This window comes from Muscardinus avellanarius (assembly GCF_963383645.1).
Source record: "Muscardinus avellanarius genome assembly, chromosome: 10".
Lineage (NCBI taxonomy): Eukaryota > Metazoa > Chordata > Mammalia > Rodentia > Gliridae > Muscardinus > Muscardinus avellanarius.
This window is the reverse complement of record NC_137796.1, coordinates 106,112,647-106,184,122: the sequence shown is the minus strand read 5'-3', so window position 1 is coordinate 106,184,122 and position 71,476 is coordinate 106,112,647. Positions and strand designations below refer to the sequence as shown.

General features: G+C 49.0%; 1 protein-coding gene across 6 annotated transcripts; it reads left to right on the top strand.

The window, feature by feature from the left end:
- Window positions 1-14,847: 14,847 nt before the first annotated feature.
- On the top strand, window positions 14,848-65,515 carry ABAT (4-aminobutyrate aminotransferase; the record flags this gene model as incomplete). 6 transcript variants are annotated; one of them, XM_080702818.1, is made up of 15 exons in its annotated part: window positions 14,848-14,917; window positions 24,954-25,051; window positions 28,339-28,368; window positions 29,958-30,075; window positions 36,363-36,412; window positions 46,029-46,109; window positions 46,738-46,830; window positions 47,280-47,342; window positions 52,089-52,152; window positions 53,254-53,402; window positions 55,812-55,910; window positions 58,780-58,947; window positions 60,188-60,334; window positions 63,220-63,331; window positions 65,394-65,515. In XM_080702818.1, 15 exons carry the CDS (start codon window positions 14,848-14,850, stop codon window positions 65,513-65,515), a joined length of 1,464 nt encoding a protein of 487 aa, XP_080558944.1. The 6 variants fall into 6 exon arrangements, with proteins under 6 accessions (XP_080558944.1, XP_080558943.1, XP_080558946.1 ...); XM_080702817.1 differs by having other exon boundaries at window positions 55,773-55,910; XM_080702820.1 differs by lacking the exon at window positions 46,738-46,830 and having other exon boundaries at window positions 55,773-55,910.
- Window positions 65,516-71,476: the final 5,961 nt, after the last annotated feature.

Sequence of the window (71,476 nt, the reverse complement as noted above, 5' to 3'; positions counted from 1 at the left end):
TAGTTCATTTGCCCATTTCTTGATTGGGTTGTTTGTTTTGCTAGTGTAGAGTCTTTTGAGCTCTTTGTATACTCTGGATATTAGCCCCCTATCAGAATGGTGGCTGGTAAAGATCCTTTCCCATTCTGTAGGCTTCCTCTTTAGGTTATTGATAGTTTCCTTTGATGAGAAGAAACTTTTTAGTTTGATGTTATCCCACTTGTTTATTCTTGCTTTAATTTCCTGAGCTTTGGAGGTTTTGTTGAGAAAGTTACTGCCTGTGCCAATATGTTGTAGTGTTGAACCTATGCTCTCCTCTACTAGCTTCACAGTCTCAGGTCTAATTTCTAAGTCTTTGATCCATCTTGAGTTGATTCCTGTGTTTGGTGAGATATAGGGGTTTAGATTCATCTTTTTACAAATGGTTAGCCAGTTCTCCCAACACCACTTGTTGAAAAGGCTGTCTTTTCTCCAGCGTATGTGTTTGGCCCCTTTGTCAAAGATTAATTGACTAAAGATGTGTGGGTTTGTTTCTGTGTCTTCTATTCTAATCCACTGGTCAGTATATCTGTTTTTGTGCCAGTACCATGCTGTTTTTACTACTATTGCTCTATAGTATAGTTTGAAGTCTGGGATTGTAATGCCTCCTGCATGTTTCTTGTTATTGAGAATTGCTTTGGCTATTCTAGGTCTTTTCTTTCTCCATATGAAATTCGTGATTGATTTTTCTAGGTCTCTGAAGAATGCCACTGGTATTTTAATGGGAATTGCATTGAACCTATAGATCAGTTTTGGCAGAATGGCCATTTTGATGATATTTATTCTGCCTATCCATGAGCACGGGAGATCTTTCCATCTTCCAAGGTCTTCCTCAATTTCTTTCTTTAATGTTTTATAGTTTTTGTTGTAGAGGTCTTTTACATCTTGGGTTAGGTTTATTCCTAGGTATTTTATTGGTTTTGAGGTTATAGTGAATGGAATTGTTGTTTTTATTTCTTTCATTGTGGATTCGTTGTTGGCATAAAGAAAAGCCACTGATTTCTTTAGGTTGATTTTATAACCTGCGACTTTGCTGAATTTGTCAATCAGGTCCAGAAGTCTTTTGGTTGAGTTCTTTGGGTCTTCCAGATAGAGGATCATGTCATCTGCGAATAAGGATAATTTTAATTCCTCTCTTCCTATGTGAATTCCTTTGATTTCCTTCTCTTGTCTGATTGCTGCAGCAAGAGTCTCAAGGACTATGTTGAAAAGGAGTGGTGATAGTGGGCATCCTTGTCTTGTTCCTGACTGTAGCGGAAATTCTTGCAGTTTTTTCCCATTCAATATAATGTTGGCTTTGGGTTTGCAGTATATTGCCTTAATGATGTTGAGGTACTTTCCTTCTATCCCAATTTTTTGCAGTGTTTTTAACATAAATGGGTGTTGGATTTTGTCGAATGCTTTTTCAGCATCTATTGCTATGATGATGTGGTTTTTGTTCTTGATTCTATTTATGTGGTGAATAACATGTATTGATTTGCGTATGTTGAACCAGCCTTGTTTTTCTGGGATGAAACCGACTTGGTCATGATGTATTATTCTCTTGATATAGTTTTGAATGCGTATAGCTAGTATTTTGTTTAGAATTTTTGCATCTATGTTCATTAAGGATATTGGTCTGTAATTTTCCTTTCTTGAAGTATCTTTATTTGGTTTGGGGATTAATGTGATACTGGCCTCATAGAAGGAATTTGGGAGAGTTCCATCTCTTTCAATTTCCCGGAACACGTTATGCAGTATTGGTATTAGTTGTTCACTGAAGGTTTTGTAAAATTCAGCTGGGAACCCATCTGGGCCTGGGCTTTTCTTTGGTGGAAGAATTTTTATTGCCATTTCTATTTCTTTGGTTGTTATTGGTTGGTTTAGGCTTGCTATGTCCTCTTGGCTAAGTGTAGGAAGGTTAACTGTGCTTAGAAATCTATCAATTTCTTCCAGGTTTTCAAGTCTATTGGAGTATAAATTTTTAAAGTAGTTTCTGATAATATTTTGAATTTCTTCACTATCTGTGGTGATATCTCCTTTTTCATTTCTAATTTTGATAATTTGAGTTGATTCTCTTTTTCTTTTGATTAGGTTGGCCAGGGGTTTATCAATTCTATTAATCTTTTCAAAGAACCAACTTTTTGTTTTATTGATTCTCTGAATTGTTTTTTTGTTCTCTATTTCATTTATTTCTGCTCTAATTTTGATGAATTCTATTCAGCCATAAAGAAGAACAAAATTATATCATTTGAAAGAAGATGGAAAGCCCTGGAGAACATAATGTTAAGTGAGATCAGCCAAGCACAGAAGAAGAAGATACATATGTTTCCTCTAATATGCCCAAACTAGGAAACACAAAGAATACCAGTGGGTCTCCAGATATTGAAGGGGAAATACTAGCTAAGTTTAGATGGTAAGATAGGAGAGGAGGAAGGCCGGCCTTGATTAATAAGGGTCTACACTTGAACATGTGTAAAATTATGAATAAGATATGGTTAACCTGGACAACCATTGGTGGGAGGGGGGAAGGGAAAATGGGGGCGGGGGGGGAGAGGGCACCAAATATAGTGTAAATGTATACTATTTATGTTCAATAAAAAAATTGTTAAAAAAAAATAAAAAAAAATAAATAAAAAAAATAATAATAAATAAAAAAAAATATTTTACTGAGTATTTAAAAAGAGCCACAAGAGGATTTTGAATACCCTAAAAAAAAAAAAAAATACCCTTCAGATTCAGTGAAATCTCTATCAAAATTCGAATGACATTTTTCACAGACATAGAAAAAAATGATTCTAGATTTCCTGTGGAAACACACACACACACACACACACACACACACACACACACTCACCCCACATCAAATAGCCAAAGCAATCTTGAGCTAAAAGAAGAAAGCAGGAGGCTTTATATTACCTGACTTTGAACTATACCACAGGGCTGGGGGTGGAGCTCATGTCTAGCATGTATGAGGCTCCAGGTTCAAGTCTCAGGACTGACCAAAACAAGTACCTACTTATGTGGTTGGGGAGGGTAAATATATATGGGTAAAGGCTGACGAAAGGTATGAAGTTAGAGTTAGGAGAAATCAATTCTAGTGTTTTGTGCTCATTTTTTAGTAGGATGACTATAGATAATGAAGATGTACTGTGTATTTCCAAAATCTAGAAGAAGCATCTTAAATATTTTCTCCATAAAGAAATGTTTGGGGAGTAGCTAAATATGCTTACACTGTTTAACATTACCCAATCACACACCAAAACATCGCATAAATGTGTATAGTTTTATGTGTCAATTGTTGTGGGTTTTTTGTGGGGTTTTTTGTTTGTTTTTGTGAGTCTGGGGATGGAACCCAGGGGCATTTGACCTCCGAGCTACACCCCCAGCCCTATTTTATATTCTTTATTTTGAAACCGGGTCTCACTGAGTTGCGAAGGGCCTCACTAAGTAGCCGAGGCCGTCCGCAAACCACGATCCTCCGGTCACAGCCTCCCGAATGCTGGGATTACAAGCGTGCGCCACCACGCCCGGCTTATGTGTCAATTTTAAAAAGTGAAAATTCATAAGGCAAGGGGTGAGCCTGCCTGTGGGTTGAAATAGATGTTTATGGAAGGCACTACATCAACCAATACGGCCATTTTTTCATTAGTATGTTCTTGGATCGCCTCTTCATTAGCTCTCTTATACCTAAGGTGTTTAAAGGTTTGGCTACAAGAATAATATGCAAGAAAGGATTTATTTGAAACATCCTTGAATTTTCTCCGTTACCTAGAGCTGTTCTAGATACCATGGAACCATAAAGGTGTCAGTTGTTTCGTTAAAGGACTATCTTGGTCCATTCAAACTGCTATAACAAAATATCATTGACTAAAAAAACAAAAAGTTCCTTTTTTGTTGTTGTTTTGTTTGGACACTTGTTTGCTTATTTGTGTGTTTGTTTGGGTACTGGGGATTGAACCCAAGGGCATTCCACACCTAAGCCACACCCCTATCCCTTTTTTTTTATTTATTTATTTATTTATTTATTTATTTATTTATTTATTTATTTTTGGAAACAAGATCTCACTAAGTTGCTGAGGCTGGCCTCCAGCCTGGGATCCTCCTGTCTCAGCCTCCCAAGTACTGGGATTATAGGTGTGCACCATCATGCCTGGTGGCTAAGTTCCTTAAACAACCAAAAGTTACTCCTCAAGAATCTGGAAGCTGGAAAGTCTAAGACTGAGACACCAGCGGCTTCCGTGTGTGGTGAGGGCCACTTCCTTGTTCGTGGTGTCTGACTTCAGTCTGTGTGGTCACACGGTGAAAGGTGGAGGGAGTGCTCTGGAATCCGTTTTGTAAGGGCACTGATCCCATCCACGACACACTTCCAGCTTCTTGGCCTCCTCACCTCCCAGAGGCCCGCCCCCTAGTACCATCTCACCGTGATTACATTTCAACATACGGGTCTCAGGAGGACACAGGCGTTCAGTCTATTGTAAGGAACCTACATCCCACGAGGGAGCTGGAATTCAGACCTCTGCCTCCTGCAAGGGGATTGGAGGACAGATGGGGATGTGAGGAAGCGTCAAGAGTGGGCTGAGGTTGCGATTGCTCGGTGAGGGCAATAACCCACCATGAATGGTGAGTGTGTGGCCAGAAGATGGCTCCCAGGGAAGCTGTACACAGGGACGATGCTGACAGGCCTTTGACGGCTGGAGTCATGGGCAGGTCTGAGTTGTCTGATGGTATTTTGAGGTGAGGAATGAAGCCACTAACCTGGTCAATGTGCCAAGACTGTGGTCTTCAGACCCAGATGGCCTTAGCTCCACTCTCTCCAGATCTGTGGGCTTGTGCAAGCCCCAGAGCGTCTCTGAGCCCGTTCCCTCACCACCCCCCAAAGTGGAAATAGGAGTACTTGTTTCCAGGGTTAGTTAGATGAGATGGTGTGCACGAAGCCTATGCAGCAGGCATTTCTTTGTGAAATCAGAGTATCCATGTGCATTAATCTGATACTTGAATCCATGCACCTTAATCAGATACCTACCTCAATGAGCATTAATCAGATACCTACATCCATGAACATTAATCGGATACCTACATCCATGAACATTAATAGGATACGTACATCCATAAACATTAATCGGATACCTACATCCATGAACATTAATCAGATACCTACATCCATGAACATTAATAGGATTCCTACATCCATGAACATTAATCAGATACCTACATCCTCGCCTATATCCATGTGCATTAATCGAATACCTATATCCATGTACATTAATCAGACACCTACATCCATGAACATTAATAGGATACCTACATCCATGAACATTAATCAGATACCTACATCCATGAACATTAATTGGATACCTACATCCATGAACATTAATCGGATACCTACATCCATGAACATTAATAGGATACGTACATCCATGAACATTAATCAGATACCTACATCCATGAACATTAATCAGATACCTACATCCATGAATATTAATAGGATACCTACATCCATGAACATTAATCAGATACCTACATCCTCGCCTATATCCATGTGCATTAATCGAATACTTATATCCATGTGCGTTAATTGGATACCTACATCCATGAACATTAATCAGATACCTACATCCATGAACATTAATAGGATACCTACATCCATGAACATTAATAGGATACCTACATCCATGAGCATTAATCAGATACCTACATCCATGAACATTAATCAGATACCTACATCCATGAACATTAATAGGATACCTACATCCATGAACATTAATAGGATACCTACATCCATGAACATTAATAGGATACCTACATCCATGAGCATTAATCAGATACCTACATCCATGAACATTAATCGGATACCTACATCCATGAACATTAATCGGATACCTACATCCATGAACATTAATAGGATACGTACATCTATGAACATTAATCAGATACCTACATCCATGAACATTAATCAGATACTTACATCCATGAATATTAATAGGATACCTACATTCATGAACATTAATCAGATACCTACATCCTCGCCTATATCCATGTGCATTAATCGAATACTTATATCCATGTGCGTTAATTGGATACCTACATCCATGAACATTAATCAGATACCTACATCCATGAACATTAATAGGATACCTACATCCATGAACATTAATAGGATACCTACATCCATGAGCATTAATCAGATACCTACATCCATGAACATTAATCAGATACCTACATCCATGAACATTAATAGGATACCTACATCCATGAACATTAATAGGATACCTACATCCATGAGCATTAATCAGATACCTACATCCATGAACATTAATCAGATACCTACATCCATGAACATTAATAGGATACCTACATCCATGAACATTAATAGGATACCTACATCCATGAGCATTAATCAGATACCTACATCCATGAACATTAATCAGATACCTACATCCATGAACATTAATCGGATACCTACATCCATGAACATTAATAGGATACCTACATCCATGAACATTAATAGGATATGTACATCCATGAACATTAATCATATACCTACATCCATGAACATTAATCAGATACCTACATCCATGAATATTAATAGGATACCTACATCCATGAACATTAATCAGATACCTACATCCTCGCCTATATCCATGTGCATTAATCGAATACTTATATCCATGTGCGTTAATTGGATACCTATATCCATGAACATTAATCAGATACCTACATCCATGAACATTAATAGGATACCTACATCCATGAGCATTAATCCGATACCTACATCCTCGCCTACATCCATGTGCATTAATTGGATACCTACATCCAATTGAAGATTCCTTGAATTACAGAGTTAAGATCTGTCTGAGGGAATCAGTAGTGCTAGGCACAGGCGGTGCCCGCGGTCACCATTAAAGTGTATCCAAGTCGTAAGCCGCGCAGTCCTTGAAGGAAATCAACCGTGCGTCTGTTTTATGCTGCAGTATTTGCGCACTTGGCAGTTCTTAGAGTCTGTGTAAGTGGCTTCTTATCCCTGGATGGGAAGTGTGTCTGTTCCAATCACACCGACTCTTTGGTGGCTGTTGGTCCTCCACGCTGGAACACACAGTCCCAGAGAACAGAGCGGGTCACCGGAGCTTAGCACGGGTGCTCAGCGAACACTTGGGGACCTGGACAAAGAAGTCGGAGAAGCAGGTCATTGCTTTGGCTGGGTGGTTTTCCCAGCCCTGGCATGAGAGCATCCCTCTTAGCCTGGACTCTGTTCCCTCCTTCCCTAAGGCATCCGAGTTCCAAACAAGGCCATCTGTCTGCGGATGCTTCTGCCCACGTTTCCTAGCCCAGGACAAGGCCTGTGTCTGTGACACCCAGAGGGCTTCCTGACGCCTCTCGGGATCTTCATCCTCTCCCCTCTGTCACAGGCTGGCTGGCTACCTGCCTGCCAGCGGCGGTGTGTTCCTGCCCTCTGAGGACCTGCTGTAAGCTCGCCTGGGCTGGGGAGACTAAGGGACAGAGCCTGCAGATGCCGGAGGCTGAGGCCCCTTCTAGACCTTTGGATTCATAGCAGGCCATTGAGCGTGCAAATGGACCTCCCCAGTACCGCATGACGGGCGGCGGAGAAAATGCCTCCCCGCGAGGCCAGAGAGCTCTTGGCAAGTGGGCATGGTGGTGCACACCTATTGTCCCGCTACATGGGCGGCTGAGATAAGAGGATCCCAAATTAGAGGCCAGCCTGGGCAATTTGGCAAGACCCTGTTTCAAAATTTACAAAATAACAATGATTAAATGGTGCCGGAGGCAGAACGCCCCAGGGCTCCTGCCCAGTACCACCAAGAAAGAAGAGCCCTGCAGGGAACCTGGTCTTGCTTCCCCCCTGCATCCCGTGTGCATCCTTCAGTGGGCCCTTCCCACTGAGTGCCCCTGACCTCATGGGTAGGTTTTATTCTTCCCATTCTACAGATGAGGAAACCGAGGCCCTGAGAGGGAGAGCAACTTGCCCAGCGTCAGCAAGGAAATAGATGGCCCCGTTGCAACTGGGACCCTATTCCTGGCCCGTGTTATTTTTTGACAGCTCATTCCATCTTTCTGAAGCACCAACATTTGTCCTGTTCCAAGAACAGAGCTCCCTCCTCTTTCTTTATACAAGTCACGGACAATAAAAGGCCCCCAGAGGCAGGCTGCCGGGGCTCATATGCAGGGAGGGCAGCTGACAGCCGGTGCTGGGGAGGAAACCCGGAGAGGCTGCTGGGCCTGGGACTGGAGGAGGGAAGCCGGGTCGGAGATAAAGCTTCTGTCCCGATGCCATCCATCACGGCCTCGTGAATGGGGCCCTTTTGGCCATCTGCAGAGGCCCAGGGCTCCGGCTTTATTGGTTGCCATGGCGACCCCAGGCTTTGACAACAGAGGCGCACTTGGCCCGAATGTGCCTTTGTGTCCCGTTGAGTCTACAGAAAAGCTGACGGTTAGGCTGCAGATGGGAAAGGAACGTCCTGAGACCCTGCCTTTCAGTATTTTGTCTCGGGCCGAGATAGGCCAATGAGCGGGAACACCAGGGAGGTCCAGGGAGGTCCAGGGTGTCCATTTCCAACCAGTGATGCGTGCAAAGACTTCTTGCTCACAGGTCTAAGAAGCAAGCAGGCCAGCGGAGACCGTCAGTTGCCATGTCCAAAGGACGTTTATCCAATGATTGTGTGCAACCCAGCATGGTGCGAGGGCTGGGGATGAAGTGGGGACCCAAGTCCTGGCTTCGATTCACCCTTTGCTAGCCCACGAAGTAGGTCCCTTTGTTATCACGCCCATTTGACAGATGGGGAAACTGAGGCACGCCGGGACTACTTAACATGCCTGAGGCCACCTGTAGGTAAATGGCGAGCCAGCGATGGCTAGTCTAGGGTGTGATCCCTTTGAAAGACACGCACATTTGAAAGATGCGGGTGGATGCGATGGAAAAGAGAAGAGGCCGGTGTCATATGCAGTGTCCCGCATGTCACCTCCCAGCGTGGCTTCCACAGGCTTTTATCTCCCTGCTTCCCCGAGGTGTTTGATTTTCAAGGTCAAATCCACTCCATTTAGCTGGGCGTGGTGGCACATGCTTGTGATCCCAGTACTTGGGAGGCTGAGGTAGGAGGATTGCAGGTTTGAGAGCAGCCTCGGCAACACAGCAAGGCCCTCGGCAACTTAATGAGACCCTATTTTTAAATAAAAAATAAAATAGGGCTGGGGGTGTGGCTCAGAGGTAGAATGGCCCTGGATTCCCCAGCACCACATATACAGAATCAGAAACACCTCCATTTGCAAACCTGTGATCGGTTGCAGGGTCTGCCATCCATGCCCTATGGTAGTTAATGGTAGTTCTCCGCCATCTCCACTGCCCCCCAGTGCCCGGGTGGTACCTGTGAGACTCGGGGTCAGGTGTGTCAGGTGAGGCCTGACAGGAGTGTAAAGCCCCACGGTGCCAGCCGGGGCCAGCCAAGGTATGCATCTCTGGCCTGTGAGCGCCGTCACCTAGGACAGCCTCCTGGACCGCTGAGCCTGACATCCCAGATTACATCCCAGTAATCCCTGCAGAGAGCTGGGATTACTTGTGGCAGGTGTGTTTCGTATAGTAGATGAACTGTAAATGACAGCAGCTATCTTTGCTACTGCTTTTCTTCCTCCAGAACCAATCAGAAGGACCTTTTTTTAACCCTTTCTTCTGAATTCCTTGGACCTTTTTTTTTTGGGGGGGGGGGTGGTACTGGGGTTCCTGGAAGCCCTTCTACCTCCGGGCTACACTCCCAGACCTATTTTTTATACTTTTTCTAAATTTGGAAACAGGGTCTCCTAAACCAGCATGCGCGGCTGGCTTCGAACCTGCGCGATCCTCCTGTCTCTGCCTCCCAAGCACGGGGATGACAAGCGTGCGCCACCACGCCCGGCTCCTTGGACCTTTTTGACCTAAGTATGGAACTCTGGCTCCTCTTTTTTTTTTTTTTTTTTTTTTTTTTTTTGGTGGTGGTGGTACTGGGGTTCCTGGAAACCCTTCTACGTCTAGGCTACACTCCCAGACCTATTTTTATATTTTTATTTGGAAACAGGGTCTCTTAAGCCAGAGAGGCTGGCTTTGAACCTACACAATCCTCCTGTCTCTGCCTCCCAAGCATGGGGATTACAAGTGTGTGTCACCACACTGGGCATCGGCTCCTCCTTTTTGATCTAAACATGAATCTCAGCCAGGTGTGGTGGCTCACGCTTGTAATCCCAGTATTTGGGAGGCTGGGACAGGAGGGTCGCAGGTTCAAAGCCAGCCTCAGCAACGTATCAAGCTCCTCAGTAACTTAATGAGACCCTGTTTCCAAATAAAATATAAAATAAGCCTGGAGGTGTAGCATGGAGATAGAAGGCCCCTGGGTTCCATCCCCAGTACCACAAAAATAAATAAATAAATAAATAAATCAGTAAACACGGAACTCCAGCTCCTCACCCGTCCCATCCCACCCCAGTTTCCCAATGCGCCAGGCAGGTAAGAGGACACAGAGGACTGACTAGTATTTTAATTAAAGGAAAGGGGATGGGAGAGGAGGTGGACCCAGGATCCCACTCTCCGGCTAGACCAGGGTTTTCAACTTTTCTTACTGGAGAAACACAGTGAGAAATAAAATTCACTGCAGATCTGCCACAGAACTGAAAGAAAATTATCTTCACTGCCATCTCGGCTGGTCATCCCTGTTCTGTGCAGTGTGTTGGTTTGTTAACCTTCTAGTTCAGTTCTGATCACATTGAGGAAAAATCCCCACTTGCCGTCAGGTGTCTATTTTCTTTTCTTTTACTTTTGTGGTACTGGGAGTTTCTGTGTCTGGCTAATCTCACTTAACATAACGTTAAGTGAGGGCCACCCATTTTCCCGTACATGACAATACTTTGTTCTTCTTTATTGCTGAGTAGAACTCCATTGTGTATCTATCCCGCGATCTTTGATCCGCTCACCTGTTGATGGACATCTAGGTTAGGAACCCATAATTCCCAAAGACCACACCAAGTCTGAGACAGAGGGTTGAAGAGGGTCTTCCTCCTCATCAGCTTCCACGACGCCCTCCAACACGCCTACCTCACGGGCTCACAGGGACCCGGCAACTCACGGACCTGCCAAGAGACATCTCCTCCTCTCCCTGGGATCCTGACTGAGCACAGGCCTCCTGGATAAGACTAGAGCTCCCTTAGCTCCTGGGGAGGGCCTCCAGGGGGCATCTACAAAGGACCAATGCCAGCCGATCTGCCACCGGCCTCCCCCAACCCCTACAGCGTCCCGGCCCGGCCACCTCCCCTGCACCGGGGTCCCCGCAGCCCATGCCTCGCCTCTGCTTTCTTCTTTGGTTTCTGTAATGTCTGAACTTCTGTGGTTCCACTCAGGGGACACCTCCCTGGCATTGTGACCTGAGCCAGAATGAATCTGTCCATCCTCCACTTAGTACGTAGTTTATACTGAGCTAAGAGCGATGATTCTATTCTGTCTCACACAGAATTCATGGCTGACAGTGAACTGGAAACGTTGTACCTACCCACCTCGCTTGGTTATTTTAAGAATCAAAGGACGGGCTGGAGGAAGCAGCCTGGTGCATCAAATGCCCCCCAATTTTTCCCCATCTCAGTCCTCTGCCGCTAAATTCAGAGTTTCGGAAGGAGAGCGGTGTCTTAGCCGTCTTCGTTTCTCCTGTGCCCGAATGATACAGTGTCTTGCCTGTAACTGGTGCTGAATTAATTGTTGACTTAATTAGTGATCGGGAGTGAACAATATTAATTCTTCTGGCTATTTGAAATAGATTGTGTTAAGAACCGAGGTCTGAAGGAGATCACATTTTGTTAGAAGGTCAGTTTCAACTGCAGGCCACGGAAATGTCAAATGTCACTGGATGTATTTTTCCAGGGTGACATTTTGTAATTGAAAGTGCGTGGGTGTGGCTCTTACTTTGGCAGAAAACTCAAATGTTAATGCTCAGGTTCTGCAAGGCTCTCAGTTTTTCAAAGGCGTATTTAATGGAAATTGAATCGTGTGGAGTCTCAGTGCTTCTATTTGAGACAAATGGTTTTAAGTGAGAGACAGCAGCTGCTCATTTTATGGCCTATTGCTCAATTCACAGGCTTGCATTGAATTGGATATGTCAAAATCTACTTTTTATTTTTTATTTTTTGGTGGTACTGGGGTTCCTGGAAGCCCTTCTACCTCTGGGCTACACTCCCAGACCTATTTTTATATTTTTTATTTGGAAACAGGGTCTCCTAAGCCAGCGCGCGTGGCTGGCTTCGAACCTGCGCGATCCTCCTGTCTCCGCCTCCCAGGCGTGCGCCACCACACCTGGTGAAAATCTACTTTTTAAAAATAAAAAAACATTAAATTGTCAAGAAAAGACTATGGTTTTTTGGTTAATTTATGGTCACATATTCTTTTTTTTTTTTTTTTTTGGTGGTACTGGGGTGGAACCCAGAGGCTTTCTACCTCCGGGCTATACTCCCAGACCTATTTTCTATTTTATTTGGAAACAGGGTCTCACTAAGTTGCTGAGAGCCTCACTAAGTAGCTGAGGCTGACATCGAACCTGTGTGATCCTCCTGTCTCAGCCTCCCAAGCATGGGGATTACAAGCGTGCACCACCACGCCCGGCTATGGTCACATATTCTAAGCCCATCCTTTCTCCCACAGAATTTTTCTGGTAGAAATAAAATTTGTTCCCTGAATTGCATCAGATTTATTCATCGAACCCTGTTTACTACTGATCGATTTAATTGATAGATTACACAGAGCAGAAGCAGAGGCTTTTCCCTAGGCCCTCAGAAGGTCTCTCTCTTCTCTGAGATGCCCTCTTGTCTGAACGATTGGGCAGATCAGGGGAATAACACACCCTTCTGCACATCTCACCCAAAGACCTCATATGTAGCCACTTTCTCCCAGGAGAAGGAGCGGGGGTCTCAGAGCACAGCACAGCTGGTTCTAGGACCCTCCACCCAAAGAGGAGACACTTGCAGCAGGAGACGCTGGCCCCAGGACTTTACCCTTGGCTTCCCTGGGGGGCTTTGCTCAGCCTGCAGTGTTAGCGGGAGAGACTTGTTGCTCACCAGGGCTGTGCAACCAAGACATGAGTCTGATGAAATTACTCTAACCATGGTATTAGCTGGGACTCTGCAAGGTGATACAAGCAAGTCAAAGGGGTGTGTGCAAAACGTGAAAAATCAGATGTTCTCTCTAATATGCAGAAGCTGGGAGAAAAAGGGTCATAGGAGGAACTCTGGATGAAGAAGGAGAAACCATAGGTGAGCAAATAAGGCGACCTGACTTGAGGGGATAGGAGGGCAGAAAAGGGAAATTTCCTAATGTGCATGATGTACAATTCACAAACATATCAAAGTCAATCACGTAGCCAAACCTGAGAAGGAGGGAGGGGAAGGGAATGGGACGGGCATTGGGGAAGGGCTAAGTGAGTGGTGTGTGCACGTCTGCCTCCACCATCTTGTACCCCATTAAGACGTGTGACTACCATGCATAAAAAAATAAAGTAAAAAAGAAAAAAAGAGAGTGTATATGTAGAGAAGCCTCTGTCATTTCTTACAAAGACACTGGTTTTAGTCAACATTTTTGTACCTGGCAAGAAAAATTTGGAGGAGAAAAAATTGGCTTGATTCATGGTTTCCAAGGTTCAGTCCATAGTTGGTTGGCTCCAAGAAACATATCAGCAGCGCAGCAGAAGAAAGAGAAAACTTCTCGGTCTATGGCGGCAGAAGGGAGAGAGAGAGAGGGGGCGGGGGGGAGAGGGGAGGGAGGAGGGAGAGAGAAGAAGGGAAGAGAAGAGGAGAGGAGAGGAGAGGAGAGGAGAGGAGAGGAGAGGAGAGGAGAGGAGAGGAGAGGAGAGAGAGAGAGGAAACTAAGGACAGATACCTCCAGGCCGCATCCCTACCCACAGTGACTGTGCGGTAAATCCATTCAGATTGGTAGTCCCTCGGTGCGCTTGTTCACCGTGAGGTGAGAGCCCTGACTCGCTATTTTCATCTCTGGACATCCCTGCAATGCCAGTGCATGCGTTTTCTGGAGCACATTCTGTAGCAAACCCTAACACACTGTTAGGACAGGAATGGTGTTCCCACTCCGATGCTTCCTTCCATGGGGATGGCTTCCAACTTCCATGAGCCTGTGCTCCCCGACCCTGCAGTAAGGAGTCTTGGGGTTACTTATCGGGGGCAGCAGTGGGTGCTGCACCCAGGACCAACCTGGCTCAGCCTAGAGACATCCAGGATGGGGTGAGCATCCCCTTTTACCCAGGACTGTCCTGGTATCAAAATGGAAAGTCTCACATCCTAGGAACCTCTCAGTCCCCAAAGCAACAGGGACAGTGGGCCATGCTGAGGCTGGCACTCTCTAAAATGGGCCGCCACGTGCGCCGCTGGACACCCAAGATTCCTGGGCAGCCCGGTGACCAGAACTCCACGTGGCAATGGGACAGTGGGGACTCCCAGCTCCCCGCATGCAGAGATGTCCGGGGAAGCTTGCTGTCGTCATCCTGCAGACCCCAGGCTTGTCCTCACCCAGGAGCGCCCTCCGGCCAGCTCTGACCCCTTCCTCTGTCTTTCCACCCGGAAGGTGGGCGTAATCATCCCACCTGGAGTGTGTGGACCAGGTCAAATGAAAAGGCCTGGAGTTTAGAGTATGCGCTCAGCAGCACAGCACAGACTCTGGTTCGAAGCAAAGGCTTTGAGATCAGAACCTGCTCCACCGGGTGGGGAAGTGGAGGAGGTGTAGACATGGCGGCAGACGTGTCTTTGAGGGCCTAAATCGGTGCTTGTGCTCTCTTTCAGGGCAGCGGCGAGTGAAGGGGTCCCCGTATCTGAGAGGGGGTCATGGCCTTCGTTTTGGCTGCCCGGCAGCTGGCCTGCAGCCCCCAGCAAAAGCTCCGCCTGCTGGTGCCTGGTAAGTCCCAAGGGATCTTGGCAGGACCTGATCTTAGCGGAGACACAATCTAAACTGGGAATCCTGAGCTGGACACTTTTTAGGGACAGACAGACCAGCCAGCCAGTACCCTAGAAACCTGTTACCATTGCCACCCCTCCCCATCTCCCGTTCCCGCCATTGCTCCTGGCCCTGGGGCCAGTTCTGCAGTGGGAAAAGACCCAGTGCAGCCCTGAGCCACTCTCCCTGCCAGGAGGAGGTGGCCTCCGCAGCCAGGGGGCCCAGACAGCCAGCAGGGGACAGTGATGTCTGTTGGGGTTGCTGCCGAGGAACCAAAGAAGCTACAAAACTGTGTATCGATGGTCCCCATCATCATGGCTTGACTTAGGATCTTTTGACTTTGTGAGGGTACAAAAGAAATCCATTTTGAGTAGGAACTACACTTTGAATTTTGGTCTCTTCCCAGACTAGTGACCCATAGGGAGCACTCTCGTGATGCCGGGGAGCGGCAGTGAGCTACTTGTCGCTGGAGTGCCCCGACACGCAGCCAGCTAATTTTAGTCCAAGTCTTACAAAGTGCTCTGAGGCGTGTGCGTTGATGGTGAGGACCGCACGGCCGCCCTGCGGCTCTCCTCGGTACAGTAGTCACTGTGTTAGGCGACGCAGTCCATACCTGATGAAAAAACAGGCTTCATGTTGGGAAATTTTTCCCATCCGTAGGCTGAGTGAGAGGGGAAGGCAAGCCAGGCTGAGCCGTGAAGTTCAGTGGTTGGTGTATCAGTCTGTTCTGTGTTACTATAACACGATGCCAGAGACAGGTTCCCTGTGAAGAAGGAGAGGTTTATTCAGCTCATGTTTTTGGAGGTTCAAAGTCCGCAACAGAAGCAGTGGTTTGAGCCCTGTGAGGCAGGGGGAGATGGCAGAAGGCAGAAGCATGGTCCTACCTCGAACCAGGCAGGAGAGACAGACAGACAGACAGACAGACAGACAGACAGACAGACAGACAGGACAAGTGAGGGCCCACAATCCCTTGTCAGGGCATGCCCCCAATTACCTAAGGACCTCCCCTTAGGCCCCACCTCTCTTCAGTAGCACCTTCCTTACAGCCACACCTTTAACCTGTGGCCCTCCAGGGGCCACCCATCCAGACCTTAGCAGGTAAGTTAGGTGCGTTAAGTACATTTGTGCGTGTGTGTGCGTGTGTGTGTGTATGTGTGTGTGTGTGTGTGTGTGTGCGCACGCGCAGTACTGGGGATTGAACCCAGAGGCATTCTACCTCCAAGCTACACCCCCAGCCCTACTTTTTATTCTTTTTTTTTTTTGGTGGTACTGGGGTTCCTGGAAGCCCTTCTACCTCCGGGCTACACTCCCAGACCTATTTTTACATTTTTATTTGGAAACAGGGTCTCCTAAGCCAGCGTGCGGCTGGCTTCGAACCTGCGCGATCCTCCTGTCTCTGCCTCCCAAGCGCGGGGATTACAAGCATGCGCCACCATGCCCGGCGTATTCTTTATTTTGAAACAGGGTCTCACTGAGTTGCGAAGGGCCTCACTAAGTAGCTGAGGCTGGCCACAAACCTGCTATCCTCCTGTCTCAGCCTCCCAAGCGCTAGGATCACAAGCGTGCACCATCATGCCCAGCATATGAAGTGCATTTTCAGCTGGCAGTTTTTCGACTTGCGATGGGTTTACTGGGAGCTAACTCCTTTGTAAGTCAAGGAACTTGACCTGGGCCTTCACTGGGCTCAGCCATGGAATGTGACATTCATTCATGGTGCTGGTGAGGAAGACCAAGAGGACATTGGAGCCCTTTGGTGGCTGCTTTATAGATTGGGGCTCAGGCTCCACGCTGGGTTTGTGTAGCCACCAAGGGCCATGAGCATCACCGTCTGAGCCAGCACGCTGGACTAGGTGAGCCTTCACCCACCGCGTCCAGTATGGGTCTGCACAACACACCTCTGCCTCCCGGCTCTGTTTTTATTCCTGAATGAAATTCTGAAGCATTCCATGTGGTGGCAACTTTTTTCTCTCTTTGCCTCTCTGTGCTTCTGATAATAATTTGCCTCTGGGAGAAGTGGGGTGTTTCATGCAAGCGTTTCATTTCAAAGGCTAGAATTAGATGAGATCAAAGAAAATAGGCAATACATTCATAGTATCGAGAAAAGAGGCCAGATAGACAAATACCCAGCTTAACCTCTTGCTTGCTAGCTGTGTGACTCTGGGCAAATTAATTAACCTCACGGATCCTCCATGTCTTCTTCTATGACATGAGAATAATATTTATCTTCTACACTGTTATGAAGCTTATGTGTCCAGTACACCCTGGACATCTGTCTGTGTTACTTGGTGAATTACATCCAAGAAAGAGCTCTCCTGACCCTTCTGGTTTTGCTCTGTTCTCTTATGAGGTGTGGCATTATATATCATCATTAGGAGAATATGCATCACAGTGCTATTTGGTAATTTTCCTCTAGAAAAAGCCAAAATTTAAACATCAAAAGACGATCCAAGCCGGGCGTGGTGGTGCACGCTTGTAATCCCAGCATTGGGGAGGCTAAGACAGGAGGATCGCAGTTTGTGGACAGCCTCAGCTACTTAGTGAGGCCCTCTGCAACTCAATGAGACCCTGTATTTATTTATTTATTTATTTATTTATTTATTTATTTATTTATTTATTTTGGTGGTACTGGGGTTCCTGGAAGCCCTTCTACCTCCGGGATACACTCCCACGGGCTACACTCCCGGACCTATTTTTTTACTTTTTTTTATGTGGAAACAGGGTCTCTTAAGCCAGCGAGGCTGGCTCTGAACCAGCGCGATCCTCCTGTCTCCGCCTCCCAAGCGCGGGGATTACAAGCGTGCGCCACCACGCCCGGCTCGAGACCCTGTTTTAAAATAAAGAATAAAAAATAGGGCACAGGGGGTGTTGCTCAGAGGTCGAATGCCCCTGGGTTCCATCTCCATACCCGCAAAAAAAAAAAGAAAAGAAAAGAAAGAAAGAAGATCCGATGTATTGGGATCACACAGACCTCATTCCAATCTGGAGCCTCAACTCCTTACATGTGTGACCATGGACAGACACTTAACCTCTCTGATCCTTATCTCTAAATGAGAACAACACCTGTCTCACGAGGGAGTCTTGGATCTATTAAAACAATGGGTGGGGATTTGCCCAGCATACAGCTTTCTAATTGGACAGTTGCCAACAAATGAGCAGGCTCCGTTTTCAGGATCTCCGCCAACGGTCCTTTGCCATCCTCCATCTGCCTCACATATGGCAGGAGCCGATGCCATTCCTAGAATATCTGTCCACACCTGGCCCTCAGCATCCCCTCCCCAGCCCTGCTGCCCCCAGATCCCAGCAGGCCGGCTCTGGGCCTGACTCCACAGCTTCTCCTACCTCAAGCTCCTGTTCTTCACAGCCTTGGGTCCCTCCTCTCAGTAACTCCATGGCCCACACCCATCTCTACAGCTTCGCTGAAAACTGCCCAACCCACCACAGCCTGTATTTACACCATCCATCCCCAAGAAGCCCAACTGCCACACTGCAACCCAAAAACACTTCCTTCAGGAAAATAAAAAGAGGGCTCGTCCTGCTGTGAGGCAAGGCCGGTGCTGGGGCCTCTGAGGCCGGGATCGGAGCCTGCCATGAGGCAAGGCCTGTGCTGGAGCCAGCGAGGCTGGGATCAGAGTCTGCCGGGTGGCCAGGCCAGTGCTGGGACCTTCAAGAGTGGGATCGGAACTTGCAATGTGGCATACACAGAGAAATATACAGAAAATAAAAAACCAGATGCTTTCCCTAATATGCAAAAACTAGGAAGAAATAGGTGATAGGAGGAGATCTAGTTGAAGAAAGGGCCCTATGGAGGAGCAATTAAGGTGACCAATCAGAGGGGATGGGATGGGGGAGGATGGAATCTCTTTAAAACTCAGGATGTACATAAACAAAGTATGTATGTATCAAAGTTAATTACCAATCAAGCATGGGCTCGAGGGAGGGGGAGGGAATGGGATGGGGATCGGATAAAGGCTAATTGGATGGCGTGTGCTTATATATCCTCACAAGTCTTGTATTCCATTGTGATATTTGACTACAATGCACCAATAAAAATATATGTAAAAAAAGAGGGCTCATATGTCCCCACTGGGGGATAGCTAAGCTAATGTTGAATTTTTCACTACCTCCCCTTTTTGCGGTACTGGGGGTAGAACCCAGAGGCATTGTACCTCCAGGATAGACACCCCAGCCTCATTTTTTTATTCTTATTTTTGAAAGGGGGTCCACTGAGTAGCAAAGGGCCTTGCTAAGTAGCTAAAACTGGCCGCAAACCTCAATCCTCCCATCTCAGCCTCCCTAATGCTGGGATTACAAGTGTGAGCCACCATGCCCTGCTAGAATATCAATATTGTAAACAATATCAACACTGGTGATGAGCTGGTTTCAGCTGGGTGTGATGGCAATTGCCCGTAATCCCAATACTTGGGAGGCTGAGACAGGAAGATCGCAGATTAGAGGCCAGCCTCGGCAACCCAGCCAGACCCTCAGAAAGTTCTTAGTGAGTTCTTGTTTCAAAATAAAAAATAAAAAGGGCTAGAGGTGTAGCTCCGAGGTAGAACACCCCTGGATTCAACGTCTAGTACCAAAAAGAAATAAAACAACTATTTTTATTGGAATATACCCCTTTGTGTTATGCAGATCTTGGAATCACTGCTGTGTGGTAACCCAGAGTCCTGGCCAGGGAAGAGCTAAGCCATTCAGTGTAAAAAGGGCTTTGATATATGCCGGGCATAGTGGCACACGCTTATAATCTCTGTACTTGGGAGGCCGAGACCGGAGAATTGCAAGTTTGCAATCAGCCTCAGCAACTTTTGAGGCCCTCTGCAACTTAGTGAGACCCTGTTTCAAAATAAAGAATGAAATAGGGGTTGGGGGTGTAGCTCAGAGGTAGAATGACCTGGGTTCAATCCAGTACTATAAAAAAAAAAAAACGGGCATCAATATCTTTCATGGCCTGTAGCCCTTTTCTGATAGAATAAGCTCTTTAGAAAATCCCTTTTCAAGATCAAACGGAAGAAAACAAAAGCTGTTTTCTTCCTGCTTAAATAAGTGCAGTGCTGTATTTCAACTAGAATTTATGTTCAAAAGGCTGTGCATTGTGTTGTATAATTAACTGAGAAACCTTTGATACCCAAAGAAATTATAGAAAATTAAGAATGAATCTAAATATATTTTCTAATAGCATGGCTATGTATGGCTTGACACGCTATTTGTGTGCGTGCGCACGCAGTGTGTGATAAGGGTTTTTTTTTTTTGTTGGCGGTGGTGCTGGAGATGGAACCCGGTGCTCTGCCACGAGCCTAGCTCCAGCACTCGGCACTTTTTTTAGTGTTTTATAATTTTCATTGTAAAGGCCTTTTACCTCTTTGGTTAGATTTAGCCCTAGTTATTTTATTGATTTTGAGGTTATTGTGAATGGAATTGTTTTCTGTATTTCTTTCAACCATGAATTCATGGTTGGCAATAGAAAAGCTACTGATTTTGTTTTAGGGTGATTTTGTACCTTGGCACATTTTTTTAAAACCTAGCTGAGCTTTTGCTTTCTCTCCTGTGTAACAGATAAAAGAGGGAGGGAGGGAGGGAGGTAGATAGATGGATAAATTGATAAGAAAGAAGAGTGTGTATGTTCCCAGGGGCGGGGGGTCAGTAGGTAATGTTGAATTTTTCACCTTCCCCTTTACTAGAAATAAAACAACAGCAGCACTGGTGAGGAGCTTTTTTGTAGCCAGATGTGGTGATACATGCCTGTAACCCCAGTACTTGGGAGGCTGAGACAGGAGAAGTACAGATTTGAGGCCAGCCTCAGGAACTCAGCAACTTAGTGAGATCTTCTTTCGAAATAAAAAAATAAAAAGGGCCGAGGGTGTAGCTCAGAGGCAGAATGCCTCTGGGTTCTATCCCAAGTAACACACACACACACACGCACGCACGCACGCACATACAACAAAACAACAACTATTTTATCGGAATATACATCCCTGTTTTATGCAGATCTCATTGGAACCAGTGTTGTGCAGATAGATAGATAGATAGATAGATAAGTAGATGATAGATAAAATGAGATCACCCATATGTTTCATTTAAAGTGTCTACCGATTCCGTACACTTACCGCAGTGCAGCGACCCCATTAAAAGGACCTCACATTTCTTAACTAGCAACGGGGTCCCAGGAGAGTAAGACCAGCAGTGCCCGTAGGGGTCCCTAGGGTTGCTGCAAACCTCCACACAGCTGTCTTGGGCCCTGCACGGCTGCCCTTCCCTCAAGGATGAGCCAGGCTGGACCTAGGACACCTCCTGAGTTTCAGCAACAAATGCAGCTAAAGTACTTGTGGAATTGGCCTGGGAACTTAACATCCTATGGAAGTTTCCTACTACACACACACAAAGTAGGAAATGAGTCTCAAGCAGATGACTTTGATTAAAACTTTTTTTAAAAAAAAAACATCTGTTCCATGGGGCCACCTTCATTTTAAACATTTGGTTATTTCTCCTAGATGACCCTCCCTTCCTCCCTCCCTCCCTCCCTTCCTCCCTCCCTCCCTTCCTTCCTTCCTCCCTTCCTCCCTTCCTCCCTCCCTCCCTTCCTTCCTCCCTCCCTCCCTCCCTTCCTCCCTTCCTTCCTCCCTTCCTCCCTTCCTCCCTCCCTTCCTCCCTCCCTCCCTCCCTTCCTCCCTTCCTTCCTCCCTTCCTCCCTTCCTCCCTCCCTCCCTCCCTCCCTTCCTCCCTTCCTTCCTTCCTCCCTCCCTCCCTTCCTCCCTCCCTTCCTCCCTTCCTCCCTTCCTTCCTTGTTGCCGACTAATCTCAGTTGGGTCGTTATTGTCAGCTCCCGGTCAAATCCTCAGAAAGATGGGGCAAAAGGCAGGTGGAGTTCTGCAGAAACTTATCTGCAGCGATTCTTTCCCCTCTATGAATTCCCTAAGTTTTTAGGTACGACGTTTGGGAAAGAATCTGAGATGGACAAAGGCTTCTTGAGCCAATGACACTTTATTACAAAAACTCCAAGAAATTTATACCCTTCACCAGTAAAGTTAATAATAAGAGAAAAGGAAGGTGGGTGTAATCATTGTGAAATAATAATGAATGACATGTAAACAAAGGTAATAAAACTAGTCCTTCAGCTGGCTGTTGATCTTCGAGAGATTAACTCCCTCCGGATTCTTTCTCAGGTTTTGCAGATAAGCAGTTCCAAACAGGCATGCCCAAGGCTTGGGGGCTTCTCGGGGAATCTTCTTTGACTTTCTTGGAACTTTCCATCTTTTGGGCTCAGTTCATATAGCAAGTGTGGGGAGATGTGGTGATTCAGGTGGATGTGATAGAGTTTCTCCAGGTGTTGGCATTTTACCTTCTAAATCTGAAAGCTTAAGCAAACTCACAACACAGTTTTGCAGACAAAATACCACAAACAACACCACAAAGTTCTTGGTTTTAATTGTCAGATGTATTTCCTTAACTGCTGAGCACTCTTCTTTAGACAATAAGCCTATTAAAAGTCTAACCATCTTTAATAATCCATTTCTCTGTCACAAACCCTCTGCAACCTGCTTCTAACTTTCTAATTCCTTTCTTTCCCAGTTGGGACTTTCTTATGATAAGCTCTTCTTCATGCAAAAATGCTTTTCTTACTCTTACATGGTATTTCCTTTCCTTCATACATATATATTTAGAACGTCTGTCCTTTATTTTGTCATATTCATTAACCATGCGGTCAGCCTCTCTGTCTTCAGGAATATTTACACTGGGCGTAAAAGTCACCAATCTTTCTCCTTGAGTCTATTGTATTTGGGCAACTAAGTTGTTTATCAACTAAATTGCTTTAAGGTCACACACAAGGTTTTTATCTTCTCTGTCTCTAGGCAGGATCTCAAGGGTAAACAAAGTTTCCTTAAACTGAGCTATCGGTTACCGGTTACCGGAGTTAATAGCTTAACCTAGTGATAGGAGTGAGGGTCGGAGACCCTTTGTGATTGCTGCAGCTGGAATGCTTATCACAGCATCTGAGTTCTGGCCAGTTTTTTCATTACTATTGAGCAAAGCCAAGAACGTTTAGACAAATTATTAGAGAGTTTATTTCCACGGACTCAATTTCATAGTCCTAATTTCACATCACCAGAGCAATTCGTGTAGAAAGTTAAAAGGAATCATTAATAGTCATGAAGGGTAAAAGTGGGGGATATTTTGGCCAGAGACGACACCTCTTTCTCGGGGCGTTTTTGCCGAATAACTATGTGGAGTGGGGGTCTCAACACATAGATGCCGAGGCAGCAGGATGTCTTGGCACTTCCTCCCTTCCTTCCTCCCTTCCTCCATTCCTTCCTCCCTTCCTCCCTCCCTCCCTCCCTTCCTCCCTTCCTCCCTCCCTCCCTTCCTCCCTCCCTTCCTCCCTTCCTTCCTCCCTCCCTTCCTCCCTTCCTTCCTCCCTTCCTCCCTCCCTTCCTCCCTTCCTTCCTCCCTTCCTTTCTTCCTTCCTCCCTTCCTTCCTTCCTTCCTCCCTTCCTCCCTCCCTTCCTCCCTTCCTTCCTCCCTCCCTCCCTTCCTCCCTCCCTTCCTCCCTTCCTTCCTCCCTCCCTTCCTCCCATCCTTCCTCCCTTCCTCCCTCCCTCCCTACCTCCCTCCCTCCCTTTGATGTGGATGGGTCTCACTGCGTCACTCAAGCTGGTCTTGAACTCCTGAGCTCAAGGGTCCTCCCGCCCAGCCTGCCGAGTAGCCACGCCCACTGGCGCCTGCCACCACGCTCAGCTCCCCCTGGTGATTTCGACATCACTGCTGGAGCATAACTTTGGACAGATCCACCGGGCATGCAGCGGTCAGAGGCCACAGATACTGCTGACGCATCCTGCAGTGTCCAGGGCAGCAAAGAATAATCCAGCCCCGAATGTCCAGGTTGAGAAACTCTGGTCTATAGATGCATTTGGATTAAACGTGGACTCAATTTTTACAAAATTCAGATTTTTTTATAATTTGATCTTTAATATGCTAATGCTATGGGCGTCTTCCCACGTCTATAAATATTCAAATTTTCTACCGCAAACAGTGGGCATGTGCATATCCCATGAAATGGTTGGCTGGGTCCTGTTTTATTTAGCCGCCCTCCAGTGCTGGACATTTAGGCTGTTTCCCCTTTAGTTTTTGTCAGAGACAATTGTGTCCGTCACTTTCCATCACTGTGACCACAGTGCCTGACAAGAGCAAGTTAGAGGAAGAACAGTGTGTTTGAGCTCAGATTTCAGAGGCTCGGTCCATGGTCGGCTGGCTCCAAGGCAGAAACATGGTGTTGGGGCAGAAGAGAGCTGCTCAACTTGAGGCATCCGGGAAGCAGAGAAGGGAGGGAGCCAGGGACAGATACAGTCCTCAGGGGCACACCCCCAGTGACCCACCCACTGCAGCTACACCCACCTGCCTGCTGTTACCACCCAGCAAATCCATTCAAGTTATTGATGACCAAAGAGATAACGATGAGGCTAGAGCCCTGGTTCAATTATTTCACCTCTGAACACTGCTGCATTGCCAGCACACGAGCTGTTGGAGGGACGGTCCAGATCGTAACCACAACAAAATACTGTGATGAATACTTTGTGTTGGGGTCGGTACTGGGGATTTAGCCCAGTAGTAGTTCTACCTCAGCCTCTTAAGTATTAGGATTACAGGCATGGATGCTACTGTGCCGGGCTTGATAAATATTTGGACTTAATGTCTTTGTGTGTTGGTCCCATTATTTGGGGGAATGGGTCCTAAAGAGAGAGGAAGCTGACCTCAATTTACACTCATACTGCTAGGACAGGAGTGTGCCTGTTTGCGTACAACGTCGCTAACACTGGCTTTTCCCATTTTTAAAATCTGCAGTGGCCTTGTAGTGCCTGGATAAGTCCATACCTAGTGCTATGGGCATGCTGGCCAGATGGAGGCTGAGGACCTGGCACCATCAGAACCTTGGGCCTCTGCCAGGACAGATAGATACTTGTGTCCACTGTCATCAGGGGTCTGACTGTCTTGTTTACTGCAGGATCCAGATACATCAGTCAAGCCGCAGCCAAAGTCGACGTAGAGTTTGATTATGATGCTCCTCTGATGAAGACAGAAGTCCCAGGGCCCAGGTCCCGGGTGAGTCAGGCACACCTGAGTGGCTTGTTGGGGGTGAGGAGTGGGGAGACAGAAGGACCCTGGAAGCCAGGACACAAAGGAGCTTAGGGACCTGAGTCGCCGGCTGCTCTCAGACAGTCTCTACTAGAGACCCAGATATTAAAATAAACTGGACTGAGCCAGGTATGGTGGGGTACACCTGTAATTCTAGTACTTGGGAGGCTGAAACAGAAGGATCCCAGGTTCAAAGACAGCCTCAGCAATTTATCAAGGTCCCTCAGCAACTTAGTGAGATCCTGTTTCCAAAATAAAAAACAAGAGCCAGGCGTGGTGGCGCACGCTTGTAATCCCAGCATTCAAGAGGCTGAGACCAGAGGATCGCCATTCCCGGAGAGCCTCAGCTAATTAGTGAAGCCCTTCACAACTCAGTGAGACCCTGTTTAAAAATAAATAAATAAAAAGACTAGCCAGGTGTGGTGGCACACACTTGTAATCCCAGCATTGGGGAAACTGAGACCAGAGGATTATGGTTCACAGACAGCCTCAGCTACTTAGTGAGGCCCTCCACAACTTAGTGAGACCCTCTTTCAAAATAAAAAATTAAGAATAAAAAATAGGGCAGGGCGTATAGCTTGGAAATCAAATTCCCTGGGTTCCATCCCCAGACCCGCAAAAAAATAAAAATTAAAAAAATTAAATAAAAAGACTAAAAAATAGGGCTGGGGTATAGCTTGGAGGTACAATGCCCCTGAGTTCCATCCCCAATACCTCAAAATAATAATAATAATAATATAGAATAAAATAGGGGTGGGGTGGAGCTCCAAGGTTAAACACCTCTGGGTTCAACCTCCGTTATCAAATAACCAAACAAATGAGCAAGGCCATACTGCACAGGAGGTGGAGAAGGCTTCGAGAGAAGTTCCCTGGCTTCAGCAACTTAGTGAGACCCTGTTTCAAAGTAAAGATTAAAAAGGGCTGGGAGTGGAGCTCTGAGGTAGAATGCCCCTGGGGTCAGTCCCCAATACCAAATAATAACAATAATAATAATAATAATAATAATAATAATAATAATAAATTTTTTTTATTTTTCTTTGGTGGTACTGGGGTTCCTGGAAGCCCTTCTACCTCCGGGCTACACTCCCAGACCTATTTTTTACAGTTTTATTTGGAAACAGGGTCTCCTAAGCCAGCGCGCGCAGGTGGCTTCAAACCTGCGCGATCCTCCTGTCTCAGCCTCCCAAGCGCAGGGATTACAAGCGTGCGCCACCACGCCCGGCAATAATAATTTTTAAAAGAACAAAAGAGGAAGAGATGGCCCCTTATCTGTCGCCACTGTTGTGGCACAACCAAGTACCTGGCCCTGCACAGGAGTCGGGTGGACAGCCGTGTTGGACTCACCTGTGAGCCGAGGGCACAGGTGGCTGAGGGCTGGAGGATGGACTCAGCTCGGGTCGCTGCAGCAACTTGGCTATGCTCCACGTGCTCAACCCCCCACTGGGGTAGAGCAAGCTTCCTCCCATCATGCCCTGAGTCTGTCCAGGCCTGGGCTCCTCACTGGCCCACCAGCTCTTCCAGCTCATTCATTGGCCGGGGAAGCCACCTGGCTTGGCTTGAGTTTGGAGTTGAAGGCGAGGGCAGAGCATCCAACCAATGGCAGACAAGACCATGTCCTGTGGTCCAGGGCCTGGATGTCAATGCCCTTGAACTTGACCTTGAAGGATTAAGAAGAGGGATCTAAAGAAGGATGGTATTCTGTTCCAGAACAGGAGATAAAAATGCAAACTTTTTTAGTGCAGTTGTACTTTTTCTTTGCAGACTTAACAGATTTTATCCACAGTCTTTATTTATTTTTTTATATGACAGTCAAAAGGTATTCCTTTTGTCGTTGCAACTATTTTATAAATTCAGAAGTCTTTATGCTAATGTACAGGATGGTCATCATTTTGGACAAAAATTATTATTTTGCTAACAAAAAGAGAGACTTTTATGCATATTTCTATTAGGGTAAATTCTAATTTAATAGTAGTGAAGTACTTATAATAACGTTTCATATTTCTGCTATTAATATTGTATTTTTGTATGGAAATAAATAATTTTATGACATTAATTGCTAAAGTTTATGTTGAATTATTTTTGGAGCGAAATCTTTGTAAATATCAAAATGATTAATTTTTGTTGTTTTATTTGTTTTTACAGTACTGAGGTCTTAACCCAGGCACATTCTACCACTGAGATATATCCTCAGCCATATATATATATATATATTTTATACATATATTATATATATATATATATACATTTTTTTTGCGGTACTGGGGATGGAACCCAGGGGCATTCTACTTCCAAGCTACACTCCCAGCCCTATGTTTTTTATTTTTTATTTTGAAACAGGGTCTCACAGAGTTGCAAAGGGTCTCACTAAGAAGCTAAAGCTGTCCACCTACCTGGATCCTCCTGTCTCAGCCTCCCGAATGCTGTGATTACAAGTGTGCACCACACCTGGCTTAAATATTTATTGTGAACAGGGTCTCATTAAGTTGCCCAGACTGGCCTCAAACTTGTAATCCTCCTGCCTTAAGCCGCCCAAGTGGCTGAGATTATAGGCATGTGCCACCAACCCAGCAAAGCAATGTCCCAGTTTCTATGTAGAATTGCAATTTATGCGATGTTTGGGTTATAATTATGAATGATTCTTTGATGTCCACAGTAATGTTTTTAATTAATTTTATTTTCTATTCCTAGCGAGGTATTAAAGCCTTTTTTAAGTAGAAAACAAACCCATGCCTTTTTATGGACACTAAACACCTTCAGCTTAAATCTTTTGATAAATATTTATTTTATCTTCCAAGTATCTGAATCTCTAGTCTGTCCATTGTACTTGTAATTTAACTGGGTAATAAAATAATTTCCTGCCAACTACTTAAGTGGTTTTTAAATATTTATAATATTGCCTGCTAAGTAACAAACTATTAAAATTTTGACAAAAGCCGAACATGGTGGTGTTTCTTGCCTGCACTTCCAGAATTGGGGAACATGAGACAGGGGGATCGCAGATTCTTGGCCAGCCTCAGCTACTCAGCAAAGTCCTCCACAACTTAACGAGAGCCTGTTTCAAATTTAAAAAATAAAATAAAATAGTGCTGGGGGTATAGCTCAAAGGTAGAATGCCCCTGGGTTCAATCCCCAAAACCTCCCAAAATAAATATTTGGCATGAGAGGAAAAAAAGGCTCAGTGAAAATGTGAAGGATTTTTAAACTGTTTTACAAGTGTGTTGTTGTTGTAACGGTGTGGTTCTTCTTGCCTTCAGGAGTTAATGAAACAGCTGAACATCATTCAGGTGAGCCGGGACCGTCCCTTCTATCGCGTCTATTCCAATGTGGCTAATGGCAGATGCCCACTCTGTGTTGACTCTATGAACAAAAATGTCGTTGACTTTCTAATTTCCATTGTGATTTCTTCTTCTTTGGCCCATTGGTTATCTCTGCATTGCTTAATTTCCACATTTTTTTGTGAATTTCCCAAACTTCTTTCTGTTGTTGATTTCCAGTTTCATCCCATAATAATTGGAAAACATTTTGTATGGTTTCAATCCTTTTAAGTTTATTGGATTTTTTTTCATGACCTGCCAGGTGGTCCATTCTGGAAATTGTTCCATTTAAACTTGAGAAGAACATGTAATCTGCGGGGTTGTTGGGTAGAGTGTTCTATAGATGTGGGTTAGAAACTTGCATTTAGAGTGTTGGTCAAATCTCCTATTCCCTTGCTCATTTTCTGCCTGGTTGTCCTCTACTTTATTGAATGCTAGGAAGTGAAGTCATTGAATTCTATTGTGACAGAACTATTTTTCCCTTCAATTCTGTCCATTTTGCTTTATGTGTTTTATAACTTTGTTGTTAGTTGCAAACATTTATAATTGTTATGTTATCTTAGTGGACTAACCTTTTGTTGCTAGAGAATGTCTCTCTCTAGTAGCTTTTCTGTATTATATTCTTTTGGGGGAGGGGTCAGGGGATGGAACCCAAGGGCATTTGACCTCTAAGCGACACCCCCTGCCCTATTTTGTATTCTTTATTTTGAAACCGGGTCTCACTGAGTTGCAGAGGGCCTCACCCAGTAGCTGAGGCTGTCCGCGAACCGCGATCCTCCGGTCTCAGCCTCCCGAGTGCTGGGATTACAAGTGTGCGCCACCACGCCCGGCTTTTGTATTAAATTCTATTTTGTATGCTTAGTATAAGTTGTGGTTGCTATGTGTGCCATATACTTTTTTTCCATTCTTTTACTTTCAACATATTTATAGTCTTGAATCTCACACATGACCCCGTAAGTGGCGGACAGTTGGTTCTTTTTATCTAGTCTAACAGTCTCTGGCTTTTGATTGGATTTATAGTCTAGTTACAGTTAGTGTTGTTACTGATATGATCACATTCGTGTCTGCCGTTTTACTATTTGTTCTCCGTATGTCTCTCCTTCTTTTATTGCTTTTTTTTGGGGGGCGGGGAGGAAAAGGGACACATTAGGTGAACATTCTAGTGTAACATTTTTATTCTTATTTAGTCCTATTTGTTTTTAGTTTTCTAAAGCCGCTGCTTTGAAACTGGGTGCTCTTGGGCTTGGGCTTACCATATGCATCTTAACTTATCAGAATCTGCTTCGGATTTAGCTCTCAACCTTTTCTGCTGTGATACTTAACACAGATAGAGAGAGATTAACAAAATACAAGAATCACAGCTTAATAATCTATTGTAAGTCAAACTACCCAGGTAGTTACCTTTAGAGCCAGAAAGACAACACTGCCAGCACCCACAGGGAGGACCTGCGTGTCTACACAACACGGAGGACACAGTTGTTCTACTGATTCGAGGTAACGGCCAGCGCCTGAGCGTCCTGGGCATCCCCGTGAGCTGAGCCGGTCTTCTCTTTCCCCAGAACGCAGAGGCTGTGCATTTCTTCTGCAACTATGAAGAGAGTCGAGGCAACTACCTGGTAGATGTGGATGGCAACCGCATGTTGGATCTTTACTCTCAGATCTCCTCCGTCCCCATAGGTAAGAGCGGGAAGTCCGTCCTTGACTGTCCCCTCCTCCCAGTGTTATCAGGCCCGTGACAGGTCTTCTCTCATTTCCTCCTCCCCAGACCCTCCAAAGTGAGTTTGTCTAATACACCCATTTTGCAGACAAGGAACACGAGCTTCCGGAAGCTGAGTAACTTGCAGGGGAATCTCTGCTCGGGTCTGAGCCCAAGTCTCTGACCGCGGTGTCCAATAAGTAGGTGTGTTAGGTTGGGTCTCCTGGAAGCAGAGGTTGAGGTGGGGACTCTGGAGCAAAGAGTCCCTTACACGAGAGCACTGAGAAATACCACAGGGTAGGGAACCTAACAGGGAAGGAAGAGGTCTCAGCTGGAGCCCGTCCACAGCCTGGCCCCACTGCGGGGTTGAATTGTACCACAGAGCCGGCCCTAGACTGAGGCACGGGGGCTGCGGCGGCCAGTCACCTGCCATCGGCTGCCAGAGGGGAGGGCCGTGTGATCTCCTGGCAACGGGGATTCTGTGCACAGAGGGCAGCTTTCCAGAGGAGGAGGAGGCAGCTGCGGCTATTGTCTGCCAGCACACACAGTGACCTGCCTGGGCAGTGTGACCTCCGTGGGAGGCGGCGGTGCCTTCCTCCCAGCCACCCAGAGCGTGGCAGCGACAGCAGGGTGGGCGGGGCTAATTTGGAAACACAGTGGCTGTTAGTCGCAGCTGGGATGGTTAATGTGCCGTAGTTGATGGGTTCCCGGCTGTGTCTAGCCGCCCGTGGCTGTGTCTGATGAAGCCCATCCCTTTGCAGTAGGTGCTGGCTGGTCCACTGCAGAGATAGGGAGGGGCCATCCATTGCCCCCCCCCAGCTTCCTGCCCCACCCACTCAGCAGCCTGGGGCCTTTCCCCTGAGACCTGGCCTTAGCATCCCCTCCTCCTGCAATTCCCCCAGCCCATTCCCTCAGTCCCATCTAGAGCCCCTTAAAATGAGATCAGAACCAGGCATGGTGGTGCATGACTGTAATCCCAGTACTTGGGAGGCTGAGACAGGAAGATCGTAGGTTCAAGGACAGCTTCCACAACTTAGCAAGACTCAGCAATTTAGCAAGACTCTGTTTCAAAAAAAAAAAAAAAAATTTAAGAGGGGGCTAGAGGTATAGCTTGAGGGTAGAATGTCCCTGGGTTCAATCCCGGGTACCAACTACAGCAAAATGTGACAACAGACAGCGACTAGTCCTTTGGGGGAAGTCTGTCCCTCAGCAACGCTGCCACCTCTGAAGGCATTTATTATGGATTCAAAGATTCACAAACAGCCGGGCGTGGTGGCGCACGCTTGCAATCCCAGCCTTCGGGAGGCTGAGACTGGAAGATTGTGGTTCACGGCCAGCCTCAGCTACTTAGTGAGGCCCTTTGCAACTCAGTGAGACCCTGTTTCAAAATAAAAAATAGGGCTGAGGGTGTGGCTCAGAGGTAGAATGCCCCTGGGTTCCATCTCCAGTACTGCAAATAAAAAAGCCGGACGTGGTGGCACACGCTTGTAATCCCCGAGCTTGGGAGGCTGAGACAGAAGGATCTCGCAGGTTCGAAGCCAGCCTCAGCTACTTAGTGAGGCTCTCAGCAACTTAGTGAGACCTTGTTTCCAGATAAAGTATAAAATAAGTCTGGGAGTATAGCCCAGAGGTAGAAAAGCCCCTGGGTTCCACCCCCAGTACCACAAAATAAAATAAAATAAAAAGATTCACAAACCCCCCATCTTCCCTTGGTGTTACAGAGAAAGGCTCCTTGGGTCCGGCTCCAGCTCCATCAGCTAGCTGGGTCTCAAACCCGCCCCCAGGGCTCTCTCAGTTTGAGTCTGGGCAACAGTATATGGCTGCGGGTGCGGGGATAAGGCCTTGTAGTGTTTGTTAAAAGACTAGAAGTTTAGCCAGGCATGGCGGTGGACTCCCATAATTTCAATACTTGGAATGCTAAGACGGGAGGATCGCAAGTTTGAGGCCAGCCTGGGCAACTTAGTGTGACCCTGTTTCAAAATAAAATATAAAAGGGCTGGGCTTGTATCTCAGAGATAGTGGAACAAGGTTTCTTGAGAAGAAACACAGCGTTTCCTTAAGATGAAAGGGAGTTTCTTGAGAAGAAACTCAGCGTTTCCTTACCATGTTCCTGTCTGCGGTGAGCGAAGAATGACACCCGCAGACCACAGGAAGGGGAGTAAAAGGTTTATTGGAAGCAACAGGGAATAGGTAAAAGTGGCCGAACACCCCTAAGGGTTATCAGGGCTCTGGTGTCCAGTAGCTGCCTTCAGGTCACTACGCGAGTATATCCCGGGCCAAGTGCCTTCAATTGCACTCCACCTTCTCTCAAAGCTAACGTGACCTGCAAGAGAGAGAGGGAGACAGGCTCAACGGGGAGGGGTTCCCAGAGTGGGTAACCGTCCTGGTCCTGGTGACTGCGCTAGGGGTTTATATATGTCTGTATGTCCTCTGTTGCTTGGAGTTTGGGAAGCAGCTCTCAGAATCTGCATAGGGTATTTGCATGTCCTTTGAGGGGTCTCCTTTCAGTAGGAGTGTCATTTGCATGTCCTTTGAGGGGTCTCCTTTCAGTCAGGTGTCAGACTTGCTCCAATGATGTCTCCTGGGTTTGTTGATTAGTAAACAGATGGTTTTGTGAAGCTTTGGTCCTTCTTATCTCTGAACCTTAGAAGAGCTGGTCTCTTTTAGGAGCCTTGGAAGTTAATTAGTATTCCTCGCCCCTCAGGAAATTAAGTTTTTTTCTACCGAGGCCTCTTCCCTATCTGCCTGCCTCCTTTCTACCTCCTCAATAGAATGCCCCTGGGCTCAATCCCCAGTAATGTGCACACACACACACACACACACACACACACACACACACGCACACAAAGTTCTAAAGTTCTAAGTTTTCTCTCTGGCTACCTTTTCCCCCATATCTGTAGACATAGATGATTTTTTAAGCTAATACTCTGAGATTTTACTGTATGCCTGATATATTACCAAATGTCTCACAGGCTTCTTCATTACAGTGCTGCAGCAATCCTATAACGAGTCTTTTCTCTTTCTTTCCACTGGGGATTGAACCCAGGAGCATTCTACCTCTGAGCAGTGCCTCTCTCTGGCTTCCTTTTATTTTTCATTTTGAAACAAGATCTCACTAAGTTCCTGATGGTCTTGCTAAGTTTCTTATTAGGCTGGCCTTGAACCTACGACCCTCCTATTTCAGCTTTTCAAGTACTGGGGTTATAGAAATGCACCTCCATGCCGGGCTCTATTACAGGTTTTTGTTGTTTTTTTCAGTACTGGGGATGAAACCCAGGGGCACTGTACCTCTGAGCTATACCCCTAATTCTATTATTTTTTATTTTTTTTTTATTTTGGTGGTACTGGGGTTCCTGGAAGCCCTTCTACCTCCGGGCTACACTCCCAGACCTATTTTTACATTTTTATTTGGAAACAGGGTCTCTTAAGCCAGCGCGCGCGGCTGGCTTCGAACCTGCGCGATCCTCCTGTCTCTGCCTCCGAAGCGCGGGGATTACAAGCGGGAGCCACCACGCCTGGCCCCTAATTCTATTTTTTAAGTCTTTTTATTTTTAAAACCGGGTCTCACTGAGTTGCAGAGGGCCTCACTAAGTAGCTGAGGCTATCCGCAAACCACTGTCCTCCGGTCTCCACCTCCCGAATGCTGGGATTACAAGCGTGCGCCCGGCTATAACAGGTCCTTTAACATCACCTCTAGTTTACATCATGGCCAAGCTTCTTCAGGAAGTCGCAGGGTCTGCCCAAGAGGGAGTCCGCCTCCTAAGCTCATTTCTAAGGAGCAGCCTTGCAGACACCCTCCCTGCAGGGGAGAAGGACAGTGTCAAAAGCCCAGGGCAAGCCTTCCCTAGCTCTTCTTTAATCTCTCTTCTCTAGGAGCCAGTAAGACAAACCCCTGCAGTGTCTTAATGAGATTTGCCTGGCACCGGCTTATCTACTGAGGCAGAAAGTCATAAACACCCTAGTAGCAGCGTGATAAGGAGCCAGAGCTTAGAAACCTTTGGTCAAAACACAGTTGGAAAAACCCAGACAGCCTTCCAGCCTTGAGGGCTGAGACCCGGCCAGGCTTGGGCCCAGCAGGCCTTGCGTGGGGTAGCTAGGAACAGGAGGACGTCGACTGTGTCCCCAGACCACCCCTCAGAGCAGGCAGAGAGAAACCACCCCCGGACTTTTCAAGAATCTTTCTCTCTTTTTTATTCTATGAGGAAGAAAGTCTCCCCCAGGGGACCACGGGTCTTGAATCCCTGTCTAGACCTGCTAAGCCCTTAGGGAGGAGAAGGAGCCCCAGGCTCAGAGCCCTGGGCAGGTGAGGCCAGCAGTGTTCCACCACCTCCAGCCTCTAGCCATGGTGATGGAGAGTCTCTTTTCAAAGTAAATGTGTTTCAATTAAGAAGGAAATTGGTTCAAAGAAAATGATACAAGATATGTGCCTGGGTCCAAATCCCTGAGCTTGGGTGACTTATAAACAACATTTATTTCTCACGGTCTGGAAGCTGGAAAGTTCCAGATGGAGACACCAGCAAGTTTACAGGAAGACAGGTGATTCGTGTGCATGGATCTTGTGCTTTGTCTTGTCCTTGGCATCGGAGGAGACACATTCATCTTTTGCCATCACACGTGATGTTAGGTGTGGGCTTTGCAAAGATGCCCTTCGTCGGGTTGAGAAAGTACCTTTCCGATGCTAGTTTCTTGGGTGGTGGTGTTGTTTCAATCATAAAAGCACACTGGTTTTGGTCAAATGCCAATCTGGACAATTTAGTGAGACCCTGTCTCAAAAAAAAAAACAAAAAGGAGCTGGGCGTGGTAGCACACGCTTGTAATTCCAGCATTTGAGAGGCTGAGACAGGAGGATCACGGACAGCCTCAGCTACTTAGTGAGGCCCTTTGGAACTCTGTGAGACCCTGTTTCAAAATAAAGACTAAAAAATAGGGCTGGGGGTTTAGCTTGGAGATAGAATGCCCCTGTTTTCCATCCCCAGTACCACAAAAAAAAGAAGAAAAAGGAGGAGGAGGAGGAGGAGGAGGAAGAGGAGGAGGAAGAAGAGGAGAAGAAGGAGGAGGAGGACAGGAAGAAGAAGAGGAGGAGGAGGTGGAGGAGGAGGAGGAGGAGGTGGAGGAGGACAGGAGGAGGAGGAGAAGGAGGAGGAGGACAGGAGAAGGAGAAGGAGGAGGAGGAGGAGGACAGGAGGAGGAGGAGGAGGAGGAGGAGGACAGGAGGAGGAGGAGGAGGAGGAGGACAGGAGGAGGAGAAGGAGGAGGAGGAGGAGGACAGGAGGAGGAGGAGGAGGAGGAGGACAGGAGGAGGAGGAGGAGGAGGAGGAAGAGGAGGTGGAGGAAGAGGAGAAGGAGGAGGAGGAGAAGGAGGAGGAGGAGAAGGATTCATCCTATGGTGAACTGTGGTTCAGTTCCCTGATCTGCTCCTGATGGATGTCAGGTTCCTTTCAAGCCCTGAGGTACTCAAATGTCACAAGGAAGAGCCCATGCATAGGTCGTGTGTGTGTGTGTGTGTGTGTGTGTGTGTGTGTGTGTGTGTGTGTTACTGGGGGTGGAACCCAGGGGCTTTCTACCCCCAGGCTATACTCCCAGACCTATTTTATATTTTATTTGGAAATAGAATTTCACTAAGTTCCTGAGAGCCTCACTAAGTAGCTGAGGCTGGCTTTGAACCTGTGAGATCCTCCTGTCTTAGCCTCCCAAGCGCTGGGATTACACGTGCGCGCTACCACGCCCAGCTATAGGTCTTTAGACACATTCATAGGATAAAGCCACAGAAGAGCAGTGGGCCCAAAGTCCTGAAACGTACTGCCAGCCTGCCTAGCCTCTTGGGGCCCTGGGAACTGGGACGGGCAGCTGGTCAGACTGCGGCTCCGTGGAGGGCTCGGTGCTGGACCTTCACTGAGCTCGTCTCCGCCAGCAGGCCCGCGGTGGAAGTCGGGGCCCACCTGCAGTGCCTGGCGCCATCCTGTTGAAGCACTTCCAGCCCCGGTCTTGAATTTGGCTTTGACCTTGCGTTCACCTTTTCGTGCGTTTCTCGGGTTCAGCGTGTCGCCGACCTGAATGAGCAGCAGAATCTCCTCGGGAAATTGCTGGAGATTTCCAGGCTCAGACATTCTGAGTCAGGGCTCAAGAAACACTTTCATCTGCAAAAGATAAAAGACCCTTGGGTGTTGTAGAAAGTTACAGGGAGGGAAGGGAGGGCCCCAGGAGAGACTGAGGTTTGGGGAACTCTCCCATACGGTGCCTACCTCTAACGGTGTCCTTCTCTCCCCAGGTTACAGCCATCCTGCCCTGGTGAAAGTCCTCCAGCAGCCTCAGAATGTGGTATGTCTCCCTGTTCCACAGAGTAGCCACCAACTGTGTGCGTGGCCATCCACGGAATCGCCTCTGGAAATAGTTCATTTTCATCCATCCAGCATCCATTCACATTCATCCACTCAGCATTCCACGGAAGTGTGCTGTGTGCTAGGCACTTGGGATGACTTGGAGAGCAGAGGCGCGGCCCCTCCGTTCCCACAGAGCCAGTCGAGGAGCTGCGTGCAGAAGTGGAGCAGAGAGAGGCAGATAGCGCTGTGTAGACGCAGAGTCACGGTAATCGTGGCTGATATGTATGAAGCGTGTGATATGCACCAAACACCGTGTTTAGCTCTTTTTTTTTAATGTGGCACTGGACACTGAACCCAGGGACATCCTATCTCCAAGGTACACTTCCAGTGCTTTTTATTATTTTATTTTAAAACAGGGACTCAGCCAGGCGTGGTGGCGCACGCTTGTAATCCCCGCGCTTGGGAGGCAGAGACAGGAGGATCGCGCAGGTTCGAAGCCAGCCACGCGCGCTGGCTTAGGAGACCCTGTTTCCAAACAAAAATGTAAAAAGTAGGTCTGGGAGTGTAGCCCGGAGGTAGAAGGGCTTCCAGGAACCCCAGTACCACCAAAAAAAATAAAAAATAAAAAATAAATAAAACAGGGACTCAGCCAGGCGTGGTGGTGCATGCTTGTAATCCCCGTGCTTGGGAGGCAGAGACAGGAGGATCACACAGGTTCAAAGCCAGCCACACTGGCTTAAGAGACCCTGTTTCCAAATTTTAAAAAAGTATAAAAATAGGTCTGGGAGTGTAGCCTGGAGGTAGAAGGGTTTCCAGGAACCCCAGTACCACCAAAAAAAAAACAAACAAAAAAAAAAAAACCAGGGTCTCACTAGGTTGCTGAGAGTCTACATGCTAAGGTTATCCTCAGACGGACCTGCAATCCTCCTGTCTCCGTCTCCCAAGTACTCGTGTTACAGGCGTGCGTCACTACTCCCAGCCGTGGCGGGCTCTTTACAGCCATAATATTGACAGTCAGTGGAGCGGGTACTGTTGTAATCCCCATTTTACAGATGAAGAAACTGAGGCACGGAGAGGCTGAGTGTTTGCCCAAGGTCACACAGTGAGTGGGTGTGCTGGAAATAAGCCACAGAAGCTGAGCTATTTGGGGATAGAGGGTCAGAGGTCAGGAACTCCCCAGGGAAGGGAGCTGACATCTAGAGGCAGTAAGGATGCTCCCAGGTGACAAGCCGCAGGAGCAGTGATCCCAGCAGGGACAAGAGAGCAAGAGGGAGGGTGGGGGCGTGCTGCGGAAAAAGAGACCACAGGGAGCCGAGCAGGGACAGCAGGGAGGGATTTGGTCAATCAATGGGGCCCAATGATGCCTGGCTTCTAGACGCCACCTACAGCTGACATCTAGTGCCCACCTTGGCACCGTGGGCACTCGGAGCTGGGCCATTCAGTGCCGTGAGGCCGTTCTGCCCAGTGTAGGGTGCACCCCAGAATGCCTGGTCCCCCCATTAGATGCCAATAACTCTCCCTCGATTGCCATGACCTAAACGGTCTGCAGAAAAGGGTCCCCTAGCGGGCACGGCCACCTAAGAGAGCAGAAGGCTTCTGCTCCATCATCCTTGAGCGCAGCCCGCACGCAGCCATGCCGCCCTCCTGACCGCCGCTCAGAGCTGACTTTGCATTGTTACCCTTTAAGAAGCCTCTTCAGACGTTGTTTTCTTGTCTTCCCTATCGTAAAATACCAACGCCACCATATATCGGTGTCTGTTGCCACCATGACAGACGACTGCAAACTTCATTAGTTTAATATATCACCCGTGCACTGTTTCACGGTTCCCGGGCAGGAGTCTGGGGGCCCGGCTGCTGCTCCGCTTACAGCTCCCGAAGCTGCAGCCACGGGGCCAGCCGGGGGCTCCCAGCGTCACTGGCAGGTTGGTTTCATTCCCCAGCCTCCGCAGGGCCCCTCCATCTTCTCACCAGCGGCAGCCCTGCCGCCTCCCGTGTGCACCGCTTCTACTTCTGCGATTAAGGGCTGGTGTGGTTGTGCTGGGCCCCCGGGAATCCAGCATAGGCTTCGTCCTGACCCGTCCCGTCCCATCCTAACCCTCGTCTTTATGACATCTGCCGTGTCCCAGGGGTAACCTGCGGGTGGCACATCTTCTAGGGGCGTAATCGTGAATATGCACCGTAGTGCTGTCTATGCTTGGTAACAGACTATTGTATTTTTCACCCTCTTTGAGAATGTGTGAATTGTAACCAGGACTTAACCACGTCCTGCCCAGTTACTATCTCCCTACACCCCGAGATCAGGCAGACCTCTTCCCTTCCCTCTGGTCGGCTGGGTGCGTCTCTCCTGTTCTCTGGTGCCGACTGGGTGGAATCAGCGTGTGCTCTATCTTGTCAGCCTTATTTCAAAAGCCCGACCTGTGTGATTCATCACTGAGGCCCCGTGTGGCCACGGACCATCCACTCCCGTGGCTTGATGGCCTCCGGAGGAAATGTGCAACTCATCCACCCCACTGCTGATGGGCGCCTGGGTGGTTTCCGGTTTGGGCCTCTGCTGTGAACGATGACATCACGGCATGCGTCTCCCCGAGACCCTGAGCTAGGGAGGGAACCACTGGCCTGGACGCGTCCCAGAGTCAAGCTTCAGCAAAGCCTGCCAGTTTTCCAAGGGGATCGTCCCCATTTCCACTCCCACCAGAGGTGTGAGGCCGTTCTGACGGCCCCACATCCTGGCTGGCTGAAACTGAGCAGAAACAGTTCCCAGCCTGAAAATGGTCCTCCCTGGTCACCGACAGAGTGGAAGGTTGATTGTCAGAAGACAATCAACCCTGTTCCTCTTATAAATGGGTGAGCCCTGCCTGGGAGGGGCCTGGGGATACCCTTGCAGACGTTAGCTGATGGGCGCAGGGGCCTCCAGAAAGTGATGAGCCGTTCGCCGCCAGAGGCTCTGCGGATGTGTTTATGTTTGGAGCCAGGCTTTGTTGCAAAACATCTCCCGAATCCCAGATGCCTCAGCAGTTGGTGCTGAAAAAAAAAAAAAAAAAATCATGTCCAAAAACATGTCAAACACATTTGCAATGTCAGCCGCCTGCAGAGGCAGAATCTTCCCAACAACAAGTGACGTCTGTCGAGGCCCAGGGATGCTGACCAGCGCTGCTCCGTCCCTGTCAGGAGCCTCCCGTGGCCCTCATCTCTCACCCCGGCTAGGACTGGTCCTACCCTTGACCTCTCCGGCTTTTCCCAGCATCCTTTCTTCAACAATCTCATCCTAGCCTCGCCTCCTCCAGGCTGTGCTAGGCATGTGCAGGACTCTTTCCGGATATGACTGGAACTTCTCTGCCTCCAGCGCAAAGCCAAGCTTGAGGCCCGCCATTATTCCCCAGCGGTAATTGACTGAATACCCTCTGGGTGCAGGTGCAGTGCTCGGGAGCCCAAGTGTGGCAGGTGACATCCATCGGTCTCACAGTTATCTGAGTTGCTCTGCAGAGGACCTGGGCTGAAGCTTAATCTTAATGAAAACTGCCCCCAGCACAGTCCTAGAGAAGCCGCAGCCAGCTAAAAGGTGACATTTCCAGCAGGAACCCCTGGCCTCAGCTGGGGGCCTCTGACCGACAACTCTCGGCTAGAGATGCGCCCAGGTGGTGGCCACGTGTTCTGCCTGCCAGGTTATTGGAGGTCTGAGAGAGAGATTCGCAACCCTTTTGTACCCCAACGGCACCAAAATAATGACTTCATATGACCCCCAAAAGGAAACCAAGTCCCCTGGACCTAATATCTGGGTCCCAGTTCCCAGCTTCCATTCCTTTTTTATTTTTTATTTGGAAAAAGAGTCTCACTAGCCGGGCGTGGTGGCGCACGCTTGTAATCCCCGCGCTTGGGAGGTGGAGACAGGAGGATCGCACAGGTTCAAAGCCAGCCGCGCTGGCTTAGGAGACCCTGTTTCCAAATAAAAATGTAAAAATAGGTCTGAGAGTGTAGCCCAGAAGTAGAAGGGCTTCCAGGAACCCTAGTACCACCAAAAAAAAAAAAAAAAAAAAAAAGAGTCTCACTAAGTTGCAGAGGGCCTCATTAAGTAGCTGAGGCTGGCCACAAACCTATGATCCTCCTTTCTCAGCCTCCCAAGTACTGGGATTACAAGCGTGCGCCACCACGCCTGGCTCTCCGGTTCCTTTTTTTTTGTCTTTTTTTTGTCATCACCAGGACTATCTGAGGAAATTCCCCACAAGCTGTGCAGGGCTTATTGGCCATTGAATGTGTGCATGTGTGAGGTGACCCCTTGTGGTCACGCGCCATGGATGACAGCTGCCAGCTGACCTCCCTGCACCAGGGATGGACGCAGCATGGGGACCTGGCCAGGTCTGATAAGTGCCAGCCTGTGACTTCTGGACCTTTCCACCTGCCGAGCTAATGTGCAAAGATGAACTAGGTCCTGCGTTCACAGCTCCTCGTAAGCACCCGGCCAAGGGTGCTCCCCATGTGGCCGTTGAAGACCCCGCGGCTCTGAGAGGTTAAGCCGCCTGTTCAAGGTTGCACAGCCACTTAAACTACAGCTCAGGCTCCTCCTGGCACCCCACTCTGAGCCCGCTGGGCTGATGGCGAGGCTTCTAGACATCTGTCCTCATTCGATTCTGCCACCCGATGTCCCAGATACCTTCAGTTCTTAATGCCACGCTTTGTTGAGCGGGAACACCACCCCCACATCGTTCTGGGGCCCAGATAGGCAGTCAAGCTGCCAGCACCGCCTGTCCCCCCGGGAGCCGCCTTCTCTGCAATGGACGGCAGGGGTTTGCCCCCCCCCCACTATCCTTGCAAGGAGCCTGATTTCCGAGGAGCCCCATAAACAGCTCAGAGCCAGAAGGGAATGTTCCTTTAAGCCCTTACAATCCCCCTCCAGCAAGCCAAGGTCTCTGGTTGCGCTGAGCAAACTTGCACCCGGGGTCACAACTCATAAAGGCCACCTGGGCCGACAGAATGACATTGCGGTCCTCGGTCCTCTGTCTTCGGTCCCGCCCTTCTGCCTGGGTCTCCAGACAAGTTGCTCGACCTCTCTGGCCTTCAATCTCCCCATCTCTTAAACAGAAGAAGTTAACTTCCCTCACTATTTACCCCACACACACCTTCCTAGCAGAGGAAGCAATGGAGGCCTGGATCTGCCCGGCTTTCTAGTGACCCCAGGCCAGTTCCAAAGCCACCAGGAGAATGCGAGGGGTGCCTGTCCTGAGTCTCCCCAAGGGGCATGGCCACTGTTTGGATTTCCACAGACCTTATTTTATTGATTATGTCAGAGAGAGAGAGAGAGACAGACAGACAGACAGACAGAGACCCCAAGAAGTTCCCAAATCTCATTACAACCCCCAGTTTTTGTGTGGTTTCTTTTTTGCAATACTGGGAATGGAACCCAGAAGCAATCTACCATTCCACACCCCCAGCCCTAATTTTATTCTTTATTTTGAAACAGAATCGCACTGAGTTGCAAAGGGCCTCACTAAGTAGCTGAAGCTGTCTGCGAACCGCGCTCCTCCTGCCTCAGCCTCCCGAATGCTGGGATGACAAGCCTGTGTGACACTGTGCCCGGCTGACTCCCACCCCCTTTTAAAATAAGTAAACAGTAAGCTGGACGTGGTGGCGCACACTTGTAATCCCAGTACTTGGGTGACTGAGACAGGAGATCGTGCAGGTTCGAAGCCAGCCTCAGCTACTTAGCGAGGCTCTCAGCAACTTAGTGAGACCCTGTTTCCAAACAAATTATAAAATAGGTCTGAGAGTATAGCCCAGAGATAGAAAAGCCCCTGGGTTCCAGCCCCAGTACCACAAAACAATAAAATAAAATAACTAAAGGTTCTTATTTTAGAATCAGTTTAAAGTTACTGACATTAAGTCATAAAGACAGTTCCTCTCCGCCTCTCCCCAGCTCCCCCTAAACTCAACATGTCACCCACCCCCGCGGTGCTTAGTCGGTGCAGTGGGTCCACGCCAACTGCCCCGGCTCGGCCTCCCCAGCCCCCAGTGCTGTCCGTCGGTGTGCTGTTCCGGGGTCCAATCCAAGATGCCACCGTGCGTTGAGTAGGATCCTTTTTACAACCCCGATCCGCATAAGCCATAGGGCTCACCTATGGATCTATTATTTAAAATACTCAGCATAGCCAGGCGTGGTGGCGCATGCTTGTAATCCCAGTACTTGGGAGGCTAGGAAAGGAGGTTTTGTAGGTTCTCAGCCAGCCTCGGTTACTTAGTGAGGCGCTTTGTAACTTAGTGAGACCCTGTTTCAAATAAAGAATAAAAAAATAGAGCTGTGAGTATAGCTCAGAGGTACAATGCCCCCAGGTTCCATCCCCAGTATAAATAAATAAATAAATAAATAAATAAAATAAAATAAATAGAAGCCGGGCCTGGTGGTACACACTTATAATCCCAGTACTTAGGAGGCTGAGACAGGAGGATCACAGGTTCCGAGGACAGCTTCAGCAAGTAGTGAGACTGTCATCGACCTAGTGAGACTCTGTTTCAAAATTAAAATAAAATAGGACTGGGGGTGTAGCTCGGGGATAAAATGCCCCTGGATTCAATTGCCAGTACCACACACACAAAAAAAAAAGAAAGGACGAGGAGGAGGAAGAGGAGGGGGAGGAGCGGGAGAAAGACAAAAGAAGAGTGATTGGCCTAGAGGCTCCTGCCATTTTTTATCAGAAATTTTCCTCACACTGAGCTCTCTGGTTAGTGGCCAACTCCCCACTGGATCCTCATTCTATTTAGAAATTCCAGAACCCCTGTGGCCTCAGAGTGGCTTTCTTTTCTTTTTTTATTTCTTTAAAAAAAAAATTTAAGGTACAATTTACATTCAGTAAAATAGACCTAAGTATACAGTTCTATGAGTTTGAACCAATGCGTCAGCATGTACACAGTAAAACTCCAAGACACATACCGGGCGTGGTGGCGCACAACTATGATCTTGGTACTTGGGAGGCTGAGACTGGAAGATCACAGGTTCAAGGCACACCTCAGTAACTTAGTGAGACCCTCGGCAACTTAGCAAGAGCTTGTCTCAAAATAAATAGTAAAATAGGGCTGGGGGTATGCGTCAGAGGTAGAATGCGCATGGGTTCCATCCCTGGCCCCCAAATATAAAATGAAATAAAATTCCAGACACATGTGTACAGCTGTGTGTTCAGAGCAACATCACTCACCTGCCCACGGTGTGTAGATGTCAGGTAGAAACATCCCAAGTGTTCCCCGGTGGACGAGTGGATCGAGAAAAGTGTTCCAGCCGGGCGTGGTGGCGCACGCTTGTAATCCCTGCATTCGGGAGGCTGAGACAGGAGGATCCGGGTTCGCGGCCAGCCTCAGCTACTTAGTGAGGCCCTCTGCTACTCAGTGAGACTCTGCTTCAAAATAAAGACTAAAAAAATAGGGCGGGGGGGGTGCGGCTCGGAGGTAGAGTGCTTCTGGGTTCCATCCCCAGTACCAAAATAAATAAATAAATAAATAAATAAATAAATAAATAAATGGAACCACATACTCCACCGCCCTTTGCCCCCAGCTTCTTCCACTGCGCACTCGGAGCCCCTTCCAGGTGGCCGTGTGTATTGGCGGAAAGCCCTTTGGCCTTGCTGAGTAATATTCCACTGTGTGCGTGAGCCACGGTTTGTTTGACCCTCTCCTCTGTGGGGGGACACGAGGTCGTTTCCAGTTGGGTCAAATGAAAACCAGAGCCACCGTCCACACTGCACACACGTGTTTGTGTGGACGTGTGTGTTCACTCCCCTTGGGTAAAGGAGCGGGTCGCCGGGACCCAGGTCTGGCTCACAGTATCGGAAGCTGCTTTCTAAGGCGCCATTTTTCTCTCTCCAGCTGGGACAAGAGTCCAGCTTCTCCATCCCCTGGATCACACTTGTTACCATCCAAGTCTTTGCCGTATTTGGTGGGCTGTTTTGTTTGTGGTACTGGGGACTGAACCCAGGGGTATTCTATCTCCAAGCTACACCCCCAGCACATTCTTTTTAACTTTTTTGCTTAGAAACAGGTCTCACTAGATTGCTAAGAGTCTCGCTACAGTGCTGAGGCTGGCCTCAGACCCGCGATCCTGCTTGTCTCAGCCTCCCAAGTCCTGGTGTTACAGGTGTGCACCGCCAGCCCTGGCCTATGGGAATGTTTTTAATTTTTGTTTTTATTTATTCATTTTTTTCTGTGGTACACCCCCAGTTCTATTTTATTTTTTTCTTTTGAAATAGTGTCTTGTAAAGTTGCTGAAAGCCTCACTAACATTCTGCATTGGCCTCAAATCTGCAATCTTCCTGTCTCAGCCTCCTAAATACTGGCATTACAGCCGTGTGCCACCACCCTAGGCTGAGTATTTTATTTATCTTATTTATTTATTATTTATTTATTTAGCAGTACTGAGGATAGAACCCAGGAGCATTCTACCTCCGAGCTACACCCCCCCAGTCCTATTTTTTATTCTTTATTTTATGTTGTTGTTGTTGTTGTTGTTGTTGTTGTTGTTGTTGTTTTGCGGGTCTGGGGATGGAACCCAGGGCTAAACCTCCAGCCCTATTTTCTATTCTTTATTTTGAAATAGGGTCTCACTGAGTTGCAAAGAGCCTCACTAAATAGCTGAGGCTGCCTGCGAATCGCGATCCTCCAGTCTCGGCCTCCCAAATGCTGGGATTACAAGCGTGCGCCACCACGCCCGGCTTTTATTCTTTATTTTGAAACAGGGTCTCACTGAATTGCAAAGGGCCTTACTAAGTAGTAGCTGAGGCTGTCTGTGAACCTGGATCCTCTGGTCTCAGCCTCCCATATGCTGGGATTACAAGCATGCGCCACCACGCCCGGCTGTGCTGAGTGTTTTAAATAATAGATCCATAGGTGAGCCCTATGGCTTATGCCTATAACCCCAGTACTTAGGAAGCTGAGACAGGAGAAGATCACAGGTTTGAGGCAAGTCCTGGTAACTTAGTGAGACTCTGTTTTAAAATAAAAAGAGTTGGGGTTGTAGCTAGGAGGTAGAATGCCTCCGGATTCAATCCTCAGTACCCCAAAACTAAAAAATAAAGATAGGTCTACAGGAAGTTGCAAAAATAATCTTAAAAAAGCACAAAGACATACTAAGGTCCCAAGAGGTGCAAGGCACCTCATTTCCCTGGCATAGAACATCTTGTGTAATTCCAGTGCAATATCACAACCGGGAAAGCAACTGGATTTTCTTTAAAATCCAGGGCAAGCCGGGCGTGGTGGCGCACTTTTGTAATCCCCGCGCTTGGGAGGCTGAGACGGGAGGATCGCAAGGGTTCGAAGCCAGCCTCGGCTACTTAGTGAGGCTCTCAGCAACTTAGTGAGACCCTGTTTCCAAATAAAAAATGTAAAACAAAAAGGTCTGGGAGTATAGCCCGGAGGTAGAAAGCCTCTGGGTTCCACCCCCAGTACCACCAAAAAAATAATAAAATCCAGGGCAATCCTAGTGAATTTCTCTAGAAGTTCAGGGAAATCAGTCATCCTTGATACTGACAGAATACCAAAGACACAGCGCCACTTACGGCCCACTTGATGCCAGCCCGTGAAAGGGTGGACGGGGACCCACGGCCCCAAGAAGTCACCTCTTGTCTGCTGGTCTTTTGCAGAGCACTTTTATCAACAGACCCGCCCTGGGCATCCTGCCTCCGGAGAACTTTGTGGAGAGGCTCCAGGAGTCCTTGATGTCTGTGAGTCTAGGGGACAATCCGGCCTCCAGCCCCGCTCTCCCCAAGGGCAGCGAAAGGTCTCGATCCAGAACCCTGAAGGACCTGCTGCCGTGGCTGACTCCCCCCCCCCCTTTGTGGATATTCTTTTCCAGAATATTCTTTAAATTTTCCTCTCGAAAAAAGGAGGTTTATTGTATGCAAGACCGAGGGAACCTGGGAAAATAATACTGGCCCCATGTTGGGAGATGTGCAGGAGTTACATTATTCAGTCTTCCCCCGACTTTCTGATTCTAGTTGTCACAAGAATTAAAGTCAGTGGGAACCCCAATTTCCAGCCTGGAAAGTGTGGGTGTCTTAGGGGACAGCAGTGGAGCCAAAGAGACAAATGGGGCTGCTTTGTCTCTTCTGTCCTCTCTATGGGCCTTGGGGCCTCCCTGGGCTTCTCCTCCCAGCCTGCAAAAGCCAGAATCCCCCTCCCTGTCAGGCTGCTTCTAAGCTCTCCCCAGCTCCCTCTCCTCCCCCTTGGCCTTCTTCATGCTGGGCGATGGGAGCCCATGGCGGGGTCCCTGTGCAGACGCAGCTCCAGGGAGGGGAAGTGGGGCTCAGGGCGGGCCTGGGCTCACAGCTGGCCTCCTCGCCCTCACCACAGGTGGCTCCCAAAGGGATGTCCCAGCTCATCACCATGGCTTGCGGCTCCTGTTCCAATGAAAACGCCTTCAAGACCATCTTCATGTGGTACCGGGTAAGGTTGGCGGCACCAGCGCACACCCCCATCCAGCCGCACGCAGGGACCCTCGTCTGACGGTTCAGCCCAACGGGCCGGAGTCTCACACTCAGTGACTGGGGTGACCATCCAGGGAGGGCCTGGATGGAGTTCTGCCAAACTCCCATCGTGGAGCGGTACAAAGGGTCAGGGCTTCGGCACCAAATTTAGCCAATGACATGATGCTCCCGGGGGCTTAGCGGTTGCACACCTGCAACGCACTGTGTGTATTCCTCTTTTTATTATTTCACTGCAAGCACAATTCACAGCCCCGTGCTTCAGCACAAACACGTCACGATTAATACACAAGATCGACTTCTCCCTTAAAAAAACACTCTGATTATCCGGACTAAACCTCACGGTGGGTGGAAGATGGATGCCCCGTCTCCCCAGAACGTCTCAGTTTTTGTTCTTTTCTGATTTGGCAGAGCAAGGAAAGAGGCCAAAGGGGCTTCTCAAAAGAGGAGCTGGATACCTGCATGATCAACCAGGTAGGCGCAGTGGGCCTCGCACCCGTCCTTTGTGAGAGCGCCCCCAGCCCCTCGGGCTGACACTGGTTGACTAAGCCTGCCCTTCGTTCGTTAGGAGGGTCCCCAAGCCTCCTGATTCGAGTTCATTCCCTGGGCATCGGGGCTGAGGGGAACTCTTTCTGACCAGCCTTCACCAGTTTCCCAGGTCAAATACCTGAATATGATAAGTCTAAAGAGGCCATTAATGTATTCTCCAGAATAAGCAAACACATCAACATATACTCACAAGAAATATCAATCATGTTTCTAGTAACAGTAACTTCAAAGGATTGGAAACGACCTGTGCATCCAGGAAGGATGAAGGAAATGTAAGATTTCCAAGTGGACCCCTCTCAGCTCACAGTGATGCCGAGAAGGCCTCTCCTGCTGTGTAGAAGGCGGTGGAGGGTGGGGACTGCGGGGAAACCAAGTGGGCGTCTGTGTCAGTCAGCTTCCCGTTGCTGTGACAAAACGACTGACATAACTCGAGGAAGGGTGTATCTTGGCTCTTGGTTTCAGAGGTTCAGTCCGTGGTCTCCTGGCCTTCTTGTGTGGACACGTGGTGAGGCGGGACATCATGGCAGAGAGCCAGAGAAGGACGGGGATGGTCACATCATGGCGGCCACAAAGCAAAGGAGAGAGAGAACAGGCTGGGGTCCCAGTATCCCCCTTGGGAGACATCACCAATAACCTAACTTCCTCCCCTAAGCCCTCTGTCCTGAAGATTACAGGCTTGGAACTGAGCCTGTGGCACAAGAGCCTCTGGGTGAGGATAGCAAGCTTCCCACCCACTCCAACCAGAGCGGGCCTGCCCTCCTTTTGTGTACGGAGTCCCACTATGGTTCTGACAGAGTGTCTGCTGCTTTAAAAAAAAATCAGGACGGGGCATGGCGGGCCACGCCTATAACCTTAGGACTTGCAAGGCCAAGACAGGAGAATCATAGATTCAAGACCAGTCTCAGAAACTTAGCAAGACCCTATTTAAAATAAAAAAAAAATTGACTGGGGGTGTAGCTCAGAGATAGAATGCCCATGGGTTCAATCCTCAATATCAAAAGAATAAATAAAAACAAAGACAAAACTCAGGGTTAGGGCTGTAGCTCTATGGCTGACTGCTTCCCCAGCATGCACAACGCCCTTCCTGGGCTCCATCCCCAGAGTGGGGAAAAAATCCAGAGCCATTGTCCTTGATGACCCAGTACTTGTGTTCACTACATTCCAGTATAACAAGAACTACGCAGAGTGCCTCTTGGCTTGGACATGCGCGCTGTTGTTTAGTGAAAACAGTGGAATGTTGCCAGGCGTGGTGGCGCACGCTTGTAATCCCCGCGCTTGGGAGGCGGAGACAGGAGGATCGCGCAGGTTCGAAGCCAGCTACGCGTGCTGGCTTAGGAGACCCTGTTTCCAAATAAAAATTTAAAAATAGGTCTGGGAGTGTAGCCCGGAGGTAGAAGGGCTTCCAGGAACCCCAGTACCACCAAAAAAAAAAAAAAAAAAGAAATCCTGCTAATGTGTTTACCGCGGTATGCCTCTCGGTGGGGCGACTGTGACTGTCTGTGTTTATTTGCTTATTTTTCCCTATATTTTGTTGTTGTCTTTGGTACTAGGAACATTCTAACTCTGAGCTGTTCCCCCTAACCCTATTTTTTATTTTTTTGTTTTGAAACAGGGTCTCCCTAAGTTGCAGAAGGCCTCACTAAGTAGCTGAGGCTGTCTGTGAACTGGGGTCCTCCTGTCTCAGCCCCCCCCCACCCCTAGTACTGGGATTACAAGCGTGGACTACCACACCTAGCTAAGCTTTATTTTTTGAAACTTTTTTTGGTTTGTGCAGGAATGGGGATTGAATTTAGTTGTATTATACCTCTGAGCTACACAAGTTGCAGAGGGCCTCACCAGGTTGCTGAGACTGGCCATGAACCTGCGATCCTCCTGTCTCAGCCTCCCAAGTGCTGGGATCATAGGCGTGCGCCACCACACCCTGCTCCCATATTTCTTTCTTTTTTTTTTGGTCGTACTGGGGATGGAACCCAGGGGCTTTCTACCTCCGGGCTATACTCCCAGACCTATTTTATACTTTATTTGGAAACAGGGTCTCACTAAGTTGCAGAGAGCCTCACCAAGTTGCTGAGACTGGCCATGAACCTGCGTGATCCTCCTTTCTCAGCCTCCCAAGTACTGGGATCATAGGCGTGCGCCACCACGCCCGGCTCGCATATTTCTTTATATCTGTATTTTCCTAGCCCCGCCTCCTGCTAGCAACTGTATCCACACCATTTTCCACATGTATATAAACCTGCATCCACTTAAGATGGCTCTTACTTTTTCTCTGGTCATTTCTTGTTGAACCTGACATCATGGACGTCCTTCTCCATCCATGTTTTTACATCTCTGTCCCCATTTATATCAGCTACCTCCAAATATGCATAATAGTGCAAATCTATGCCATTCATAATCAGGAGAAAAACAAAGAAAAGAATGGCAAGGGGTACTTTGGTATTGGAAGAGGCCATCTTGGAGTTCTTCCCAGGGCTGTAAGGGAAACCATGGCCCCAGCGAGAAGCCGCAGTTCTCCTTCAGTGAGCTGGAAGCGGGTTTGGATTCCCTTCCTGGGTGGAGGATCAGAAAATGTGAGGGCTGGGCGTGGTGGCGCACACTTGTAATCCCAGTACTTGGGAGGCTGAGACTGGAGGATTGCGGGTTCAAGGACAGCCTCTGCTAGTAGTGAGACTCTCATCCACCTAGCAAAACCCTTGTTTTGAAATTTACCAAAAAAAAAAAAAAAATGTGAGGAGAGGCCACGGTGTTATTTGCTTGAGGCTGAGAAGGGATTGCGGGGAGCAGGAAAGGTGGGGCCTCCCCTCCCCCACTTCCTGGCCCAGCAGACCAGGTTGGTACCCAGCAGCGCAGAGGACTCCCGCGAGCTCTGGAGCTTGGAGGGCGGGCAGAGCTGGGAGCAAAGGTAGACCAGGGGCTGAGAACTCAGAAGAGCCAGGGCACCTGCTGCTGCCAAGGGGAAAGCCACCCACCTGGGGCAGAACTTGTGGGCAGACAGAGGTTCTGTTTTTTTTTTTTTTTTTTTTTTTTTTTTTTTTTTTTTTTTTTTTTTTTTTTTGGTGGTACTGGGGTTCCTGGAAGCCCTTCTATCTCCGGACTACACTCCCAGACCTATTTTTACATTTTTATTTGGAAACAGGGTCTCCTAAGCCAGCGCACGCGCAGCTGGCTTCAAACCTGCGCGATCCTCCTGTCTCTGCCTCCCAAGCGCGGGGATTACAAGCGTGCGCCACCACGCCCGGCCAGACAGAGGTTCTGGATCTGTGTAGATGCTCTTCGTTTAAAGCCAGCCATGGTGGTACACGCTTGTAATCCCAGCATTTGGGAGGCTGAGACAGGAGGATCACAGTGCGAGGACAGCCTCAGCTACTTAGTGAGGCCCTTAACAACTCAGAGAGACCTCGTTTCAAAACAGAGAATAAAAAATAGGGCTGGGGGTATAACTTGGAGGTAGAATGCCTCTGGGTTCATCCCCATTACTAGAAAAAAAAAAAAAAAACTCTTGATTTTAGATTTAGCCATCTATAATCCCAGTACTTGGGAGGCTGAGACAGGAGGATCACAGTGCGAGGACAGCCTCAGCTACTTAGTGAGGCCCTTAACAACTCAGAGAGACCTCGTTTCAAAACAGAGAATAAAAAATAGGGCTGGGGGTATAAATTGGAGGTAGAATGCCTCTGGGTTCATCCCCATTACTAGGAAAAAAAAAAAAAAAACTCTTGATTTTAGATTTAGCCATCTATAATCCCAGTACTTGGGAGGCTGAGACAGGAGGATCATTAAGTTTGAGGCCCCCTCAGCAACTTAGCGAGACCCTGTTTCAAAAAAAAAAAAAAAAAAAAAAATGAGCCAAGCGTGATGTTGCACACTTGTCATCCCAGCATTTGGGAGGCTGAGACAGGAAGATCGCAGGTTCGCGGACAGCCTCAGCTACTTAGTGAGGCCCTCTGCAACTCAGTGAGACCCTGTTTCAAAATAAAGAATTAAAAATAGGGCTGGGGGTAGAGCTCAGACATAGAATGCCCCTGGGTTCCGACCCCAGTACCACAAAAATAAATAAAGAAATGAATAAATAAGTATGAAAGCTGCGTATGGTGCTGTCTGTTATCCCGGCACTTGGGAGGATGTAGCTTCAAGGTCAGCTTCAGCAATCTACAGAGACCCTCAGGAACTTAGCGAGACCCTGTTTCAAAAATATAGGGCTGGGGGTGTAGTTCAGAAGTAGAAGTGGAAAGCCCTCAATTCCATCCCCAGAGCCATAAAATAAAATAAGATATTTGGCCCTTTAAAAAAAAAAAAAGTTTAGTGCCGGGCGTGGTGGAGCACGCCTGTAATCCCCCCCCCCTTGGGAGGCGGAGACAGGAGGATCGGCAGATTCGAAGCCAGCCACGCTGGCTTCAGAGACCCTGTTTCCAAATAAAAATTTAAAAATAGGTCTGGGAGTGTAGCCCGGAGGTAGAAGGGTTTCCAGGAACCCCAATACCACCAAAAAAAATAAAAATAAAAATAAAAAGTTTAAACGTGTGAACAAATTAGACCATCTATGGACTGGATGTAGATCTGGGAGTGTGGCTTGTAACTTCCTCCTGGGAAGGCCCCGGGTTCTTCTGATGGCCTCCTGCCTCCTCCCCGGGCCTCACAGCAGTGACTGATGCTGACCTTTCTTGCTTCTAGGCCCCCGGCTGCCCCGACTACAGCATCCTCTCCTTCATGGGCGCTTTCCACGGGAGGACCCTGGGTAAGGAGGGGCCGGTGGGGTCCCACAGTAGCATTCAGAGTCATAGAAACAGCAGCAACCCTGCATGGTGGCGCACACCTATAATCCTAGTACTCGGGAGGCTGAGACAGGAAGATCTCAGGTTCGAGGACAGCCTCTGCAAGAGTGAAACTCTCATCAATCTAGTGAGACCCTGTTTCAAAATAGAAACAAAAAGTCGGGCATGATGGTGCACACTTATAATCCCAGCATTCAGGAGGCTGAGACAGGAGGATCGCCGTTCGCGGACAGCCTCAGCTACTTAGTGAGGGTCTTTGCAACTCAGTGAGACCCTGTTTTAAAATGAAGAATAAGAAATAGGGCTGGAGGTGTAGCTCAGAGTCAGAATGGTCCTGGGTTCCGTCCCCAATACCACACACACACACACAAAAATAGAAATAAAATAAGGCTGAGGGTTTAGCTCGGAGATAGAATGTCTCTAGGTTCAATTCCCAGTAGGAGAGAGAGCGAGAGACAGAAACAGAGACAGAGAGAGAGGAAGAAGGAGGAGGAGGAAGAGGAGGAGGAGGAGGAAGGAAGGAGAGAAGGGGAAGAAGAAAGAAAGAAAGAAAGAAAGAAAGAAAGAAAGAAAGAAAGAAAGAAAGAAAGAAAGAAGGAAGGAGGGAGGGAGGAGAGAGAGGAAGGAAGGGAAGGAACAGTAATAGTGACAGCTGCCCCTGGTCTGGCGCTGGTGGCTTACATCTACTGTCTCCTTGATGCCATGCAGTTCCCGGGAGGGGGCACTATTACCCCCACTACACAGATGTGGAAATCGAGGGTCAGCCAGGGAGAGAACTCTCCAAGGCCGTTTAGTGACAGAGCCAGGTTTTAAACCCTGGTCTCATCTTCACAGCCTGCATGTTATCTGTGATAAGTCACAAAGCAAACACACACACACACACACACACACACACACACACACACGTAGTGATTCACAGGCTATTGCAAGAGCTGGGGGTCTGCAGGCAGCAGGCCTCCGTGGGCATTCCACGTCCAGGGTTGAAATGCCATCTGGTCCTGTCCAGAGCTGTCCATGCCACTGCCCCCAGCCAAGCATCTGCTTCTCTGTGTTGCTGGACTCAGGTTGCTTAGCGACCACGCACTCCAAATCCATCCACAAGATCGACATCCCCTCCTTTGACTGGCCCATCGCTCCCTTCCCACGGCTGAAATACCCTCTGGAAGAGTTCGTGAAGGAGAACCAACAGGAAGAGGCCCGCTGCCTGGAAGAGGTAACTGGGCCCTCCATGCCCTCCCTCGGGCGCTGAGCCTGAGCCCCAAAGAGGAGAGCCGAGAGCCCGTGTGGGGTCGTGGGTGATGCTCCCTGGGAAGGAGGCAGGGACAGAGACCTCAGGCATCCAGGCTTGCATGTTGGAAAGGCAGCGAGACACGCTGTTTCCCCCCGAGTCTTCATCCCCACTCCTGGTACCAATTTTTCTATTGTTCGTGTTTCTTTGGGGGGCAGAATCTGAGATAGAGATCTTAAAAGCCGGTGCAAAACTCGGCGACAGTGAGAGCGATCCCATCAGGGGCTCGTGGAGTGGGCTTGGAAGCACCAGGCATGGACGTGGTCCAGATTAAGCTATGGGTTTGGTACAGTGGGGCACACCTGTAATCCCCGAACTTGGGAGCTGAGACAGGTGGATCCCAGCTTCAAAGCCAGGCTGAGCAGGCCGACTCAACAGCCTAGCAAGACCCTGTTTCAAAATGAAAAATAAAAATTGCTGGGAGTGTGGCTCAGAGGTAGAATGCCGCTGGGTTCAATCTTCAGTAACACACATACACATATTAGTTGATAGGAAACTATGATGTGCCTAAGAGAAATACTAGCAGCCTTCTTTGAGCTCAGATCCAAACTGAAGGGTCATTTTTTTCCAGCAATAAAATCTAACTCTAAAATAAGGGAAGAAGGACTTATTGAAAGAACATAGGACATTTCTCATAGGATGAAACAGCCCCACAGGATGCTGTTGTCTGCTGGTTTGCACTCTTCTCTGGTTTCCTTGGTTACCTGGTACCCCACCCTCATCTCCATCCTTCTAGCTTCTACCCCAAAACCCCCTCCTGGATCTGTACTGTGTACTGAGGTCCCACCTGAAACACAGGACAGATCCTAGGCCAGGAAAAGAGAATGGCTGTCACCCTCAGATTTGGATTTGAGCTCAAACAAAGCCTCTGGTTTTCCTCTCGGGCGGGTCAGTGTTTCCAATCAGTTAGTATTTCTTGAGTACTGAGTAGCCAGTAAGCAGAGGACTAAGTACTGGGGTTCAGCGGTAAATAAAGGAGATGAGATAATGGAGTCAGGTCCAGCTCTCTCCAACAGAAATATGACATAAGCCACATGTATAGTGGTAGATTTTCTGGTTATCATGTTTTTTATTTTATTTTATTTTATTTTTCATTTATTTATTTTTGCGGATCTGGGGATGGAACCCAGGGGCATTTGACCTCTGAGCCACACCCCCTGCCCTATGTTTTATTCTTTATTTTTATTTTTTTATTCTTCTTTTTTTTTTGGTGGTGGTACTGGGGTTCCTGGAAGCCCTTCTACCTCTGGGCTACACTCCCATACCTATTTTATATTTTTATTTGGAAACAGGGTCTCCTAAGCCAGCGCGGCTGACTTCGAACCTGCGTGATCCTCCTGTCTCTGCCTCCTAAGCGCGGGGATTACAAGCGTGCGCCACCACGCCCAGCTTTATTCTTTATTTTGAAGCCAGGTCTCACTAAGTTGCAGAGGGCCTCACTAAGTAGCTGAGGCTGTCTGTGAATCGCGATCCTCCTGTCTCAGCCTCCTGAATGCTGGGATTACAAGTGTGCGCCACCATGCCTGGCTATTTTTATTTATTTATTGTGGTACTTCAGCCCAACTCAATCTGGACCATGTACTGGCCCAGGCCTCCCCAGCCTCATCCCACACAGCCCCTAATGGCATTGCTCTCGGTATAGAAAAGCCTGGCTACGGGTTTTAAAACGAGAATCCAGGCCAGGCGTGGTGGCGCATGCCTGTAATCCCAATACTTGGGAAGCTGAGACAGGAGGATGGCAGGTTTGGAGGACAGCCTCAGCAGCATAGCAAAACTCTCAACAACTTAGTGAGATCCTGTTTCCAAACAAAACAAAACAAAAAACAGTGAAAAAGCTGGGATGTCGCTTGGAGGTAGAATGCCCCTGGGTTCAACCTCCAGTCACACACACACACACACACACACACACACACACACACACACACACACACAGAGTAGGTAAAATGAAGATCCATCTCAGATTCTGCCTCGAGGCCCCTGTACCAACTCTGAGAACAATAATAACAAATATTAGCCGCGACAGCCGCGCGGAATGATGCCAGGAGCGTGGCCCTGCTCTTCTTACGCTCTCTCTGGCCGGCATGTTTGGGACCACCACGGCGAAGCCCTGGAAGCCTCGAGACCTCGCCCCAGACCTCAGGCAGGACACCTCCCCGGCCACACGTGCGGCTCCCAATAGACGGACCAGGACACGGCACAAGCACATCTTCAGGCTGATTTCGAGGGGCCCCGGAACCCTGCCGCCCGCCCGCGGCTGCCGTGCCGCCCGCGCTCAGTGACCCCTCTGCCTTCCAGGTGGAGGACCTGATCGTGAAATATCGGAAAAAGAAGAAGACGGTGGTTGGGGTGATCGTGGAACCCATCCAGTCCGAGGGCGGAGACAACCACGCGTCAGACGACTTCTTTCGGAAGCTGAGGGACATCACGAGGAAGGTTAGCGGGCTGGACGAGACCATGGGGTTCTGCTGTGGGCCCCCCAAACTAATGGATGTGCGGAGGCTGCTTATGATACCGCGGGTAGAGGAGTCATGGGGCGTCTTCTTTAAAGTTTTATTGGGGCTGGGCATGGTTGTGCACACCTGTAATCCCAGTACTTGGGAGGCTAAGACAGGAGGATTGTGGGTTTGAGGACAGAAGTAGTGAGCCTCTTATCGACCTAGCAAGACTTCATTTCCAAATAAGAAATAAAATCAGGCTGGGGGTGGAGTTCAAAGGTAGAATGTCTCTGGGTTCAATCCCCGGTACCAAAAAATAAAATAATATAAAATAAAATAAATAAAATATTTAAAATAAAATAATTTTTTTGGTGGTACTGGGGTGGAATCCAGAGGCTTTCTACCTCCGGGTTATACTCCCAGACCTATTTTATACTTTATTTGGAAACAGGGTCTCACTAAGTTGCTGAGAGCCTCACTAAGTAGCTGAGGCTGGCTTCGAACCCGTGCAGTCCTCCTGTCTCAGCCTCCCAAGCGCGGAGATTATAAGTGTGCACCACCATGCCCAGCTCTAAATAAAATATTTGAAATAAAATAAAATAAATTACATGCCTGTAATCCCAGCGCTGGGGAGGCTGAGGTTTAAGGAGGATCGCGGTTCAAGGATCTAGCTACCTAGTGAGGTCCTTTGCAACTCTGTGAGACCCTATTTCAAAGTAAATAATAAAAAATAGGGCTGGGAGCCAGGCGTGGTGGCGCACGCTTGTAATCCCAGCGCTTGGGAGGCTGAGACAGGAGGACTGCACGGGTTCGAAGCCAGCCTCAGCTACTTAGTGAGGCTCTCAGCAACTTAGTGAGACCCTGTTTCCAAATAAAATATAAAATAGGTCTGGGAGTATAACCGTTTCCAAATAAAGTATAAAATAGGTCTGTGAGTATAGCCCGGAGAGAGAAAGCCTCTGGGTTCCACCCCCAGTACCACCAAAAAAAAAAAAAAAAATAGGGCTGGGGGTGTAGCTCGGAGGTAGAATGCCCCTGGATACCATCCCAAGTACTGAAAAAAAAATAGATTGGGAGGCTGAAACAGGAGGATCACACAGGTTCAAAGCCAGCCTCAGCTATCAGTGAGGCTCTCAGCAACTTAGTGAGACCCTGATTCAAAATAAAATATAAAAATAGGTCTGGGAGTGTAGCCCAAAGGTAGAAAGCCCCTGAGTTCCATCCCCAGTGCCACAAAATATAATATAAAATAAAATAGAGTCTTATTGCAGCTGGGCGTGGTGGCACACACCAGTAATCCCAGTACTCAGGAGGCTGAGACAGATGGATCACAGGTTCAAAGCTGGTTGCCACAACCCAGCCAGACCCTCAGCAACTCAGTAAAACCCTGTTTCCAAATAAAAAAATAAAATAAAATAGAAGCCGGGCGTGGTGGCGCATGCTTGTAATCCTTGCACTTGGGAGGCTGAGACAGGAGGATCACGCAGGTTCAAAGCCAGCCTCAGCTACTTAGTGAGGCTTTCAGCAACCAGTGAGACCCTGTTTCCAAATAAAATATAATATAATATAAATATAACATAATATAAATAAAATATAATATAATATTAAAAAGGTCTGGGAGTATAGCCTGGAGGTAGAAAGCCTCTGGGTTCCACCCCCAGTACCGCCAAAAAAATTAAATAAATAAAATAAAATAGGGCTGAAGGTATAGGTTAGAGATAGAATGTCCCTGGGTTCAATCCCTAGTACCACAAGAAAAGGGGGAAAAATGTGTTTTTGAAAACTCAGCCTCCACCGGGCGTGGTGGCACACGCTTGTAATCCCCACGCTTGGGAGGCAGAAACAGGAGAATCGAGCAGGTTCGAAGCCAGCCACGCACACTGGCTTAGGAGACCCTGTTTCCAAATAAAATGTAAAAATAGGTCTGGGAGTGTAGCCCGGAGGTAGAAGGGCTTCCAGGAACCCAAGTACCACCAAAAAAAACAAAAGAAAGAAAAGAAAACTCAGCCTCCAACCTGAGGTGTCCATCGGGAACTCCCTCAGGGGTCCCGGGAAGACCTCAGCCCCTCGCCTTTTCTTTCCAGAGTCCCCACCTGGTCTTTCAGTCCCTGTGGCTCATACTACATGGGGGCAAAGTAAACTCCCTTCAGATTATGGGAGTTTTGATGGGCTGTGCGTTTATGTGACAGACACATCAAACCAAGGACTTTGCGGATAAACTTTATAGGAGTTCATTTAAACACACCTTTGAGCCGGGCGTGGTGGGCACGCTTGTCATCCCAGCATTCAGGAGGCTGAGACGGGAGGATCACGGTTCATGGACAGCCTCAGCTACTTACTGCGGCCCTTCCCAACTTAGACTCTGTTTCAAAATAAAGAATAAGCCTGGCGTGGTGACGCACGCTTGTAATCCCCGCGCTTGGGAGGCAGAGACAGGAGGATCGTGCAGGTTCAAAGCCAGCCACGTGCGCTGGCTTAGGAGACCCTGTTTCCAAATAAAAATGTAAAGATAGGTCTGGGAGTGTAGCCCAGAGGTAGAAGGGCTTCCAGGAACCCAGTACCACCAAAATAAAATAAAATAAAATAAAGAATAAAAAATAGGGCTGGGGGTGTAGCTTGGAGGTAGAAAGCCCCTGGGTTCCTCAGTACCACAAAAAATAAATAAATAAAAAGAAAGAACTGTTTCAGCACAGCTCCGGCTGGAACTGCTCTTCCTCTGTTTTTTTCTCCATCATTCTGCATAGCCCAAAAACGTGGGCATGGTTTACAGTTTAGCAAGCACGACTAGGCGGCCGGCCTGGGGCTGAGGGCTGCACTCCCAGCCCTGTTTTTTTACTGTCCTCCTCTCTCCTTCCCTCTGGGGCCAGCATGGCTGCGCCTTCTTAGTCGACGAGGTCCAGACCGGAGGGGGCTGCACCGGCAAGTTCTGGGCCCACGAGCACTGGGACTTGGACGACCCGGCGGACCTGATGACCTTCAGCAAGAAGATGATGACCGGGGGCTTCTTCCACAAGGAGGAGTTCCGGCCCAACGCTGTGAGTCGGTTGCCTTCCCTCCTCGCCCAGGGGCCTCGTGGGCACCTGGCCTGTCGCAGAGGTGTTCTGGGCCCCTGGCCTTCAGTGTAGGCTCCAAGGTCCGATCGCCCCCGCTCTCCCCACAAGCCTGTAAGTGATGAATTCGGGATTCAATCCCAGAGCCGTGCTCTTAACCACTGCACTATACTGCTGTGCATGCAAACGGGTTGGCATTTTCCTATAGAGACAGACAGACAGACACATCATGAGCCCAGAATTCTTCCTTCCATCATTCTTTTTTTTTTTTTCTTTTGTGGGTCTGGGGCTGGAACCCAGGGGCATTCGACCTCTGAGCTATACCCCCTGCCCTATTTTTTATTCTTTATTTTGAAACCGGGTCTCACTGAGTTGCAGAGGGCCTCACTAGGTAGCTGAGGCTGTCCGCGAACCGTGGTCCTCCAGTCTCAGCCTCCCGAATGCTGGGATTACAAGCGTGCGCCGCCACGCCCGGCCCATCATTCTTACATGGAGTTTCTACCCTCACCTTCTTCTCGTCATCCAGAAGGGGCTACAGCGTCTCACTTCAGCTCTAGGCGGCGGGAAGGAAGGGAACAGTCCCTTCTTCGCCCCCTGGCCCGCCGGCTCTCCAGGGGAGGCTGGGAAGCCTGCTCTAGCCGGCCACATTACCACCCTGAATGGTTCACAAACAGGTGGAGCAGATGATCCTCGCGGCCACGGTGCCAGCAGCCGCACCACCAGGGGCCTCACTGTGAAGGGCAAATCCCTTGACCTCCCAGGACCTCGGCCTCCTGTCCTATAAAGTCGAGGATTGCAATAGCGCACGTGTAATGGGTTCAGGCCACGGTGGTGGACGGCCCGTATCACAGACTCGGCCCCGCAAGGCCGTGGCGGCTCAGCTGTCCTGGTTTATGTCGCGTATGCCGTCCGTCACACTGTGACAGAGATGCCACTGGCAAGCATTCTGTGCACACACCCCGCTCTCTAAGCGAGGCCTGCCTGGAATCGGGGTGACCATCTGACTCCCCTAGACCAGGCATTTCCCAGGCATGCAGCGTGGTCTCCCCACTGAGGCTCGTGGCTGGAAGACCCCCACGAGATAGTGTGCCCCCCTCCCGGCCCTGGGCAGGAGCGTCCTGGGTTCGTTCCTCTGCTTTCCAGGAAAGGACAAGGTATGCCCGGGGGAGGGGGCTCTTCAGGGATGCCGGAGAGTGAACCATCTTGACACCCCACCTCCTTCCAGCCGTACCGGATCTTTAACACCTGGCTGGGGGACCCAGCCAAGAACCTGCTGCTGGCCGAGGTCATCAACGTCATCAAGAGGGAGGACCTGCTGGATAACGCGGCCCGTGCTGGGAAGGTCCTGCTCACGGGGCTGCTGGACCTCCAGGTACCCTTGCCGCCCCGCCCTGCCATCCCAGGTCCCCACGCTCCCCCAGGCAATGGCCAAGGTCCTCAGCATGGCGTTGTGCTTGCTGGTCCAGCCGTCCTGAACCCAGGACCAGCTGCACTGTTCCCGGGTTCCTGACTCCGCACACGCTGTGCCCTCTGCAGGGAACGCTGCCCACTGCTCCATCCTGACCTCACTCCCAGGTCCCGACTCGTGGTTATCATTTGACACCAAGTTCAGATGCCTCTCTTTTGCAAAGCCTCCCAAGTCGTCAGTCTCCCCACAGTGCGTTCTCTGTCCCTCCTCTGCACTATCTGGCCTCTACTTACTGCTCCATAGCGATCCTGGCCCATAGGAGCCTCTGCAGGCCACAGGGGTAACTTTAAATGCCAGAGGAGAGGTAAAAAGAAGGGTGTAAAATTAATTTTGAAAATATATTTTACTGAACCCATGATGTCCAAAATATTATTGTTTTAACAGGTCATAAGTATAGAACATAAGAAATGCAATATATTAAATTCATTCTCTTAAACTTTTTTTTTTTTTTTTTTTTGGTGGTACTGGGGGTAGAACCCAAAGGCTTTCTACCTCTGGGTTATACTCCCAGACCTTTTTATATATTTTATTTGGAAACAGGGTCTCACTAAGTTGCTGTGAGCCTCACTAAGTAGCTGAGGCTGGCTTCGAACCTGTGCGATCCTCCTGTCTCAGCCTCCCAAGCATTGGGAATACAAGCGTGCACCACCACGCCCGGCTCTCTCTTATACTTTTGAAATTCAGCGTAGATTGTGTGTGTGTGTGTGTGTGTGTGTGTGTGTGCACGTGTGTGCGTGCGTGTGTGTGTGTGTGTGTGTGTGTGCACACAGAACTGGAGATAGAACCCAGGGGCATTCTACCTCCGAGCTACACCCCAGCCATATTTTTTATTCTTTATTTTCAAACAGGACCGGGGGTGTAACACTGAAGTAAAATGTCCCTGGGGTCAATCCCCAGGACTAAAAATACATAATTTTTTTTTAAATCCCTGAAGCTGGGTGTAGTTGCACACACTGTAAGCCCAGTACTTGGGAGGCTGAGACAGGAGGCTTACATAAGGGCCTCAGCAACTTATAGCAAGGCCCTCGGCAACTTAGTGAGACCCTGTTTCAAAATTAAAAAGGGAGACGGATTGGGAGGCAGCAAAGATATAGACAGAATGCTCCTGGGCTCGATCCCCAGGACCAAATAAATAAATATAGGAGTTAAAATATCACTGGTTCCCAAGAAATGAGAAAGTGGGAGGACTGGGATAGAATAGGTGCTGTCATGACTCTGAGCCCCGGTTCCTCCATCTGTAGAGCCCCAAATGGGCCCGTTTTCACCGTGAGGATTCAGGAGCAGTCAGGAAATCCTAACTATAGCATTGTGTGACCCCATCTCCACCGGATCCTAACTTCATCTCCAGTTTCTACCCGGAAGCTGTTTGAAAAGGACTCGCTTTTGCAGCCCTGCCCCAGGACCTTTGAATGACCTCGGGTCGCCCAAGCCTGCATCCGCCATCCTTCACATGACGGTGAAGAGCAGGGAAAAGTCAAGACCCCGGGCTCCAGGGGCCCCTGTGAGCCTCCTACAAACTGGGGGGCTTATGAGAATCTATTCTCGCACGGTTCTGGAGGCCAGAAACCTGAAATCAAGTTCTCAGGAGGGCTGGTGCTCCAGGAGGTTCTGGGAGAGAGTCTGCTCCAGGCCTCTCTCCCGGCTCTAGCGGCTGTCGGCGGTCGGTGGTGTCTCCTGGCTTGCAGATGTGTCCCTCCAGTCTCTGCTCCACCATCCCTCGGCCTTCTCCCCTCTGTGAATGATTCTGTATCCACGTTTCCATGGTACCAGGCAGCAGTCACTGGATTAGGGCCCACTATCATCCAGGAAGACCTCATTTTAACCTGACTGCTACATCTGCCAAGCCCCCATTTCCAAATAAGGCCACATCCACAGGTCCCTGGTGGACGTGAGCTGGGGTGGCAGGGCTCTGTCCAACCTGGTACACTTCCTAGCCCCAAAGCCTGGAGTGAGACGGAGCATCTCCTCTCCTGGCAGCAGCCCCAACTTTCTAGAAAAAGAACTAATAACAGAGATGGCTGGTGTCTGTGGAGCCCCTACTAAGTGCCAGGCCCCAGGCACAGGACTCAGCATATGTTGCAACCACCATTCTCACTGTCGTGATCTGAAAAACCTGAGGACGACAACTTAGAGGAAGGGAGGTTTGTTTGCTCACAGTTCTGGAGATTTCAGGGTCAGTCCTTGTTAGGCCAGGTCTGTGGAGCTCAGGGCATGACATAGGGAACAGAGAAAGAAGCGTTCAAGGGCTCTGCTCTCACATCATGGAGGCCAGACATGGAGGCGGAGAGTTCCTGAAGGGGGTTCGAAGGCACACGCACAGTCCCTAAGGCCACACCCCCAGGGACCCACCTCCTCTAGCCACACCCCACCTGCCTAGGTTACACCCCACAAATCCATTGCAATGGGTCCATCCACTGATGGGAGTGTGAGCCTCATGGTTTAATCCTATCACAGCTGAACACTAATACGTGAGCTCTTCAGGGGACATTTGTATCCAAACCATAACAGCACATAAGCCCTGTCCTACTAAGTTCTCACCACACCTCATCGGGGTCAGTGGCACTGAGAGCTTCCATTCACAGAAGAGGAAAATGAGGCCTGGCCGCGTCACTGACTCCCCCAGGGGTGTGCACAGAGGAGGCCCGGATGTCAGAGCCAGGATTCTTAGCCCAACTGTGATTCTGCAACCCATGCAGAGCCCCAAAGGCTGGACCAAGGGAGGCCTCTGAGGAAGCCCGGCCACTGAGCGCCCTGGCACCCAGGTAACCAGCTTTGCTCCCCCGTTGCAGGCCCGGTACCCCCAGTTCATCAGCAGAGTGAGGGGGCGAGGCACCTTTTGCTCCTTCGACACTCCAGATGAATCCGTACGGAACAAACTCATCCTCATCGCCAGAAACAAAGGTAAGTAGCCAGGCTGGGGCGCTGAGCGCGCAGGTCCAAGCCAGCTGTGCGGGGACACAGAGCCTCGCCCGCGCCCGGCCCCACCTGGCGTGGCCGCGGAGGCGCTCAGGAGAGCATGCTGGAGGCGCAGCTGGGCTGAAAGAAGAGAAATCGCTGGCGGAATGTCTTTCTGTTTGTTTTGTCACAGTGCTGGGGATGGAACCCAGCACTTTGCACAGCTAGGCAGGTGCTCCACGGCTGAGCTACCCCCAGCCCCGGGTGGGATCTCTTCACCCACCTGTCCACGCAGCAGCGGCCACCGGGGAGGGAGCCACAGCGAGGCCGTTGGGGTCCTTCCTTCAGGGCGTCGCAGCCTTGCAAGGAGGGGATAGTAAACACGGTATTTCACAGTCCGCTGCGGTCACAAGACCTGGGAGGGAGGGCCCGTGAAGAGGGCACTGGGGACATGGGGGCAGGAAATCCCCGGAAGCTCCTCGAGCAGTGGGCATCTCCTGAGGGCTTGGCAGAGGACCGGGGATGGGCAGGTGCAGAAGGGCGTCCTGCAGAGGGCGTGTGTGTGCAGACCTGAGGCAGGTGCGCTAGCACAGGTGGAGAAACAGAATGAGCGAGATGGGGACAGACAGGCGAGGGGGTGGAGCTGGGGGTGCCAGGCCACATCACCTTCGCCCGTGGGTCAGGTTCAAGGCTCCCGGCTTTACCCAAAGAACTATGGGACACCATCGGAGAGTCCTAAGTGGGGGGATATTATGGGAGTGAGCAGAGCACCTACTCTGTGCCGGGCACATAGTCAGCCTCTTCCTCATGCCTTCTCATAGAACCTGAGCAGTAGCCCTGAAGGGCAGGGATAGGAAAATGAGATAACAGGAGGCTGACTGGGGGTAGAAGCCCTGCCTAGCAGGTGGGGGGCCCTGGGTTTGATCCCCAGGGTGTGTGTGGAGGGAACATGAAGTCCCAAAGATGCTAAGCAACACAGCGAGGGTGCCCGGCTGCAAATGGTGGTCTCCCTTTGTAATGACAGGAGCCCATCGCGCCTCAGTGATGGCTCTGCACCTCCTGTGTGCCCAGCACTTGGTGCAATTAATTTGTTTGTTTACCACCACCCCCCGCCCGGCACACCATGAGCAAGGACTTTTTATTTTTTTAACTCATTTATTTGTGTGTGTGTGTGTTACTAGATATTGAACCCAGAGGCATTCTACCTCCAAGCTATACCCCCAGACAGATTTTATTTCTTCTTTGGAAACAGGGTCTCACTAGGCTGCAGAGAGCCTCACTAAATTGTTGAGGCTATCCTTGAACCTGTGATCCTCCTGTCTCAGCCTCCCAAGTACTAGGATTACAAGCGGCCATGCCACGCGTTCGGGCTGAGCAAGGGCTTTAATCTTGGGATTTCTTTATCGCCTCACTTTGTTTTGGGGGAGGAGAATGGGCCTTCAAGGTCGGGAGAGAGGGAGAGAAAGAAGAGGAGGATGGCTGGAGCCAGGTGTGGTGGTGCACACCTCTAATTATAGCCCTTGGGAGGCTGAGACAGGAGGATCAGAGGTTCAAGGCCCACCTCAGCAACTTAGTGAAACCCTGTTTCAAAGATTAAAGAATAAATAAATAGCCAGGCATGGTGGTGCACGCTTGTCATCCCAGCATTCGGGAGGCTGAGACCGGAGGATCGTGGTTCACAGACAGCCTCAGCTACTTAGTGAGGCCCTCCGCAACTCAATGAGACCCTGTTTCAAAATAAAGAATAAAAAAATAGGGCGGGGGTGTCGGCCGAAGGTTGAATGCCCCTGGGTTCCATCCCCAGACCCACAAAAATAAATAAATATAAATAAATAAACAAACAAACAAACAAAAGAGCTGAGATGTAGCTCAGCGGTCGAATGCCACTGGGTCCCATCCCCAGAAACAAAGAGAAAAAGGAAGAGCGGTGAAGGACGGAGGAGATGGTGAGGGGAGGGAGGATGAAGGGCGGCGGGCGGGAGGTGAGTGGGTGGCGGGCGGGCGTGTGGAGTCCTCTCCCCCACCCCAGCAGGCGCCCACCTCTGACCCCCCACTGCCTCTCCTCCAGGTGTGGTGTTGGGCGGCTGCGGAGACAAGTCCATCCGTTTCCGCCCCATGCTGGTCTTCAGGGAGCACCACGCTCACCTCTTCCTCAATATTTTCAGCGACATCTTAGCCGACTTCAAGTAAAAAGCCATTTCCACTGCGCCCTGAGAAAGCCCCATCTCAACAGCTGTCAAATTGATTAGTTAGCCTAATTCATGTTTCCACTTCAAAGCATCAGAGGAGAAGCCTCCGGAAGGGTTTCCTGGGGGTGGGGGGGCGCGTCTGGGGAGGAAGGGAGGGTGGGCTGGGTGTGATGTCCCTCCCTGCAGAGCCGGGTGATGGACACTGATATCAGCCCAGAAACTCTGCCTGAGTCCTGGCCGGGAGGCTGAGAACTGGCCATGGGGGTCTTGACCACATTTCAGCCCACCCTTGACCAACCCCAACAACCTCTTTGGAAGCCACTCAGGGAGTTGCACCCGCTCTGAAGCTGGTGGCCAGGAGTCTTGGGTTCCAGGCCAACTCGAGTGCCCTGTTCTGAGATGGCAGACCCTGGCTCCCCCTTCCCTTACGAGCACACACACTCTCACCCCTTACCCAGCCCTGGGAGCTCCCAGCACCCCATTCCTGGTTCAGTGAGGGGCTGGGTGGTTCACAGGAAACCAGAAGACAGAGCTCGGGGTAAGGAGGGGCTTCTGCCCCCTGGAGGAGGACCCCTCCCCCGGTGCACCTGGGGGCTCCCCTGAACTGTGAATTCTGCCCTCTGTCCTCCACGGGGCTCGACCCCTGGGTGGCATCAATGATGGCTCCTACTCAACACCCTTCGTCCCTTAAACACCCTCCTCCCTATTAAGCGTCAGCCTAGACCTGTGTGGAGGACGCTGCAGTCTGAGCAACGTGGGGACACGCTGGGCCAAAGCGTCAGAAGCACAGGCCTGTCGCCCCAGGAGCAGAAGCTCAGAGCCACTTCACCCCGTCTCGGGGCCTCGGGGTCTGACTCCTGACCCCGTCCCGGGAGGCGCTTCCGCTAGCTGGGGCTCCTGCGCCCGCCCTCTGCTTGTGGGCAGCCGCTGCTGGACTAGAAGGAAGGAAGGACTTCTTGAAGGAAGAGCCGCGGCTCGGAGGCAGCGAGCTCAGGCTCGGGGAGGCAGCCCGTGCGTGCAGTGTGGTTCCTTCCTTGTTCTTTAATTCACAACTTCCCTGGAGATACCTGAGCTCCATCAAGAGCAGATGGTCTTTAGATGCCTGAACAGGCTGCAGCTGAGGCTCCAGTATCTCTGGAGGGAGGCGAGACATTCTTAGAACGTTTCCCCTCCCCGCGAAAAGAGCGCTTGATAGTCCTGCAGCCATGGAGCAGGGCTTAGCGGGTAGCCGGAGGGGGTCCGGCCTGTGTTTTCTGTCCAGAAGGAAGCCGCTCCGCCTCCTGGTGCCTCGGTTGGCTGCCTGGGAAGATGGGCCTGTCGCAGCTCATGGCTTGGCACACTGCGTTTGTTTAATAACTAATCATCCAAAGATTTAGCTTCCACTCTTCCTCACCCTCGGTCATCGGCCTATTTTCGTTGATAAGTGAAAGGCACTGAGGTGTTTAACAGCCGTGGGCACACCCCTGGCTCATTCAGCATCCCCAGAGTTGGAGGGTAGCCAGCCATGTGTAAGGCCATGGCCACGCTGACCACCACCTCCCTCTCTCTGCAAGGTCCCGCTCATTGGTATGTTTAGTCACACATCAATCTTTATCTGTTCCTCAAACTTCCATGCAGTACCCATGCCACCCCAGGCCCTGCGCTAAGCACCAGGAACACACACAGGAAACACAGTGCAGTCGCTGCTCTCGGGGGATCCATGCCCCGCTGGGAATAACAGACTCTTGACCAACAGCTAAATCAGAGCGGTAAATGCGGTACCCGGAGTGCATAGGAGCTTCCATTAGGTCAGAGGGAGTGCCCCAGTCTACCCCAGAGTCAAAGGAGCTTCCGAGGGCCTGGCTAAGTTTGAGCAGGACTTTGCAGAAGGAGCCAGCAGGGCACGTGTTGCAGACAGGAAGGGCGGGTGCAGAAGAGGCGAGTCATCTCTAGGGTCACACCTTCTACAGGGAGCCAGATTCCACAGGCGTACCCCAAGGCCGAAGGTCTTTTTTAGCAAACGAGAAAAATGCAGACCAAACCATCATCCATTCATGGGCTTAGGTATGGCTTCTCCTGAGAACCATGCGATGCAAATATTCAATGTGGTTTTAAGCCAAGGACAACGGGAAACTCTCTTCCGTGGAGGGAGTGGTCGGGTGTTCTATTCTCTCCCCCTGAGGCTCTGATGGAGGACTGAGATCATTTTGTCTGGAAGGTCATTTTCAAGCTTATTATTCACTCCTTCCCAATGGAAGTTACTTCTTGTTAAAACTTTTAAGCCATTTACCAATGAGTTCTTGTCAGCGCAGGGCATAATGAGCTCCTGGGACATCCTCTTTTTTTGGGCGTGGATTATCTGGAAGAATTTCAAGGAAGAGAATTTTCAGCAGAGCTCAAGACAGTAGAAACTTGGAAGCGGTTGGTGAAAGCTCGGGGGCCGGACAGGCAGTCTGCCATCTTGGACGAGCCCCGAGGAAGTCTCTGTGGCCAGTGGTCTGGAGAGGACCCGTCACCCATTGGTGCCCTCGAGTCTAGTCACTGTCTCTAGTGAGTCTTGTCAGTCCTCCAGAAAACAAGGTCCAGTACTAGCAAGTCTTAGCACATCCTCCCTTTTATTATAAATTGGGATTTTTTTATAATTTTTACTGAGGCCCAGTAACCATACAAAACTGTGCATAACATTAACATATCTCTATATATCTATACCTATCTCTATCTCTATATATATCAGCTCATGGTAGAAAACCATAGCTAGGGAGCATCACGGGCTTACACATACAAAGTGATCTTGTTTACAGTATCCTGTTGACAGTGCCAATACATAATAAGGAAATTAACATGTTGTGATGTATGACCATATGCACAATTCCATGAATTAAGTCTTGTTTTCTGTGTTAATCAGTATTCTTAAATAAAAAAAATTTATAATGGAAATGTGTGAAATTTATAATGGGGTCTGAGTTAACATGGACTTTTTGCGTTGGAAATGGGCTTGTTAAATAATTATTTGATGAAGTGTGTCTGTGTGTGTGTGACTAGGGATTGAACCCAGGGGTATTCTACCACTGAGCTACAACCCCGGCCCTTGTCATTTTTTATTTTGAAACAGGGTGTCACTGAGTTAACTGCCTGCTGGCCTTGAACCTGTGATCCTCCTGTCTCAGCCTCTCAATTAGTGATATTACAGGTGTGCGGCACTGCGCCCAGCTTGATGAGTATTAAGTACCAACTCTTAGAGGTGCTGTGTTGTGGGGGACGCAACACCTGCATAAACCCTGTGTGGCTTTTTTTTTTTTTTATGGGTCTGGGGATTGAACCCAGGGGCATTCGGCCTCCGAGCTACACTCCTTGCCCTATTTTTTATTCTTTATTTTGAAACAGCATCTCACTAAGTTGCAGAGGACCTAAGTAGCTGAGGCTGTCTACAAACCGTGATTCTCCTGTCTCAGCTTCCCAATACTGGGATTACAAGCGTGTGTCACCACACCCGGCTCCCTGTGTGGCCATCTTCCTTAAACTTATCAAGAAGGAACCATACGGCAACAGCAGGATGGACCGGGGACTGTCCTTACACCACACTCACATTTTAGCAGGGTCACGACCACTTAGTATAAGGACCAGGACAGACACATAGGCCAGGCCCCAGGTCACACGGGATACACGGGATGGGAGTTAGGACCCGCCTCACCTTCTAGGTGAGCAGGAATGTCCCAGGGACTGAGGGGAGGGAGAAGGATGGAAGGCTGGGCGAGGCAGGAAGGGTGAGTGAGAGCAGGGAGTAGGGGAGGCCATGAGGAAGTTAGAGCCTTTTCTGCCACGCTATGGAGCTGAGTAGGGGATGGAGCTGCCCAAGGCCTGGAGCAGGAGAACTACAAGTGTTCTCCCTGGAAAGCGGAGGCCTGGAGGGCTAGGGCTCTATCACAGCACAGCAGCCTCTGGCCTGTATATGGGCCATGGCACCAGGGACAGAGAAGGAGAGAAAAGCACAGAATCCAAAATACAAGACAGCCACTTGAGGAGTCCCCCTACAAACCTTTGTAAAAATTCCTAATGCAGCCACACGTGGTAGCGCATGCTTATAATCCTAGAACTCGGGAGGCTGAGACAGGAGGATCTCAGGTTCATGGCCAGCCTCAGCTACTTAGTGAGGCCCTCTGCAACTTAGTGAGACCCTGTTTCAAGATAAAGAATTTTAAAAATAGGCCTGGGGGTGCAGTTCAGAGGTAGAATGGCCCTGAGTTCAATCGTCAGCACTGCAAACAACAACAACAAAAAAAAATCCTAATGCTTGGTTCCCACCCCAAACCAATTCAGATTCTCTGAGTCCTGATGGAGCTGGTGATCAGTGACCAGTTGGAATAAACTGGGAGGCAGAAGCAGTACAGAAAGGCACAGAGGTGCTCAGGGCACCATGGAAACTGGCTGGCTCCCGCTGGCCCCTCTGGGGTCCTGAGTGCATCCGTTAGGTCCTCACTACCTCGCCTGAAAACATGGACCACGTGTTTCCAAGGTTCCTTCTAGCTTAGCCATACAAGAAGCTAATGAAATAATTGGCTTGGAAGGCAATATTTACCACAACATATACTTTAAAAAATATATAGCCAGGAGGAAAAGGAAAAGATGGCGGCGGCCGCGTAGCGACCTCAGCTGCCAAAAGGACAGGCACTCCTCGGGGAAGCCCTGGACACCAGATTCTGGTTTAATGTCGGATCGGGACAACTTAAGGAGACGCTTCCAGCCGCGACTTCCCATCTAGAATACAGGAGAGAGAGTGGATAATGGCAGAATTAGAAGCAAGATGACAAGGAAGCACCCGCCACACAAGAAAAACAATTTTTGGAAGAACATCCCAGAAGGGATTAGAGAAAAGACCACTTCAGCCACACATGCTGGGGACTCTTAACAACATACCCTGTAAGAAAGATGACCCAGGCGTGGTGGAGGGAGCCGAGCAGTACCGGGCAGGGAGCCAAGCCATGCATCCGGGGGAGCTCAGCACGCCTGGCCGCCGCACTCCTCTGTGCTGCGCCGAGGGCCGCGGTGCACTCGGAGCACCAGATCCTGCTCTATGCAGTGAGGCTGTGGGGCCTCCACTCTTGAAAGGGAGATAAAATTTATTGCTGCTGAGTGCTCGATCTCACAACCTCTTCAAAACACACATACTGTCTTCTATTATTAAATATATATGTATATATACATACATATATATGTATACATATACATATACTATATATATATATATATATATATATATATATATATATATATATATATGCAGGGCCAAGATGTTGGTGGCGGCAGCCAGGACTCAGAAGATGCAGACAAATTCTATCCAATTCACCTGGAACTTTTGGGAAAATATCCCCATGAAGGGGGACTTCCCCTGCCACACATGCTTAAGAATTCTGAACATCATATCATGTAAGGAAGGAGCTCGGCAGAGAACCAGAAGGAAGGCGGTGGTGACACCGGTGGCAGAGGTGGAGGCTATTATTTTGGAGAGGCAAAGATCTGATTCAACCCACCTTGATCTTCTGAAGAAATTTCCCCAAAGGTAGAATGCTACCATCGCGCATGCTCAGGAATTCTAGACAACATGCAGTTTGGGAAAAGTGTTTGGGAGAGAATTGAGATGGTGGAGGCAGCGGCAATGGCAGCGGCCAGTATTCAGGAGAGGCAGAGATCTGATTCAATCCACCTTGATCTTTTGAAGAAATCGCCCCAAAGGTAAAAGGCTTACCGCCGCACATGCTCGGGAATTGTGGGCAACATGCTGTGTGAACAAGGTCCTAGGAAGAGAAGCGAGATGGCTGTGGCAGTGGCAGCGGTGGTCAGTATTTGGTAGAGGCAGAGATTCAATCCAATCCACTTCATAATTTTAAAGAAATGTCCTTAAAGGTATACTGCTATTGCCACACATGCTCGGGAATTCTAGAAAACAAACTCTGTGGGAAAGGTGTTCAGGAGAGAACCAAGATGG